This window comes from Muscardinus avellanarius (genome assembly GCF_963383645.1).
Source record: "Muscardinus avellanarius genome assembly, chromosome: 9".
Lineage (NCBI taxonomy): Eukaryota > Metazoa > Chordata > Mammalia > Rodentia > Gliridae > Muscardinus > Muscardinus avellanarius.
The window spans coordinates 43706769-43778857 of NC_137795.1; the positions used below are offsets into that span (position 1 = coordinate 43706769).

Sequence of the window (72089 nt, forward strand, 5' to 3'; positions counted from 1 at the left end):
CAGTGCAGGGCTGGGGTCAACAGCCGCGGCCAGGAGGTGGGCAGAGGCCAGGAAAGGTTCCCCCAGCATCGCACCAGAACCTGGCTCTGCTGACATCTCAATTCTGACTTTGTGGCCTCAGAATTATGAAAAATAAATTTCTACTGTTATAAGTCACACAGCTTGTGGTATTGTGTGCCAGCAGCCCTAGGAAATTAATACATACCTCAAAATTTTCAAAAATATCTTCAATAAGAAAAAGAAATAGTACTTGGGAGTCTGAGGGAGGAGGATCACAGGTTCAAGGATAACCTCAGCAACTTAGCAAGACCTTATTTCAAATAAAAAGTAGATAGGGCCGAAGGTGTAGCTTGGAGGTGGGTTTAAACCCCAGATACAGCTGAAGACTGCTCCACAGCCCTCCCCAGAAAACTTCCCCTCTGTCCACAGAGACAACCATGATGCGATGATGATTTTTTTATCACTTCATTATTTAGTTTGTATATATTTGTGGTATGTCTGTGGATTATAAGCATTTTCCTTTTGTAAATTTACTTGGACAAAAAATAGAAAGTCCTAGCCAGCCGGGCGTGGTGGCACACATTTGTAATCCCCGCGCTTGGGAGGTGGAGACAGGAGGATCACGCAGGTTCGAAGCCAGCCATGCTGGCTTAAGAGACCCTGTTTCCAAATAAAAAAATATATATATATATATATATATATATATATATATATATATATATATATGTCTGGGAGTATAACCTGGAGGTAGAAGGGTTTCCAGGAACCCCAGTACTACCGGAAAAAAAAAGAAAAGAAAAAAAAAGAAAGTCCTAGCCAGGTGTGGTGACAAATGCCTACGAATCCTAGAACCTGGGAGGCTGAGACAGGAAGAGCACAGGTTCAAGGCCAGCCTCAGCAATTTAGCAAGGCCCTGTTTCAAAATAAAAGTAGAAATGAATAGGAATGTAGCCCAGAGGTAGAATGCTCCTGGGTTCAATCCCTACTACCAAAAATAGAAAAAAAAATTCTTATTTTTTATAAATAAAATCATATATATTAGAGTATACATGCGATGATTTGACGAAAATTAGTACTACAGTTGAGCTAACAAACATAGTCACCCCTGCAGTGTTGCCATGGGGGTGGGGGATGAGGACTCTGGAGATCGCTCTCGGCAACTTTCCAGCGTGCAGTATAGTATTGTTGACGACAGTCACAGTGCTGTTAGGTCTTGAGAACTTACTCATTTTATAACCGAAAGTGCGTATCCTTTGACCAGTCTTGCCCATTTCCCTATCTCTGACCCCTGGCGACCACAATCCTACTGTTGTTTTGTTGTTGTTGTTTCATTTTGGGATTTCTGTGTGTGTATATGGTACTGCAGACTGAACCTAGGGTTGCTCTACCACTGAGCTACACTCCCAGACCTTTTTCTTTTACTTACTTATTTTTGTGTATGTATGTATGTATGTATGTATGTATGTATGTATGTATTTATCTTGCAGTACTGGGGATCGAACCCAGGGGCATTCTACCTCTAAATTACATCCTCCCAGCCCTATTTTTTTTTTTTTTTTTTGGTGGTACTGGGGTTCCTGGAAGCCCTTCTACCTCCGGGCTATGCTCCCAGACCTATTTTATACTTTTTTATTTGGAAACAGGGTCTCTTAAGCCAGCGCAGCTGGCTTCGAACCTGCATAATCCTCCTGTCTCCGCCTCCCAAGCGCGGGGATTACAAGCGTGCGCCACTACGCCCGGCAGCCCTATTTTTTATTCCTTATTTTTTAAACAAGGCCTCACTAAGTAGCTGAAGCTGTCTGCAAACCTGTAATCTTCCCGTCTCAGCCTTCCAAGTATTAGGATTACAAGCGTACACCACCACGCCTGGCTTCTTTTTTATTTTGAGACAGGGTCTTACTGAATTTCCAGGTGGCAGCCTCACAGTCCTGCCTCAGCCTCCTGAGTGGCTGGGATTACAGGTATGTGCCAGCATGCCCAGCTTCTACTCTTCGTTATTATGGGCTCATCTTTTTTATATTCCTCGTCTATGAGTGAGGTAATATGGTATGTGTCTGTGTACCTGGTTTATTTTACTTAACACAATATCCTCCAGGTTCATCTATGTTGCTGCAAATGGCCAGATTGACTTATTCTTTATAAATGAATGATATTCCATTGTATTCTATATATTCCATGTTTTCTTTATTCCACAAGACACTTGGATCTCCATGCCTTGGCTAGTGTGATTAATACTGCAATGACTATGAAAGTACAGATATGTCTTTGACTTACTGATTTTTATTTCCTTTGGATATTATACTCAGAAATGAGAGTGTTGTTTGTTACCATAGAAATTATGAAAATTGTTACAGGCATTATGGAAAACAATGTAGAAGTACTCCAAAAATTAAAAATAGAACTACCCAGCAATCCTACTTCTGTGTGCTTTTAAACTTTCTGTACACATAACATATTGCATTTATTCTTTAATAATTTGTTTTTTGACTCAGTGTTTATTAGATGAGTCCATAATACTATGTGCGGCTCTAATATGTTAGCTTTCATCACCATAGTGAATTTTGTTCCATGAACAAAGCCTGATTACTTTATCCACTGTACATATTTATTTATTTTATCATTTTATAGTGTCTTTCATGTTCTTCTTATAATGATTCTGAATATACCCATCTTTTCCTTTATGATGTTCACATTTTTGTAACTTGTTTAAGAAATACTTTTAGGGAAAAATTCATAATGTGTATTTTCCCTTCTAAAAGTTAAAGTTTTGCTTTTTATAGTTGGAGTTTTAGTCAGCCTGAAACATCTTTATAAGTATTATAAAAATGAGATCTAAATTTCGTCTCACATGGATTGCCAGTGGCCTCAGCACCATCTATTAAAAAGTCCATCTCTGTGGTCATGCACATGTCCAGGTTTCAGTGCATCTTTGTAATCGATGCCTCTCTTTCCATACCCTTCTCTTCGGTTCCACTGTCTAATTATTTCCCATAGTTGTACATGGTACCGTCATGATCGCTAAAGCTCTAATCTTTATATCAGGCAGAAAATATGTGCCCATTTTTTCCTTCTTCAACATTATCTTTATTTTATTGGCCCTTTGTGCTTTCATACAAGTTTTAGGACAAGTTTGTCCACTTCTATGGGAAATAAAAATCAGATTATTATTGTAATAGCATTTAAGTAATAGATTATTTTGAAGAAAACGATGGCATTAACCTTCAAATCCATGAAAATGTATAAATTTATATTTTTCTCTAGCTTTCTTTTTGTCCCTTAATGACGGCTTGCAATTTTCTGCATAGCATCCATATATATCTTTGTGGCTTTTGTTGCCAGTATCAGTGGCATCTTTCTATTTCCTTTTCTATTTGGTTATCGTTAGTACATAGAAATGCTATCGATTTGTTTTTACTCAACTTGTACCCATTAACCTTCCAAAACTCTCTTATTTGTTCTAAAAGAAATCATTTTAAATCTGGTCGATCATTTTAAGTCTCTTTTTTTATGTGTAGTATTTTCCAGTTCTTTCAGCAGCCAAATACAATATAAAGTTTGATGGATCACAGCAGTTCTGAATAGATGTGCTATATATTTGTTAAAATAATTAAAAATGGTGTTACATGGTAGCCAAAGAAATGACAAAGTTAGGCTCCCGGGGTACTAATTGGCTTTACCACTTGAAGTAAACCTCAGTCTATTCATTTGTAAAATAAAATATTCTGCTATATATTATCCCTGTGAAGATTAAATTGAATAGACCCAATAAAATAGGATGCATAGTTTCTGGCTGATAGTAAGCTCTAAATTAAGGTTAGCTATTAGAAAAGCACAAAATACCCCACTAAGATGTATGCACCAATAAAAAATTAAAATAAATAAAAGCACAAAATAAATGACACTATGGTTCATTCAGTTATGTAGTTAGCACATGTTTAAGTCGGAGTTTGTTAGACTAATGTAGAAAAACTCCAGTGACTTGCCCAAAAGTTTTCAGAATTGTGTTATGCCAAATTTAATTCGTTCATTTAACTGTCATTCAACCAATACTGCTGTGACATCACCAATTGTCCTGTGATTGGTTCACTGTAGGTACTAGGCAAGGAAGACAGTCAAGGTTTCTTCCTGCATAGACCTCTCACCCTAATGAAGGAGCCAAGCGTTACAGGAGTATAGAATGGTGTATTTTAAAATTATGAGGCTGTGTTTAAAAAACAAAAGTAGTCAGATATGGTGGCACATGCCTATAATCTCAGTACTTGGGAGGCTGAGACAGGAAGATCTCAGGTTCAAGGCCAGCCTCAGCAACTTAGTGAGGCTCTCAGCAATCTAAAGAGAATTAACTTGTTTCCAAATTAGAAAAGAAGAAGGGGCTAAGAGTATAGCTCAGTGATAGAGTATAGGTCAGTGGAAGAACACACTTGGTTCCATCCCTAGTACTAAATTAAAACACACACACACACACACACACACACACACACACACACACACACACACAAATACAGGGAGCTATAAAAGAATACCACAGGGCTGATTGAGATTGGGAAGTCAAAGGGGCTCTCTCTGAGAAAGTGATATTGAAGCCAAACAACAGACAAAGCAGGAAGAAGTAGTACATTTAAGCATCAGACAAATTCCAGGGGGAAAGAAGCCACTGCGGGGAGAAGGTGGTGGGACAGCAGGGCCGGCGAGGCTGGGAGTTGGGCAGGGGTACCGTGCCAGACTCTGGGGGCCTCTGTCCTAAGCCATCCAGCCCATACAGAGGACTAGTATAAGACGCTCGTTCCCACCGTGGGGCGGTAACGAGGCGGAGAAGGCTGAGGAGGGAAGCAAGAAACATCCAGAGGCTCTGGAGAGCCGGGCGTGGTGGACCACACTTGTCATCCCAGCATCCGGGAGGCTGAGACTGGAGGATGGCGGTTCATGGACAGCCTCCGCTACTTAGGGAGACCCTTCGCAACTCAGTGAGACCCTGTTTCAAAAAATAAAGAATGGAAAAAGTAGGGCCGATGCTGTAGCTCGGAGGTAGAATGTCCCTGGGTTCCATCCCCAGTGCTGCAAAAAAAAAAAAAAAAAAAAGTCTCTGGGAGAGAGCAGTGGCTTAGTGGGAGGAGGCTAGGTGAGGATGGCCTTGGGATATTCTTGGGGTGTGGTGGACTCAGCCAGATCTGGTGATGGATTGGCTGGGATGGGGAAGATGTCTGCAGGAAAAGTGGCAGGGAGAGTACCCACGTGTCTGACATGAGCAGGGGGACGTGGAACAGATGTGCAGGGAGAATTCAGATGTGGATATGTCAAATCTGAGATGTCATGGGGTATCCAGGTGGGGATGCTGAGCAAGTATTTACACACACAGATCTTGCCAGGCATGGTGGTGCACGCCTGTAAACCCCCCCCCCTCGCAGTACCTGGGAAGCTGAAACAGGAGGATTGCAGTTTTGAGGCTAGCCTCAGAAACTTAGCAAGACCGCTATGAAGATATAAAATAAAAGCCGGACGTGGTGGCCCACGCTTGTAATCCCTGCTCTTGGGAGGCAGAGACAGAAGGATTGCGGCAGAGGTTCAAAGCCAGCCGCGCGCGCTGGCTTAGGAGACCCTGTTTCCAAATAAAAATGTAAAAATAGGTCTGGGAGTGTAGCTCGGAGGTAGAAGGGCTTCCAGGAACCCCAGTACCACCAAAAAAAAAAAAAAAAAAAAAAAGATATAAAATAAAAAGGGCCAGGGGTAGAATGTTCCTGGATTCAATCCCTGGTTAATAAATAAATAAATAAATAAATAAATAAATAAATAAAGATTTAACTATATAAATCCTAAGTGCTGGAGTTATAAATCTGCAGTTTACTAGAAACCACAAGACTCTTAGTTAGGCTAAGGGGGAGAGAGAGAGAGAGAGAGAGAGAGAGAGAGAGAGAGAGAGAGAGAGTCGCCAGCATAGAACCTGGTGGGGGGGGTGCTGGACAGAATAGGAGTTGGCAATGAAATGTGGTAGAAACATTTTTTTAACATGTTTTCTAGTCAGGTGAGGTGGTGCACACTTGTAATCCCAGCATTTGGGAGGTCGACACTGGAGGATCACAGTTCGCAGACAGCCTCAACTACTTAGCAAGGCCCTTTGCAACTCAGTGAGACCCTGTTTCAAAAATAAAAAAGACTAAAATATAGGACCAGGGGTGTAGCTTGGAGGTAGAATGCCCCTGGGTTCCAGGCCCAGTAATGCAAAAAAAAAAAAAAAAAAAAAAAAAAAAAGAAGGAGGAGGGAGGAGGAGGAGGAGGAGGAGGGTTTTCTAAAGAGATATTGAGGAAGAATAGTACCAGGGCCAAATGCTGAGAGTTAAGATGAAGACTGAAAATATTCATGGGCATTTTAGCAACAGGAGATTTATTGCTCTTAGCGAAAGTCATGGTGGGAGCAGAAATCAGAGCGCAAACAGAGGCCTGCTGCCTGGCGCTGAGCGAGCCTCTGAACAAGGACCTTAGCCAGGAGTTAGCTGGGCCAGTCTGCTGCAGCCCCTGCGAGTCTCAGTCATCAAGCCAAGGAACACCACCTCTACACTCCCGTCTCCACGCACAGGTATCACGCCAGGGATACAGCCCTTTAACGATTACTGACTTTATGTCTGTTGTGCAAATCTCTGCAAACCAATGAAACACACACACACACACACACACACACACACACACACACGTTAATCTCACAAGGAACTTGAAGAAGCTTGCTGTCATCATCGCTTCTGCTGATCAGCGTCTCAAAGGTCAAGACCGCACTGGAGTCTTTCCATTGTTGTAAAAGTTAATGAAAGTTAATTATTAAAGCTGACAGAAAGGTAATTTTCTCACTGCTTTATATAACCTATATATCCACATCCATATACATATAGATCATGCGGAGCCTATAGACCTGAGTAGCTAGACCCTGTCTCTTAACCCGGGCTGTTTTATCTCAAAATTGCTCCACTGTTGCCGAAGCTCCTCACTGAGTGCAAGGTAGGAATGAAACTCATTATCACTGTATTCAAATGGTTTCCTATCTCTCAAAAAATGGTATGTATTTTTTTCTGATCAAAGCCTATTTAGAGGTCATTGTTGTATTCTTGAATTTATTCCAGGAGCATGAATGTTTTGAATGGGGCACTTAAAGGCTAAAATTTTCTGTCAACAGAATTTTGAACTAACAATGTGTAAAACACTTGAGTAGCCTGTAAGTTGATAAGTAAATGGTTATGTGCATCATTAAAACTTAAATAGCCCTTTTATTGATAGTGGTAGTTTTTACCATAAGTGTTCAGATAATGCCTTTAATTATGCTCTCAAATCTGACCCTATAGAGACATCATCAACTCTAAAAGTTAGCAAACAAAGCAAGATTTTAGAAAAGGTTTTCTCCAGAAGCTCGAATCATCCATTAAAAGGGGTTTAGAAAGGCCATCTGGTCCAGATATGAGGGGTTTTTCTGTCAGACACACAAAGAGCCCAAGACTAAAGGAAAGAAAGACAGGAGAAAAGGCAACAGAAACAAAAAGCACAGAAAGTAAAAAAGGAAGACCAAGAAACAAAATTGTTATTGCAGAGTAGCAAAGAGCTCTATACCACAGTATTGTCACATCACACAGGAGCCCGTATGGTGACGCACACCCGTAATCCTAGTACTTGGGAGGCTGACACAGGAGGATCACAGGTTTCAAGCCAGCCTTAGAAACTTAGTGAGATCCTTTATCCAAAATAAAATGGAGCTGGGGACTTGGACATAGAATGCTACTGGGTTCAATCCCCAGTATCAAAAGAATAAAAAAGATCATGCAGGATTACATAGCCTATAGATTACCAAAGTCGAGTTTATGGTGTGTGTGTGTGTGTGTGTGTGTGTGTGTGTGTGTGTGTGTGGTACTGGGGGTGGAACCCAGGGGCTCTCTACCTCCAGACTACACTCCCAGACCTATGTTATATTTTATTTGGAAACAGGGTCTCACTAAGTTGCTGAGAGCCTCACTAAGTAACTGAGGCTGACTTCGAACCTGTGCGATTCTCCTGTCTCAGCCTCCCAAGCGTGGGGATTACAAGTGTGCACCACCATGCCCAGCTAGTTTATGTTTTTTAATGTGAGGTGGGAAAAAAGCCAGGCACAGTGACATACACCTGTAATTCCAGTACTTGAGAGGCTGAGACAGAAGGATTGCAGGGTCAAGACCAGCGTCAGCAACTTAGTGAGATTCTCAGCAACCAAGTGAGACCCCATTTCAAAATAAAAATGGCTGGGAGTATAGCTGGGAGGTAGAATGCCCGTGAGTCCAATCACCACTAAATAAGTGGTGAATAAACAAATGTCAGGAAAAACTTTATAATATCCTTTATGTGTATGATGAGAAACATTTTATTAAATCACTAGACTAAATGTTTCAGATTTCCTTTGGAAACAAATAATAATTTGGAGAAAGAGCACAATGCTGTTATGTGGCCACAGGTGGCCACATAAAGATCATTCCTGCTGAGAAACTGGGAAGCAGCCACTTGATTTCAGAAACAAGTAGCATCTCAGTGGTAACACACACTTTGCCTCCTCCCTTTGGATAAATGAATGAGTAACAGAAACAAAAGGACCGGTGTGTAAATAGCTACTAGGTAGCTTGTGTTCAACTAAGAAACGAAACAGTTCATAACATGAGAATGGCTGTTTTTAGGTGACTGGAATACATGACAGCATAGTCTAGCTCTTCTCTACAGCAAAGGTCTTTGAGCCTCCAAAGGGAAATGAAAACCCAGACTGGGATTTACTGTGTTGAGGAGCAAAGGGAGGGAAAACCAGGCCACATCATGAAGACGGAGCCCAGGCTACCCAGGCCCGCGCTGTGTGTGGGATGCTAAGAGTGTGGATGAGGGCGAGGCGCTCTGCTCCCAGGGGCAAGGTCTGCGGGTGCCTCTGGGGAGCTCTCTGCCCATGACCCGTCTCCCTTGGGGATGGGACTAATGGGCCCCCACATTAACACAGCTGAGAAAAACATGTAGTGGGGTGTCAGTCATTCCCAGACCTGCTTCTAACCCAGAGCTTGTGAATACCCAAGACTGGGAAGCAGAGAAAAACACGGAGTGGGGTGAGTCATCACCCTCCAAACCTGGCTTCTCCCCCTGCCTGTCACTAGGGAGCTGGGGAAGTCGTTTATCTTCTCCCACCTCAATGTCTCCATTTGAAAGCTGATGATAAGAATGCCTGCCTTTTCTACACGCTTCACGGGATTCCACTCAAGGAAGAAAAGTGCATGTGCTCAGAAAGTCACAAAGCCTTCTGGAAATGGCTGGGGATTCTTTCTGTTCTTCTCTGAGCCAGAAACTCCTTGCAATGTGCATCCCAGCTTTTCTCTGGGGGTTTTGGCTAGCAAAACCCTCTGCTTCTGTTTTCGGATCTCTCGCTGTCCTTTGAGCATGACTATGCTCATTCCCCGCTGCCTCCTCCTCATCCCTCTACACTTACCTGTTCTTTAAGGTCTAGTTCAAGATGCACAGCTTCTTCATGGAGCTTCCCTCAACTCCAGCCCACATTCACATCCTTTCCTCTTTCAGCCTGTCATCTGGGTCTTGGAGATTGGGGCTACATCACGCAAACATCTTTTGCTGGTAGATTAGTTTGCCTTGACAAACCTTCTGGCATACTTACTATGTTACAGAACCTGGGCAACAGAGAAAAATAATTAAGCTTTAGACTTTATCTTTGGGAATTTAGTTGTATAGAGGAGAGAAACATAAGCAAACAAAGATGATACAGTACAATATAGAATATGTCCAAGGTACGCACAGGAAAGAAATTATTAACTCTGAAGGATTCCATGAGGCTTCGCAATATTTTCTTATCTTGTACAACCAAGTTCCTGACAAACAATAGGCCAATCAATGCCTGCAGAAGGAACGAAGAAACTATAATCAATCGTCAGGGACAGCTGAGCATTTTGAAGGATGAATTGGGATTTAGCAGGTGTGGGGGAAGAACACAGATAAAGGAAAGCACTTGTTGCCTAGACAGGGAGATAGGGAGATGCTAAATAATCCTGGTGTGTTACAAACCTACTTCAATCATGAAGCTTGTGAAACAGGCCAGAGGGCCTCACATGCTGTGTGTGTGTGTGTGTGTGTGTGTGTGTGTGTGTGTGTGTGTGTGTTCCCATTCCCCAAGGGCTGATTGTGCAGTGGGGCAGTATAGTTCTGGTGTTCCACTTGCTGTCACAGGGACCTTCTGAGAGCCACAGAAGAACTAGAGGATTTCAGCAGATTTCAGCCTGGCTTTGGCACAACGCTTTCGGGGCCACCCCCGTGCAGCTCCGCCCTGACTGGAGTGGCTGCTGAGAGGTGGTGATGGAGCAGCCACCGCCTGCTAGAGGGAAGGCATCACCGGCGCCAGGGGAGGGCAGAGTGATGCTCTGCACAGCTGCTTGCTGCCCTGCTTCAAGTCACTTAGCATTGCTTGTGAGCATTTGGGTTCAAATTAGTTGTTCCCCAGCAGAAAGACCAGAACTCTAGATCGTGCTGAGTAGTGGGAAGGCCAGGGTGTTGGATGCCTCTCGGCAGTGGGCAGGCAGAGGGGAGGGTCCCGGGTCCCTGGAGGCCGGGTAGTGACAGGGCTAAGGCCAAAGGGTGGAGATTTTTTCTCAAGAATTCCTGGATAAAAGGTAATTTGTTAGGCTAGAAACAAAGTGAATAAAATCACTTTTTGAATTCTTAACTGAAGTAGGCACCTGGCGGAGTTGGGGAGGGGTGTGGATCCCATAATCCCTACAAGTATCCAGAAGTTATTAATAAACTATAATAGTTCAGTTGAGAGACTAAGCTTCAGGAATTAAACCTGGATTAAATATTAGCTTAAAAATAAAAGCAGAGAATGAAAAATATTATGAGACACAGGACCACACATCTGTAGGTGTGTGTGTATAATATATATGTACACAGACACATATATAAATACATTAAAGACCAGAAAATTAATTAAGCTGGGCATGGTGGCGCACACTTGTAATCCCAGCACTTGGGAGGCTGAGACAGGAGGATGGCGCAGGTTTGAAGCCAGCCTCAGCTACTTGTGAGGCTCTCAGCAACTTTGTGAGACCCTGTTTCCAAATAAAGTATAAAATAGGTCTGATAGTGTAGCCCAGAGGTAGAAAGCCCCCCTGGGTTCCATCACTAATAACACACACACAAAAAAAAAACCCAGAAAATTAAAATAGCACATCATGGAAAAGTAAATAAAAGTGAACATACTTACAAATAAGTATCAGAGTTCCAGTAATTAGAAGGAAGAATCTCTGATAATACATTTAAATTTTTCCCAAACCATTAACACCGTAAGGAGCTCAGAGAGGAACTGAACTCTACACAGTTAAAATAGAACACGAAAAGACATACATCAATATGGGCATAATAACTGGAATTGCAATTTCAGGCATCAAAAACATTTTTTCCCAAGAATTCCTGGATAAAACGCAACTTACTGCCAGGCATGATGGCACATATTTGTAATCCCCAGCATTTGGGAGGCTGAGACAGAAGAATCATGGTTCACATCCAGCCTCAGCTACTTAGTGAGGTCCTCTGCAACTCAGTGAGATCCTGTTTCAAGATAAAGAATAAAAAATAAATAAGGCTGGGGGTGTAGCTTAGAGGTAGAATTCCCCTGAGTTCAATTCCCAGTATTGCCAAAAAAAAAAAAAAAAAAAGGCAACTTGTTTGGGTAGAAAATAAGTGAATAAAATCACTTTTGAATTCTTAACTAAAGTAGGTTTTTCTCAAGTTCAGAATGACATTTACATTTTGTGTGTGTGTGTGTGTGTGGTACTGGAGTTTCTGGAAGCCCTTCTACCTCCGGGCTACACTCCCAGACTTATTTTATACTTTTTTATTTGGAAACAGGGTCTCTTAAGCCAGCAAGGCTGGCTTCGAACCTGCGCGATCCTCCTGTCTCCGCCTTCCATGTGCGGGGATTAAAAGCTAACGCCACCACGCCCGGCTGACATTCACTTTTGAAGGTCCAGAGCCTACCACCGTAGAGGCTCCACGGGGCGCTGGGCTCTGGGCTCACATTGCTTGTTACTTGTTAAATATAGAACACGCAGCAGTTTGAAGGAGCAGAAATGGGAGAAACAGGAGGAAAGACTAGAACGGGGCCCTCAGGGTCTCCAGTACGCTCTGGAAAGATTTTTTGTTGCAGTAGTTAATTTGTTTGTTTTGATAATAAGGATTGAACCCAGGAGCAACCTAATTCCCAGCTACAACCCCTCCCCAGCCCATATATATATATATATATATATATTTTTTTTTTTTAAACTATGAAACAGGGTCTCATAAATTGCTGAGGGTTTCACTGCATTGCTGAGGCTGGCCTTGAAACCTGTGATCCTGTTTCAGCCTCTCAAGTACTGGGATTACAGGCATCCCTCACTGTGACCTGGCAGAGCTGGGCAGACAGAGCTCAGGCAGCAGCTCTGGACCCAGAGATGGAGAGCAGGCAGGTGGGTGGGCGGGAGAAAGAAACTGCTTCCCACAGGCGAAGGAGGTCCAGAGTTCAGGCTTCTGCTCCATCCAGCGGGAGGCAAGAGGCAGGAGTGCACTGCAGAGGTTAAGCAGAAAGGAAGTTATTTCTGCCATTATTGTCGTTGGCAAAAAAAAAAAAAAAAAAAAAAAAAGTCCATGGCTTAATAGAGAGAGAATATACAACAGCCCCCCCCCCACACACACACACACAAAGCAAAGCACCTTCGGGTTTTTTTTTTTAGAGATTAGAACTAGTGAGTTTCCACAAACTCCTCTGTAGAAGCATAAATGAAGCAATCAAAGGATACAGTTTTTTTTCTTTTTTCTTTCTTTTTTTTTTTTCTGTTCATAGCAGCATGACAGAAGTTAAAATACAAACTGTTTAGGTCTTCTTCAACTTGAGACTGGCTAGGTTAGATCCCTCACAAAATTAAAGCTGTTTTTGTTTTTTACAATACTAGTAACTGAACCCAGGAGTGTCTCTACCACTAAGCTATACCCCAACCCATACACACACACACACACACACACACACACACACACACACTTTTTTTTTTTTTTTTGGTGGTGGTTCAATGGTACTGGGGTTCCTGGAAGCCCTTCTACCTCCAAGCTACACTCCCAGACCTATTTTATACTTCTTTTTTATTTGGAAACAGGGTCTTTTAAGCCAGCATGGCTGGCTTCGAATGTGCACCATCCTCCTGTCTCCGCCTCCCAAGCGCAGGGATTACAAGCGTGTGCCACCATGCCCGGCTTTATATTTTATTTTGAGAAAAGATCTCACTGAGTTGCTGAGGCTGTCCTTCAACCTGCCATCCTCCTGCCTCAGCCTCCTAAGTAGCTGGGATTACAGGTGTGTACCACTACCCCCAGTTTAAAATTATTCTTGAAAGACACTCTGTACCTGTAATCCCAGTAATTGAGAGGCTGAGACAGGTTTACAGGCTCAAGGACAATGTTCACAATTTAGTGAGGCCCTGAGCAACCTAGGAAGATCCTGCTTCAAAATAAAAAGGGATGAGGGGGCAGCTCAGCAATAGAATGCCTTTGAGTTCCATCTCCAGTACCTTTCAAAAAAGGAGGAAGGAAGGAAAAAAGGAAGGAACGGAGGAAAAGAACTCTAGACAGCAAGAGATCCAAGGTGTCAGGAGTCTTTGACCATGGGTAAGATCTTAATTGTTAATGCCCCAACCAAATTGTTGGGAATTAATGAAAACAAAGGAGTTAAAACAACAGACAAGGCCATGCCATGTGCAACAACTGGCAAACCAATTCTGCTGTCTGAGCAGGCTGCGGGCAGTACTCAGCCGCGGGCCATACTGAGTGGTTGGTAGGGCATGACCCCTGGAAATGAGGGCGGGAAGATGGAAGAGGGGCTAGAAACAGGGTAGGAGGAGGAGGAGGCTCAAATAGAAGAGCAAAAGGGACCCACAAATCATTGTGAGGCTCCAAGGGTCTGAAACACTGGGGCACGCTAGCAGGGTGGGAAGAAGCAATCTTCTGTGGCCAGACAAGGCCGATCTAGAGAAAGTCAGAGGGCGCTGAGAGTCGGATGCGGGAGAGAAACGGACAGTCAGAAGGAGATCCATCAGGTAAGGCTGAGTGCCAGGGCCACTATCTGATTCCTGGTTCTAGTGTAAGCTCTGCAAACATGCTGAAGATACCGTGAGGGAGGAGAGCACCGTGTAACAAGATACGATCTAGGGTGAGATCATTCAATTCATCACTGGGATTTCGGTCAGGAAACAGAACTCCAGGCATTATGCGTAGTAATACAGAACAAAGATATGGGGGAAATGCTAGCAGAATGTTCTTCACACATGTTCTTATCTGACAACAGAGAAACTGCACATTATGGAGGAGAGCAAAGTCTGAAAATAGAAGCCCCAGGGTTGCATAGGACTATTCTAGTTTGTATAGAATCTAAATACTTAGACTCTGGCAACTGGTGGGGAAAGGCGAGATTACTTCCTCAATTGTTTTATTAGTTTGTGGTACTGGGGATTGGATCCAGAGGCATTCTACCTCCATGATATCCCCTTAGTTCTCTTTTTTTGTTTTGAAACAGAGTCTCAATAAGTTGCTAAGAGTCTCCTTAAATTGCTGAAGCTGGTCTTGAACTTGCGATCCTTCTGACTCAGCCTCCCAAGTACTGAGATTACAGGCATGCACCATCATGCCTGGCCTATGTTTTCCTTTGTAAAAATAGAATAACAAGCCGGGCGTGGTGGCACACACTTGTAATCCCAGCATTCAGGAGGCTGAGACCAGAGGATCACGGTTCACGGACAGCCTCAGCTACTTAGTGAGGCCCTCTGCAGCTCATTGAAACCCGGTTTCAAAATCAAGATTAAAAAATAGGTCAGGGGGTGTAGTTCAGAGGTCAAATGCCTCTGGGTTCCATCCCCAGACCTGCAAAAAAAATAAAAAATAGAATAACAAAAATAATAAGAATGCCTCAAAGGATTTAAAGCCTAAATTGATGTATTAAAAGGTTTTGTAAACTGGGTGTGGTGGTGCACGCTTGTAATCCCCGCGCTTGGGAGGCGGAAATCGTGCTGGTTCAGAGCCAGCCTTGTTGGCTTAAGAGACCCTGTTTCCAAATTAAAAAAAATATATAAAATAGGTCTGGGAGTGTAGCCTGGAGGTAGAAGGGCTTCCAGGAACGCCAGTACCACCAAAAAATAAATAAAAGGTTTTGTAAATTTGATTTTTTTAAGTATAATAGAGACAGGGTTGAGATAAGAATGAAAATTTAGAAATCTAGTTTTTAAAGTGATAGCTATCATTTGGTGAGAGCTTAGAGTATGCCAGGAACGACCGCGGATGCCTTGAAGGCATTCTCGTTTGCTCCACACACCCGCCTTGGAACCTGGGTACCATTATGACAGAGACACGGATGAAGTGCGTTGGTTAATTAACTTGCCCAAGATCTGTCCTTAAAGAAGACCTTGTTGCCTGTGAACTGAGCAACCAAGTCCTACTCGGTTTGTCATGGCTGCCTCAGCTGTAAGTCTTGAAACTCTACCCAACTCCCAGAAACAACAGAAAAATAAACAGATATCTTCTTTTGGGGGGGACTGAGGATTGAGCCCAGAGGCATTCTACCTCCAAGGTACACTCCAAGCCTTTGTTTGTTTGTTTGTTTGTTTTTGTTTTGGGAACAGGGTCTTGCTAGGTTGCTGAGGCTGGTCTCAAACCTGTGATCCTCCTGTCTCAGCCTCCCAAGTGCTGGGCTTACAATCAGGCGCCACCACATTCGGCCTAGATAATATCTTTTAATTTTATAAATTAAAACCATTTTATATGGTATTATAAAAATTCTGATGGGTAAATTGTAACAGCCTTGATTGGAGGTAGGAGCAATGAATAAACTTTAATCTGTCCCAGTGCTCCAAGGTCTGCCCTACCTTTGGAAACATTTATCTTCTTTCCTTTTCTTGTGTTACTGAGGGTTGAACCCAAGGAGGTTGCGCCTCTAAACTACCCTCCAGACCCTTTTTGTGTGTGTGTGGTTACTGAGAATGGAACCCAGGGGCATTCTACCGTCAAGCTACAGCCCCAGGACTATTTTTTATTCTTTATTTTGAAACAGGCTCTCACTGAGTTGCAAAGAGCCTCACTAAGTAGCTGAGGCTGTCCATGAACCACAGTCCTCCTGTCTCAGCCTCCCAAATTCTGGGATTACAAGCCTGCGCTACCACGCTCGGCCTTTATTTTTTTATTATTATTATTACTTTGAAGCAGGGTTTCACTAATTACAGTGTGCAGGTCTCAAACCTGTGATCCTTCTGTCTCAGCCTCTCAAGTACTGAAATTATGGATAGTACCAGGCTTTTCAGAAACATTTCTTAGGGGAGAAAAAAATGTCAATTAGATGATCTCTCTTTTCAGGTGGAAAGTAGAGTCACTCCTTAGTAAACTGAGTCAATCCTTATTGCTTTGTGACCATCTTTCAAAAAAAATAAAATAAAAGCCTTGTTTATTTACCCACAGGAGCTCTGTCCAGTTCATTGGAGGAAAAAGTGATATCACTGTTCCAAAACACAATCTAGGTCCCTTAATCCTGCCTCTTTTGATCTGGAAAGGTGGTAACATTCAGTTCAGAGCTCACTCATCTGTAAATTGCATCACATTATCTCTGAGTTATTTAAGACGCAAGCTCTGTTTGGTCTCAGGCATTTTAACCTGCTGAAGGCAAGAAGAAGGGTTCACCCCAAGCTCCAAGGCCTTCCACTTGCCAGCACCGCCAGAAAAAGCAAAATGATTGAGCCCATAGGGAATCAGTACGTCGTGGCCAGGCCTGTGTATTCTGCAAATGCTTTTGGGGAAGAACACAAGAAGAAACTCCGACATCACAAGACACTTCTGGATCATCTCAAAGTGTGTTGTAGGTAAGATTATTTTTTTTTCTTTCAGACATTGGCATTAGGAATAAATGAAAACTTTCTCTTAAATTCTCTAGCTTTGCCGGGCGTGGTGGCGCACGCTTGTAATCCCCGCGCTTGGGAGGCAGAGACAGGAGGATCGCGCAGGTTCAAAGCCAGCCGAGAGCGCTGGCTTAGGAGACCCTGTTTACAAATAAAAATGTAAAAAGAGGTCTGGGAGTGTAGCCCGGAGGTAGAAGGGCTTCCAGGAACCCCAGTACCACCAAAAAAATAAAAAATAAAAAAAAAAAAAATTCTCTAGCTTTCAAGGACTCCTTTCTGGCTCTGGTTTATTACCCATGAAGTCTTTTGTCTTCAGCCCCCAAACTTTCTCCTCCCTACCTGAATAAGAAAGGTGTAGTTGAAAGGAATACCATCTCAGCTACCAAAACAGATAACTAACAGGCCCGGACCAAGGAGAATTCTCAGCTGAAACATTGAACATCTCAAGCTGGGGATAACAGATAAGTTTTATTATAGCTAAAGAAAAGCTGGCATTTTTCTTTAAGAAAAAAAAAAAACTTTGGTGGTAACCAGGGAGTTGTAAACAAGAGTAAAGAAGCGCATGTTAGTGGGAGTGAACTCGCTAGTTTAACCTTTACTATATTATCGCCTTTACCAATTTTCCACCTATGACTAGGCACTGAACTTAAAATCTGAAATCAATTGCATGACCTGTATCTTTTGATATTTTCAGCTGTTCCACACAAAAGGCCAAGAGAATTGCCCTCTCTCTGCTCCCCATAGCATCTTGGTTACCAGCCTACAAGGTAAAGGAATGGCTGCTCAGTGACATTGTTTCTGGAATCAGCACAGGGCTGGTGGCTGTACTCCAAGGTAATTTTATTCTTTTTTAAGATATAATTCATATGCCATAAAATTCGCCTGTGTGTGTGTGTGTGTGTGTGTGTGTGTGTGTGTGTGTGTGTGTGTTGCTGAAGATGGAACCCAGGGCCTTTGCGCATGCTAGGCTCTCATTTTACCACAGTGTGCAATTCAGTGGGTTTTAGTAGATTCTACAAGCTGTGCATCTAACATCACTAAATGCAGACCGCCAACCCTCCAAAATCACTGACCCACTGACAGCTGCGTCACATTTCCCCTCTATCCATCCCCCTGAGGCTGACTTTCTCTGCGGATTTCCCTGAGTATTTAATATAAATGGAAGCATACAATAAGTGACACTGTGTCTGGTTTCTTCCACTTACCATAATGGCTTTCAGGCTCATAATAGCACGGACAAATAACATTCTATTCTATGAATACGCCACATTTTGTTTATACACTCATCAATCATAGACATTTGAGTTGTTTGCACTTTGAGGCTATTATGAATAGCTATTACGAACGTTTGTGTACAACCTTTTGTGTAAATATATGTTGCAATGACCTCGCTCTATCCCTAGGAGTATAATTGCTGGGTCAGGTGGTAACTCTGTGTTTAATCATTTGGTGAATCGCCAACTTATTTTCTGAAGCATCCACACCATTTTACAATCCCATGAGCGGAGTCTGAGGACTCAGATCTTTCCACATCCTCAGCTCTTGCCTATCTTTTTTGTTTAAGCTCTCCTAGAGGGTGTGAAGTGGTGTCTCATTGTGGTTTTTGTGTTTCTGTAAGTGACTAATGGCGTTAAGCATGTTTTCGTGTGCTCATTGTCCATTTGCAAAGCTTTAGAAAAATGGCTATTCAAAACCTTTGCCCTTTTGCCGGGCGTGGTGGCGCACGCCTGTAATCCCCGTGCTTGGGAGGCTGAGACAGAAGGATCCCACAAGTTCGAAGCCAGCCTCAGCTACTTAGTGAGGCTCTCAGCAACTTAGTGAGACCCTGTTTCCAAATAAAGTATAAAATAGGCCTGGGAGTATAACCCGGAGGTAGAAAATCCCCTGGGTTCCACCCCCAGTACCACAAAAATAAAAATTAAAAAACCTTTGCCCTTTTAGAAATTAAGTCTTTTCAATGTGGTTTTGCAAGGGTTATTCATCTTCTAGATGCTAGACTCTTATCTGACATACAATTGCAAATATTTTCTTTCATTTTGTGGATTGTCATTTCAGTTTCTTAGTAGTGTCTTTTGATGAAGTTCAATTTAGCTATGTTTTTTTGCATATATTCTAGGTTTCTTTTCTTAGAAACTATTGCTATCTGAGGTCACAAAATTTACACTTAGATTTTCTTCTAAGAGTTTTATAGTTTTAGTTTATACATTTATTTATTTATTTATTTATTTATTTATTTATGTAGTGAGGATTGAACCCAGGAGTAATCTACCACCGGGCTACATGCCGAGCCCTTTTTATTTGAAACAAGGTCTAAATTGTTCAGGGTCTTGCTAAGTTGCTGAGGCTGACCTTGAACCTGTGATCTTCCTATCTCAGCCTCTTGTGTATTGGGATTACAGTCATGTGCCACTGCACCTGGCTTAGCTGTGGTGGCACCAGGGACTGAACCCAAAGACATTCTACCTCTGAGCTACATCCCCAGCCTTTTAATTAATTTATTTATTAATTTATTAAGTTATTTATTTATTTTGTGGTACTGGGTATTGAACCCAGGGGCATTCTAGCTCTGAGCTACACCCACAGCCCTATTTTTTTTTTAAACGGTCTCACTCCTCACTAAGTAGCTGAGGCTGGCCGTGAACTCACGATCCTCCTGTTACAGCCTCCCAAGTACTAGGATTACAAGCATGCGCCACCATGCCCTGATCCCCCAGCCCTATTTTATTTGTTTGTTTTTAAATTTTGAAATAGAGGCTAAGTTGCAAAGGCCCTCACTAAGTTGTTGAGGCTGGTTTTGAAACTGTGCTCCTCCTGTTTCAGCCTCCCAAGTATTGGGATAACAGGCACGCATTATACCTGGCTTTTACTTACTGTTGTTTTGAAACAGGGTCTTACTAGGTTATTGAGAGTCTTGCTAAGTTGCTAAGGCTGGTCTTGAACCTGCAATTCTCCTGTCTCAGCCTCCCAATTACTAGGAGTATAGGCATGTGCCACTACACCCAGATCAGCTTAGTTCTTACATTTATATCATTAATACATAAAAATAAGGATCTTGCTGCTTGTTTGTTTACAGGTCTAGCCTTTGCTCTGCTGGCCAATGTCCCGCCAAGATACGGATTGTATGCAGCTTTTTTCCCACTCTTAATCTACTTTTTCTTGGGCACTTCTCGACACATATCTGTGGGTAAGTCAGCTACTGGGCTGTTTAATGTTCATTTTGCTCTTTTTAATGACTTCTATCAGCTACATATTTGTATCATTTCCAAACTGTGCGTAATCCAGGAGTCATAGTTTTTTTCTGCAAGAATTAGGACTGGGGTTTGGGAAGGAGGGCTGGATGGCCCCTGGCACACACTCTGCGATGGTTAAAAGCTGCCTTAGGGAGGCACAGACTGACCCCAATTCCCACTCCATCAATCAGGTCCATTTCCAGTTCTGAGCATGATGGTAGGAGCGGTGGTGGCCAGAGTTGCCTCGGAGGACAGCGTCAGTGTGGACACGTCTAACAGCTCACTCAGCAGTAATGATTCGTTGCTGGAGGAGAGGCAAATAATGGTGGCTACAACAGTCACGGTCCTCACTGGACTCATCCAGGTAAGTGCTTTTTCTTTCTCATGTAACCCCTCTGCCACCATCTGCTCATCTTGACAGTGGACGTCTTTCTGGGGGTTTTCTCCTCCTGCTTCTCTGTCCCCTCTCTTCTTCCCTTTCGTTTGTATTTCTCCTTCGGTGGCCCACAGGAGGATCCCTCACCGCAGTCAAAGCGGGGTGGGTGGGGGCAGATCCACACTGCAAAAAGGAGCAAACGTGGTGGGTCTAGACGGAAGGAAAAATGGGAACAGGGAGGCCACAAATTCATAAAATACCTTAGAATCAGTACAGCCATGAAAACACTGTATGCCAATAATCATGACACTGGTGGCTTTGGGGTTTTTTTTTTTTTTTTTTTCTTTTTAATCCTTGACAGCTGTAATCTAGTTGGAAGGAATGAGAGCTTTGCACTTTGTTGGGGGTTTTTTGGTTTTTATTTTTGGTGGTACTGGGGTTCCTGGAAGCCCTTCTACCTCTGGGCTACACTCCCAGACCTATTTTATATTTTTGAAACAGGGTCTCTTACACCAGCGCAGCTGGCTTTAAACCTGTGCGATCCTCCTGTCTCCGCCTCCCAAGCGCGGGGATTACAAGCGTGCGCCACCACCACGCCCGCCGAGCTTTGCACTTTGAACTGTCCAAATCAAAGGCCTGGGGGATCCCGTTCCCAGTCTTCTGAGGAACTTCCACACTGATCTCCGGAGCACTGAGATCAGCCAGTCCCGGAAAGTAAAGGCTCGTGTGTTTTTCTCATTCATGGAAGCGAGGGAAGACTTCAGATAAGTGAGGAGAGACTTCAGTAGAATCGTGGACGAGGACTGGGGGACGGTAAGAGGGAGAGGAAAAGGGAGACTTAAGGAAACAGTTAAACAGTTGATGCAGTCCTCTGTCTGTATGTGAAGCTGTCAACACTAACTTCAGCTGTAAATGGGGAGGGTACAGGGAGGGGGATCCAGAGGGAAATGCTCCAAGTGCTGTGTGCACGCTTGCTTCTCCCACACCGAACCTCAGTATGGTGCATAATTACAATGCACCAATAAAAGTACATTTTTAAAAAATTGGGGGGAAACTAAAGAAGATTATGGCAGAGCCCAAAGCCTCACCCCCAAGCCATATGCTGACACTACTCTGAGTAATAAAAATCTTGTAAACTCTTCAAGATATTATCTAAGCTTACAGTCAATACATTTATGGGGGGGGAGCCCCTTCCTACAAGTACATACATGTGTGTCCTCAGTACATACATGTGTGTCCTCAATTCTGTGTCTGATTGACAAACCACGTGGTCAGTTGTTCCTAATATACTTCCTGAACCGAAGTATAGAAATGGAGCTCAGCTGGACTCTGGGCATTCACAGCTTGTCTGCGCCCTGAAGACACGCGAGGAAAGACAGCCCAAGTATCCAAAGGAAGGAGAATGTATTCAATTCCTTTTACTGCAAAACAAACACTGATGTTTTGGGGGGAATTAACCACTCTTGTCTCCAGCTAGACGCAAGCACTTCTGATGACCAGTATGTAGTCATGTTTCTTTTTACATCTTCTCCTCCTCCGTTTTTGTTCTTGTTTTGTTCTTGTTCTTCCACATCTGAGCTACACCCCCAGCCCTATTTGTTTATTTTTTTTATTTGGAAACATGGTCTCATACGTTGCAGAAGGCCTCACTAAGTAGCTGAAGCTGGCCGTGAACCTGAGATCCTCCTGTCTCTGCCTCCCAAGTACTGGGATTACAAGGGTGGGCCACCACACCTGGCTTATTTATTTATGTATTTTGTGTATAGGAATTGAACCCGGGGGCATTCTACTTCCAATTTACATCCCCTAGCCCTATTTATTTTTATTTTTGAATAAACAGGACATGATCAGATTGATGAGTCTCACTCCTTGTTGACATTGTCCTCAAACCCGTGATCCACCTGTCTCAGCCTCCCAAGTACTGGAATTACAGGCATGCAGCACCATGCCCAGCTTACTTTTTATTTTCAAACAAGGACTCCCCAGGTTTCTGAGTCTGGCCTTGAACGTACAATCCTCCTGTGTCAGTCTCTTAAGCACTGGGATTATAGGCATGCGGCCCAGCTAGTTATATGTTTCTTAAGCAAGTCAAGCAACTTTTTGAGGAATTTTGAATGGAGACCCACCCATGCATGCTACAGCAGCTAGGAAGTGCAACTTAAAGTCACATCAGCAAGTTTACAGGGGCCGATGGTAGATATGAGTCTGTTATAAGTGGCTTCACAGTCAATCTCCTAGAGTCACAATATTGAATATTAGAAGGGAGGGATAAATCTGTATTTCTCTGGGGCATCCTGGACCCGGGTCTTATTGGAACAGCACGTAACAGTCAGCCTAGGGGAGTGAAGGAAGAAAAGGGAGGAACCCTGTAAAAGAGGTGTTTCAGAAGGAGACAGCAACTTGATGGCATACACATGCAGGTCCAGTATTTACATTCTGAACCATTTCAATTGCTGATCCTTTAGTCTGCTGAGATGTGCTTCTAATGGGTGCTAACACAGGCTTTTGTCTCTCCTTCCAGCTGGTCCTGGGGGTTCTGCGGTTTGGATTTGTAGTGGTGTACCTATCTGAGTCCCTAATCAGTGCCTTCACCACAGCGGCCGCCGTGCATGTGTTGGTCTCCCAGCTCAAATTCATGCTGCAGCTGACAGTTCCATCCTTCACTGACCCATTCTCAATTTTCAAAGTGAGTATTTCTTTCTTTTAAAAAATACTGAAGTCAGGCACAATGGTGCACCCTGCAATCCCATAAAGAGGCTGGGGGTGTTGCTCAAAGTAGGATGCTTCTGTGTTCAATCCCCAGTACCAAACATAAATAAGTAAATAAAATCTTTTAAAAATTAAAATACGGCCAGGTGTGGGGGCGCACACTTGTAATCCCCGCGCTTGGGAGGCAGAGACAGGAAGATCGCGCAGGTTCAAAGCCAGCCACGCTGGTTTAAGAGACCCGTTTCCAAATTAAAAAGTATAAAAATAGGTCTGGGAGCATAGCCCGGAGGTAGAAGGGTTTCCAGGAACCCCAGTACCACACACACACACAAAAATTAAAATATATAAAACTTAAAATTTTGCTTCTTAGAGAATCTTCCTTTAACACCTTTGCTTAGTGAGGCTTACTGACAACTTCCAAGAAACCAATGGGTTGTGTAACTGATTCACATTAAGAAAAAATTAGTAGCTGGGTGCAGGAGCACATTCCTGTAATCTCAGTATTTGGGAAGCTGAGACAGGAGGATCATAGGTTTAGAAACAGCCTCAACAATTTAAGCGAGGCTTTCAACAACTTAGCAAGACCATTTCAAAATTTAAAAAATTATTTTTTAGAGGGCTGAGGGTATATCTAAGAGGTAGAATTTCCCTGTGTGTGCTCTCTAGAACAAAAAAAGAAAAAGTTAGTGAAGAGGCAAACAAAGCTAAAAATCAACCACATCTACCATATAGCTCATGTTAACAACAGAGAGCAGGTCATGCTTCTCCTAGAGTTGACTCCGTATTTTGAAAAAGAGAAGAAAAACCCACGCGTGGTGGCACACGCTTGTAAACCCAGCATTAGGGAGGCTGAGACCGGAGGATCGCGGTTTGCAGACAGCCTCAGCTACTTAGTGAGGCCCTCTGCAACTCAGTGAGACCCTGTTTCAAAATAAAGAATAAAAAATAGGACAGGGGGTGTAGCTCAGAGGTCAAATGCAGCTGGGTTCCATCCCCAGACCTGCAAAAAAAAAAAAGAAAAAAGAAATAAAGAAATAAAGAAATAAAGAAAGAAAGAAAGAAAGAAAGAAAGAAAAAGAAAAGAAAAGAAAAGAAAAGGGAAAAGAGAAAAAAAACACATAATCTAAGTACATCATTAAAACCTTTACTATTTTTTCCTGGGTTTTACAATTTTTCTCAAGGTCTTGTTTTTTAAAAAAAAATGTGCTTATTTAATTTATGGTATTTCCTTACTTCTCATAAAGCAGGACTTTTAGAATTGAAATTTTTGAGTCCTTTATGCATCCCTGTTTATAGAGCAAAAGAAAATTGACTAGTAGAAATAGAGTAGTAGTTCTCCCCTCCTCCAGAGGAGGCAAAGTAGATGTTCAGCCCAGCATGGGGCACATGCCTGTAATTCCAGTACTTAGGAGGCTGAGACAAGAGGATCCCAGGTTTGAAGCCATCAGGGCATGGTAACATAGGAGAGCTTGTTTCAAAACAAAAAAATAAAATGAGACTGAGGGTGCCGTTCATAGGTAGGAAGCCCCTGAGTTTAATCCCCAGTACTACAAAAAAAAGGTCAAGATCTTAAAAGAAAAAATTGCAACAAATCTAGTTTTGCAGGTCTAAAATGGCTTTATTTGTAATTCTAGAATCAAGAGGCAGTCTGAACCAAAAATGTTTGAGAATGCTCCTCCCTACCACATAGCCTGGTTACATTTACAGCTGGAGAAAAGAGAAGGGAGGTACAGAGATAGCCTGGTGTCAGCTCATGGCTGTCTCATTTGAACATGATTCAGCCAGTTGGCCACTTGTGATTAGCTGAGACTCAGCTACTTATTACAAGAAAGGTAGGTTAGTCTGTTTATGCATCATGCTAGATTATCATGTTGGAGAAATGTTCAGGTCTAATTAAAATATGACGGATGCAGCTTTAGGCCAAACTTAGTTTCACCTTTTAATTTTAAAAGATTGACCCAAACCTGTAGGTATCGATTTTTTTTTTTTTTTTTTTTTTTTTTTCAGGTCTGTGGATGGAACCCAGGGGCATTTGATCTATACCCCCCCCTTTTTTTTTTTTGGTGGTACTGGGGTTCCTGGAAGCCCTTCTACCTTAGGGCTACACTCCCAGACCTATTTTATACTTTTATATTTGGAAACAGGGTCTCCTAGGCCAGCGCGGCTGGCTTCGAACCTGTGCGATCCTCCTGTCTCCGCCTCCCAAGCGCAGGGATTACAAGCGTGCGCCACCACGCCCGGCTATAACCCCTTTTTTGAGCTATACCCCCTGCCCAATTTTTTATTCTTTTTTTTAAAACCGGGTCTCACTGAGTTGCAGAGGGCCTCACTAAGTAGCTGAGGCTGTCCGCAAACTGCTATCCTCAGGTCTCAGCCTCCTGAATGCTGGGATTACAAGCGTGCGCCACCATGCTCAGCTTCGATTTTATTTTCCATCACCATCATAAATGGGCTTATTGGATGTTAAAATTCATTGGAAAATAATAGAGCAGTGAGTGAGTTTGGACACTGAGCAGTGTAAGCCAGTGATGGAATATTTGCCCTGGGTTTATTCCCCGGTACTACAAAGGCAAAACAAAACCCAGTGGGTTTGGTAAGATGGAAACAAGAAAACAACATAGAGAGAAAAATGATCAGTTCCTGGCAGGTTACTTCTGGCTACCTCCTTTTCCCCCTTCCACCTCCCCTATGGTTAAAACCCATTGTGGTTAAAGCCGAGGAAAATAACTAATTAGGCTAACTTACTAGGCTAAAATTCTCTTGTTTTTAAGAGGAATTGTTGTGTTTTGGGATCTGTCTCCTTCGAGTTTCCGCTTGGTTACGTCGCCTTTAGCATGAGTGACTCCATTTTGGTTTGGACTGGTCACCCGGAGCCTAGTGCAGGATCTCAGTTCAAAACAATGGACTCTCATCATTTTGTTTAACATGGATAGCATTTTTAGTACTTCTATCAAAATAATCTCCTGGAGTCTGAGACAGACTGGCTCCAAATTGGAACCTTAGCTCTCTCATTCCCATCCAGAGCTACTCCAGAAGAAGAGGTTGTAGGAATGATTTGGGATCTGGTTTGGGCCTGTTGAGCTATCCTGGGCCCATGAATAAGGAACACAAGTGGCATCAAGAAGTAAGACCACGCACAGTGCAGTCAGCAGGGAACGATGTTTCAAAAGTCACCTGGAGAGTCAGTGAAGAAATGTCAGAGGTCTGGGCCTTTAAAAGGACAGGATTAGCCGGCATGGTGGCGCACGCTTGTAATCCCAGCATTTGGGACGCTGAGACAAGAGGATCACGGTTCGAGGATAGCCTCGGCTAATTAGTGAGGTCCTTTGCCAACTCAGTGAGACCCTGTTTCAAAATAAAAAAGAACAAAAATAGGGCTAGGGGTGTAGCTCAGAGGTAGAATGCCCCTGGGTTCCATCCCCAGTTCTGGAAAAAAAAAAAAAAAAAGCCAGGATTGATGGAGATACATGCTACAAACAAAATCTGTCTATCAAGGGTTAGAAGTTATCCCTTAGAATATTTTGCCATTTTTTAGATTTTTTTTTTTTTTTTTTTTTTTTTTGGTGGTACTGGGGGTGGAACCCAGAGGCTTTCTACCTCCGGGCTATACTCCCAGACCCTTTTTATATTTTATTTGGAAACAGGGTCTCACTAAGTTGCTGAGAGCCTCACTAAGCAGCTGAGGCTGGCTTCGAACCTGTGCGATCCTCCTGTCTCAGCCTCCCAAGCGTGGGGATTACAAGCGTGCACCACCACACCCGGCTTAAATTTTTTTTTTCTTAAAGAGGGTCTCACTGAGTTTTGAAGGGCATCGCTAAGTAGCTGCAGCTGTCCATCAACTGCAATCCTCCAGCCCCTCCAAATGCTAGGATTACCAATGTGTGCCACCATGCCCAGCCCATTTTGCCATTTTTTTTTAATTTATTTATTTTTTTGTGGTACTAGGAGTAGAACCCAGAGGCTCTTCTACCTCCGGGCTATACTCCCAGACCTATTTTTATACTTTATTTGGAAACAGGGTCTCACTAAGTTGCTGAGAGCCTCACTAGGTAGCTGAGGCTGCTGCAAACCTGTGCCATCCTCCTGTCTCAGCCTCCCAAGCGCTGGGTTTACAAGGGTGCACCACCACGCCTGGCTCATTTTGCCATTTTTTAAGTGGCAAAAGATACCCAGGTACAGAAGAAATGTGTTGCAAAAATATGAAAAGTAATCAACAAAATTTGACACTAGTCACAGAGCTTCTCAAGAAAATTTAAGAAAATGACAGCAGTATCCCTAAGGCAGTACATCCCCTGCAATATGCTAATTTTCCCTTCTTTTTTTTTTTTTTGGTGGTACTGGGGTTCCTGGAAGCCCTTCTACCTCCGGGCTACACTCCCACACCTATTTTTACATTTTTATTTGGAAACAGGGTCTCCTAAGCCAGCGCGCACGGCTGGCTTCGAACCTGCACAATCCTCCTGTCTCTGCCTCCCAAGCGCAGGGATTACAAGCGTGCGCCACCACGCCTGGCCCATGCTATTCTCCGCAATATCACAGTTCATGGTTAGTAGGAGTAGAGCAGAGAATTTCTGTCCAGCTATGGCAGTCCTTTCATTCCAATATTTATTTTTATCTGTAAACATTATATTAACTCAAGACTTTGGTGTGTTTGCTTTTATAATTGCAGGTACTACAGTCTGTGTTCAGCCAGATAGAAAAGACTAACATTGCAGACCTTGTGACCTCCCTGATCATCCTATTCATTGTATTTGTGTTTAAAGAAATAAATCAGCGCTACAAGACCAAACTTCCAGTGCCGATCCCCATCGAACTCATCATGGTAACTGTCCATCTTAAGAATTTCCTTCACAGTCTAGTATTTCATGTCGAAAGCCCTTCATTGCTGGTGGTAGATCAGGAGGTTTTAGTGTGGCAGATGCTGTGCTGTCTCTGTGGTTTCTGGATATAGATATTGCCTCAGGACTTCTTAAAAAGGGCAAAGCACATGTGTAATCCTAGGACTCTGGAGGCTGAGGCAGGAGAGTTGCAGGTTCCAGGACAGCCTCAGCAACTTAGTGAGGCCTTCAGCAATCTTGTGATACCTTTTTTCAAAAGAAAGAATAAAATAGGTCTGGGGATGTAGTTCAGAGATAGAATGTCCTCCCTGGGTTTGATAAAATAAATAAATAAATAACGAAAGCCTATTATCCTAGTACTTGAGAGGCTGAGATAGGAGGATCACAGATTCGATCAAGGTTAGCCTGAGCAACTTAACCAGAACCTGTTTCAAAACAAAAAATAAAAAGAGCTGTGGGTATAGCTTCCAGATAGAATGCCCCTGGGTTCAAGCCCCAGTACAACAACAGCAACATTAAAAAAAAAAAAAATAGAAAAGAAAAAAGAGAGAGAGAAAGGAAAGCCTAGGCTGGAAAGGTTTATTTAATGGGTCCAGGGGTGGTTTTGGCAATGTATTGTTTGTTTTATTTTTCAAAGTAAGACTCTTAGTTGCATTTCACATCTCTAACTTGGGCAATTTGTAACTTGGCAGACTGTGATCGCAACAGGTGTATCATATGGCTTTGACTTCGAACACAGATTTAACGTGTCTGTGGTTGGGGAAATGAGAAGTGGGTAAGTATGTCTTCTATGCTGACACCTCTAAGCACTCAGCAGAATCAGTAAGCCGTCATTACTGGACGGTACAACCCTCGTCAGAAGCCCATAACACACTCTCTTTCAAGAAAGCAGCTACAAAGAATGTCAGGTTCACCCTCCTTAGTATAAGAACTTCCCCCCCTCCTCAGGGAAAAACTCCCCCACCAAGCAAACAAGGATTCACATGAAAAGGAAAAAGTTAGGAGAGTAGTGAAAGTAGAAAATTAGAAGCCGGGCGTGGTGGTGCACGCTTGTAATCCCCGCGCTTGGGAGGCTGAGACAGGAGGATCACACAGGTTCGAAGCCAGCCTCAGCTACTTAGTGAGGCTCTCAGCAACTTAGTGAGACCCTGTTTCCAAATAAAATATAAAAAAAGGTCTGGGAGTATAGCCTGGAGGTAGAAAGCCTCTGGGTTCCACCCCTAGTACCACCACAAAAAAAAAAGAAAAAGAAAAAAGAAACTGCTTCTCTTTAGCTGAAATCAGATTTCCTTGTTCATAAATTACTATAAACAATGTGTTGTGCTTTGTTGGAGGTTGTTGGAGCCAAGTTCCAAAAGTTCAAAAGCGACACTGAAAGGAATACCGACAGGCAGGGCCTGCCTCTTGAGCTATCCAGATAGGCACACTCTGTCCTTTCTCATGATCAGATCTGAAACAAAGCCAGAGACTTTCCCAGTTTGGACAAGGAATTTGAAAATGTATTTTATTACATTTCATGGATTGAGAAGGGAGTTCCAGGTGTGTGATCTCTCTGCCCTCTAATCATAGATGGCATCGTTTTCTTTCAACTTATTTACCAAGGAAAGATTGTTTTTCAGCTAAAATAAATAAGAAAATAAAAGACCACTTGCCAGGTAAGGTGCCACATGCCTGTAATTGTAATACTTGGGAGGCTGAGACAGGAGGATCACAGGTTCAGGTTTGACGCTAGCCTCAGCAACTTAGTGAAACCCTGTTTGAAAATAAAAAATAGGCTGGGAATGTAGGTCAGAGGTAGAATGCCCCTGGGTTCCATCCCCAGTACCACAAAAAATAAATAAATAAATGTCTTCAAAGACATAAACCACCTCAAATAAATAAATAAATAAATAAATAAATACACAAATACAGAACCAAAGAGTGTCTTTTCAGAGTGGAATTTTGAAAATAAATTATGAACTTCAGATCACCAAATGATAATCCTATAATGTACCAATAAAAGCACAAAAATAGCCAGGCGTGGTGGCACATGCTTGTAATCCCCACGCTTGGGAGGCTGAGACAGGAGGATCGCGCAGGTTCGAAGCCAGCCGCGCTGGCTTCAGAGACCCTGTTTCCAAATAAAATATAAAATAGGTCTGGGAGTGTAGCCCGGAGATAGAAGGGTTCCATCCCTAGTACCACCAAAAAAGAAAAAAAAGAAAAAAATTAAAATTAAAATTGAATTAAATTTAAAAAGATAATCCTAGCGGGGCGTGGTGGTGCACTTGGGAGGCGGAGACAGGAGAATCGCGAAGGTTCGAAGCCAGCCGCAGACCCTGTTTCCAAATTAAAATTATATATATATATATATATATATATCCCAGAGGTAGAGGGTTTCTAGGAACACCACCAGTACCACCAAAAAAAAAAAAAACTAAAAAATTAAAAAAAGATGATCCTAGAGACCTTATTTAGTGAATATATTTGAAATGTCAGTGGTTTCTCTCCACGAGGTGTGTGAGGATGGGGAAGGAGCTGGCTCACATTTTTTAGCCTTTACACTCTCTAGAGAGGCAGTGTGACCTCCTGGGTAAGCTCACGTGTTTGGAGTAAGGTCCCTGAGACTGACTTTGGACTTGCTTCCAACCTAGGGCATATTACTAAACTTTGTGCCTCAATGTCCTTGGCTGTAAAACTGAGCTAAAAACAATAGCTATGCTGAGCATGGTGGTGCTTACCAGTAATCCAGGACTTGAGAGGCTAAACAGGAAGATCATAGTCAAAGGACAGCCTCAGCAAAGTAGCAAGACCCTCAGTAACCTCAGTAAGACCCTGCTTCAAAACAAAAACATATAAATGGGTGGGGGGTATTCCTCAGAGGTAGAATGCCAAGTTCAATCTCCAGTAACACACACACACACACACACACACACACACACACACACACATGCCCAGTAGCTATCACCTAGGATTCTTAAAAGGATTAAACAAATTAATACATGCGATATGGTTAAGTGCCCAGCCCATTAGTGTTCAAACTTCATTACTAAATTTTTACCTAAATTAGGTACCTAATTTTGCACCTAAATTAGGTACAAGATGCTTCATGTTCTCCTTTATACTCCAGGGTTTTTTTTCTAAGAGATAATAAAATGGGTATTTAAACTTTCTTTTGATTGCAAATAGAATATTACTAGCAGGTAATGACTATTAATTATTGCTAAATGGCAATTAGCAATGCACATACCACATTATTATTTTGAGAAGTCACACACAGCAAATGCAGGTAACTTGGGGGAGGGAAAGTGCTAGCTATAATAATAAAAGAAACACAAAGGATATATTTGGATTTAGGAGGGTCCTCTCATAATAACTAGTAGGTTCTTTGTATTTCGCCTTATGTAAACAGTATTCATAGTGATTATTTTATCTGACCCTGGCACAAAACTATGAAGAAAGGAGAACAGGTGTTAATTTCCTCACCTGAAAAGTGAGGAGACTGGCTGAGGGAGGGGAGTTGCCAACCAAGAAACAGTCTTGGGACCATCGATCTCCATCACGCCACAATATGGTGTTCAGAGCCCAAACAAAAGGATAGTAGGTTCCTGGTTATTTTGGTATAAAATGCAAAAATCAATTGTATCATTGATATCAGATTTATTTTTTAAAACTACAGACTGGGGATTTGGTTCAGTGGCAGAGCACTTTGCCTAGCATATGCAAGACCCTGAGTTCAATCCCAGGACTGCAAATAAATAAACAACATTCCCAGCTGCCTTTTAAAATGTCTCATATTAGCCATAGGGAATAATAGTTCTTCCAAATTAGACATGAAAATTGATTTTCAAAGACATTCACAAAACATGGAACAGTAATTCAGTTAAGTGGCCCCAGTTAACCCATTTCTAGTAAGTTTGAGATTAGAAACGTGTTTAACAAGAATTGAGCCTTTTAGCAAATTGCCGTAGAGTTTGAGATATATGCTCCTTTTATAATACAACTAGTAAGCACATTTAGGGGCTCAACGTTCATGAGACACAAGCACAACATATCTGCCTTGAGATGGACGATCCTCTGATACTGTATTACTTTAAACCTAAACCAGCTCTCCATCCAGGCCATGTTAGGCCCTGGCGGGCAGAGTCCAAGGCCCACTTCTTTGGAGGGAGTTTCCACGAAAGGTTATTGTTATCAGAAAAAAAGACTTCTTTTCCTTGTTTCATAATTGTGTTTGCTCAAAGAGCCTTCATCCATGGATAACTACTGAAAGCACTGTGGGTGATGCCTTACAACCCAGGGTGACAATACAAGTGGAATCTAAGATATTTTGCATGAAGCTTATAGGGGTATAAGTGTACATTATAATATGGGTGTGCTGACAAAGTCATATCCACCATACCACTATCTTTGGACTGGACTTATAAACTCTCATCAAACCCAGGCACAACAAGATGAAAAATTCCCAAGCTTTCAGTAACACTATATTCATATTATAAAGTGAAACACAACTCGGGCTGGATTCCATTCATTCGTTGATCTTCCCAATGGTTATAAAAGTTTATAAGCTGATTTTCCGTTTCAGATTTGAGCCTCCTACAACACCTGACATGCAGATTTTCCAAGACACAATAGGAGACTGCTTCAGCATCGCGATCGTCGGCTTCTCCGTGGCCTTTTCTGTGGCCAGCGTCTACTCCCTCAAATATGATTATCCTCTCGATGGCAGTCAGGCAAGTGTGCAACCGACACTGTGTATAATCAGGCATCTTCAATAGGTTGTGCACTTGATATGCTTCTAAAAAAGAGTATATTTAATAAATCGTGCACCTGATACTGATATTCTTCTTTAAAAGAATACTTCTAAGAAAGCTTCCTCCTCATTTTCTTATCAGGAGTTAATAGCCTTGGGATTGTGTAACATATTCACTGGCTCGTTCAGAGGATTTGCAGGGAGTACTGCCCTCTCCAGATCAGGGGTTCAGGAGAGCACAGGAGGCAAAACACAGGTATTTCAACATCTCTGCCACAAGGACCATCCCAGTATTAATAACCAGGAACCCCATGCCAAGGAAAAGTGCCAAACGTGAAGTGTGTTGTCTTCACAGGTTGCTGGGCTTCTCTCTGCTGTCATCCTGCTGATAGTCGTGGTAGCCATTGGATTTCTTCTGGAACCTCTACAAAGGGTAACACCCTTCTCCCTTCAGATAACTTCTCTCCCCTCAGGGTGATATATCAATGCCCCCCCCTCTCTTAAGTTCCAAATGCGCAAATTAAAGTAGGGGAGAATAAGGTAACAAGGAACTCTCAAGTGCGCTCTTTAGCCAATACTCAAAAACATTGCCTTCCCTCTGGCAGCATTTTATGAATGTTAGGAATGCAGATGACCAAACTACCTTATCTACTCTGCTCTATGCATGTGCGTAGTACAGAATATAATTAATCTTTATGCAGGAAGGTGCCCTGGCCTGCAGCTTCAACAAGGATTGACGGAAGGGAAGATGTTCTTAAAGGGTGAGGTCATCAGGCCCTCTATCTAATGCAGGGAATGGTGCTACCAGCCACACACTTCATTCTTGCCAATACGCCCTGCAGCTTCTAGAAGTTTGCTTTCTTTCCAAAAGCAACACTGTCTTTTGCAGGATGGGAGCAAACAGCCAGACACACACCTTCCCTCTTATCTTCTGCTCCTCTGCTATAACTGTGAGGGCTCAGTTACATATTTTTACATTTATATTTATGTAGAATCCAGATTTTTAAAGTTAGCATCCAATCCTGGAAAACACAGCTTCCATAGGACAGATGGGTGGTGGTAAAAACAAGTGCGTTGTTTTTTGTGGCTTTAATATGATTTCCAGGTGGCATATAAAGCACTGAGCCTGGATCCCTGGAGAATATTTTCTTCTCCTCCTTTTCCTTCTCCCTCTCCTTCCTTCCAGGAGCGGTCTACCTCCAAGCTACACTCCTTGCTTCTTTTTATTTTTTGCTTTGAAACAGACTCTGATTAGGTTGCTGAGAGTCCCATTACATTGCTGAGGCTGTCCTCAAACCTGCTATCTTCCTATCTCGGCCTCCCAAGTATGTGACCACAGGCATGTACCACCACGCCAGCTCTCTCTAGACCTACTTCTAATCCCGGCTCTCCCACTTACTTTGTGTGCTTTGGGATCAATTTCTTAACCTCTCTGAGCCTCAACTTCTCCATTTATAAAATAGGGAGGGAAATAATACGTACCACACAGAGGAACTGCAAAAATTAAATGATGTAATGTACATGAAGCAACTAACCAGGTCATTACTATTATTAATGAAAGTCATTAATACCATTATTGTTATTTTATTACTTTTCTTCTTTCTTTTTTTTGGTACTGAAGGTAGAACCTGTGATTTCCCTATCTCAGTCTCACAAGTACAAGTACAAGGATTACAAGCATATGCCACCACACCGGCTTCTATTACACTTCTGACTAGAAAGAATATAGAGATCTTCAAGTAGTTAAAAAAAAAAAAAAACACTATTGGCTAAAAAAAAAAAAAACATGTGTCACCCGTATACTAAACTACTGATTTCAAGTCAGTGACATGAGAGAAATTACCCCCGAAGAAATTGAAAAGTGTGTATCTCAATAAAAATAAATGTATACACACTTGGCCCTGTATAGAGAAGAGCCCTGTGGCGCTACCTTACCCACATCAATTTGGAGACATTAAAGAAAAAATTACCACTTAATACCCTATCTCTGTCATGCATAAACCAGGACATTTCCAGGATGTTAACCAAGCACCTTCCACAGAGAATCCAGGTGGTAAGTTCTCTTCTGAGCATTATTAGGGCAGGAATGAGCTAAGGTGATGAATAACAACTTTGCTTCCACGTGACCTATGAAGGCAAAATAACCCATAATAATTTGGGCCGTACTTGTTGAGACCTTCCTAAGCATTGGCAGAGTTCTAAGCCTTTCATACCTATTTAATCCTTTTCAACAATTATAATATAGATGCCAGGTTCCTGATAAAAACACCGCCCTTTCTCTTCTGTGGTTTCTCGGTGCTCTGTACTCTTTTAAAAGTACTGTATTGTGTGTGTGTTTCACTGTGACTTGTTTCAAACTATTGTTCTATGGAGTATTTACCAGCTGGAAATTTATGCCTAATGGAAAAAAAAGTCTTCAAAGGTGGCACTTGGAATGCTTTATACTAAAGCCCTGCAAAATGAGGAGTTATACAGTCCTGTGTGCCGCTCACTAACTATATCTCTTACAGCTGCTGTCCATACCAAAACTAGGACATTGTCATTAGTACAGTACTATTAAGGGGATTACAGACTTTAATTGTTCCCTCTTTTTATCTTTTTTTTGTGGTACTAGGGATTGAACCCAGAGGCACTCTATCTTTGAGCTACACCCTCAGTCCTTTTTTATTTTGAAGCAGGGTTCCAATAGGTTTCTGAGCATCACACTGAGTTGCTGAGGCTTGTCTTGAACCTGCGACCTTCCTGTCTTCACTTCCCAAGTCCTGGGATTACAAGCACACACCACCACACCTGGCTCGGTTTTCCTCATCTTTTAACTGGCACTCATTAATTTCCTTTTTAAAGTTATTTAAGACCATATTTATTCTAAACAAGACCTATAGTCTCACAGTGAATCAAATTAACTGCTTAAGTATTAAAATATAAAATCTATTTGTCAAAATTAAAAATCCCTGGGTCACTTAAGCAGTCTTCAAGATATGGGGGAAAAAAAGAGTGTATTTCTTTGAACACTGTGCTTCATGGTGTAAAAGTAGGCAGCATAAAATTGACCAAATTATGTGCATATACAAATATGTAACAACGAATCCCACAAAAAATCTCTTAACAAAATAAAATTAAAAATGCAATTTTTAAAGTAGTCAGTGTAAAAGTTCCATATTCCACTCAGAATGGAACAGCTTGGGGTGGAGGTGGGGTTCCTACCATTGTGCTAATATTTAAATAAGAAGCCAGAATGGTGCTGTACACCTGTAATGCCAATCCTTGGGAGGCCAGCAATTTAGTGAGACCCTGTTCCAAAATAAAAAATAAAAAGGGCAGAGGGTGTAGCTCAGAGGTAGAAAAGCCTTAGGTTCAATTCCCAATACAAAAAAAAAAAAAATCAAGTAAGGATGCATATACTTAGCTCTTCAGCATGTTTCACCATAACTATCACAACTTCCACAAGCACAATTATGGAATGAATTCTGGCCTGCAGAGAACCTAAAGCTTGTGTGGCCAGCTGAGTTTTCAATCCAGGTCCCTCTGTGTAAAGGCACCATTCAATCATGCCAACATTGGAGCTTTTAAGAGGCTAGGTTTGGGGTGCTTAGTACTGGGTTGGGAAATATTCATTAGCTCATCCACTCATTTGTTGAATAAGCCCTTCCTACATACATTTACCATAATATGTTCTGAGGATACAGCAGAGCAAAAGACAGATATGGTTCATGCTGTCCCAGAGTCATGGCTAACCTTTTTGTGATCCTTAAAATGGCATGACTGCTGTTCATCACCAAATATTTGATCTCCATCCCAAGACCTCAAGCTCCTCTAGCCATTCTTTTTCTTTCTTTTCTTTTCTTTTTTTTTTTTTTTTTTTTTTTTTGGTGGTACTGGGAGTGGAACCCAGGGGCTTTCTACCTCTGGGCTATACTTCAAGACCTAATATATTTTTTTAATTAATTTTTTTTTTTGTGGATTTAGGGATGGAAACCAGGGGCATTTGACCTCCGAGCTACACACCCTACGCTATTTTTTATTCTTTATTTTGAAACAGGGTCTCACTGAGTTGCAGAGTGCCTCACTAAGTAGCTGAGGCTGTCCGCGAACCGTGATCCTCCGGTCTCAGCTTCCTGAATGCTGAGATTACAAGCATGCGCCACCACACTTGGCTACTCCCAGACCTATTTTATACTTTATTTGGAAACAGGGTCTCACTAAGTTACTGAGAGCCTCACTAAGTAGCTGAGGCTGGCTTCGAACCTGTGTGATCCTCCTGTCTCAGCATCCCAAGCGCGGGGATTACAAACGTGCGCCACCACGCCCAGCTTCCCCATCCATGTCTTGCAGGGCGCAGCCCCATCTCCTCAACTTCAGTAAACATACACTGGCTCTGCTTCGAAGAATGCATCTCAGTGCTCACCTGTAAAGGTCTTATAATATGCCTTTCTCTGTTTTGAGGTGCAGGTTATTAAGCATCATCAGATTATCTATGGGGCTTAAGCACAAAGAGCAGGTGAAGCTTGTCACTGTGGTGGGGACAAGCTCATGCAGGGGGACAGGTCAGAGTTCCAGCTCTGGTGTGTCTTGCATGGCATCGCACACTGGGAAAGGGTGTATCAGCCTTCGATAGGCTTTGAGGCCCCCTGAAGGACTCACTTATCTGTAGCCTTCACCTTTGCTTCTATATGGCTTACCTGATAACTGAGAGTGCAACTGGGATTTATGTCTTTCAGTCTGTCCTGGCAGCTTTGGCACTTGGAAACTTAAAGGGAATGCTGATGCAGTTTGCTGAAGTGGGCAGATTGTGGCGAAAGGATAAGTATGATTGTGTAAGTAGAAGCAATTGTACTTGAAAAAAGAGATAAGGCAGGATGGCTACTTCATGCTGATGCAACATGTATATTTATATTGTAAACCATGTGAAATTTTGTTTCTAAATACCTGTTTGAACCTTAGTTCATTTTATTCACTGTCTTAATTGCATGCTCTAATGATCATTCTCTGGAATTGCAGTGTAATGGGGCTCCTGTGAGAAGGAAATGCTCCAGAAAACCCTAACACAGGACTTCCTTAGGTCTGTTCTGAAAGTCTTTCCAGCTGTCACAAATGCCACAGAAACACAGCATGTTGGGGTATCTATAGTGTCTGTTCTTCGTTACATAACATATTAGTTTTCAGAGAACTTAAAGCCTGAGCATTCCTTCTGGAACTACCCTTTCTTTTGGAAAGGCTTCCCTTGCTCTCGACATATGAGAAGCAGAGTCCATAATTCAGTCAAGGTCAAAGACTGGCGTAAAAATGCTTATTGACATACACAACTGAACCTAAGAAGCACAAAGTAATAAGCTACATTTGGTTTGCCTTTGTTCTGGTAGATTGTTACAGTGGATTTTAGCACCCCTTTGGCATGCTAAAATTCTTGCAGAGATCATAGCCCTCAATTAAGTCAACAGACCAAGAGTAAGATTAGTAGAAGCTCCACTAATTAATTTGCTAATTTTCATGACTAGGCTGGTTCCGAAATTTTGGCTGTAACAGACTGAATCCCATTTCCTTAACTGGTTCAGGGATGGGATTAGAAGTAAACACATTTTCTTTGGACATTTTAATATTGACCTGTGCTTCTGTGGCCCAGACCTGTACCTACAGAAATAACCTCTTGAGACAGGTGCCTTTCTGTAGATTTTGTTCCCTGGCCCAAGATAACAACTTCCAACCTGTGCTTTTGGCCCTAGAAGGTCATAATTCTCCTATCCCTGGACCTAAAGCATTTTACTTTACTCAGAGTAAACTGAAGTGCATCTTTTGATTTTTTTTTTCCAGCTAATTTGGATCATGACCTTCATCTTTGCCATAGTGCTGGGACTCGGGTTAGGCCTGGCGGCCAGTGTGGGATTTCAGCTCCTAACCATTGTATTCAGGACCCAGTTGTGAGTGCTCCTTGTTCTCTGCACCCTGGCAGGCTTCAAAACTTGTCACTGATTAGAAAACAAATAATTTGGTTGATAGTCTTACACTTCTGTCAGGACTGGCAAGTATATCCTTCCTCAGGTAGCTCGCCTCCAGGCCTGAAGGGCAGTGGGATGGCCAGCTCTACAGCAACAGTCCAGGGAGAATCTCTGATGCTGGTCTGCTTCTTGCTTTGACACCAGTTGAGAAAAATTGTATAAGCCAGGTGCTGCCACGCATGCCTATAATCCCAAGACTTGGGAGACTTGCAGGTTTGAAGCCAGCCTCTGCAACTAAGTGAGGCCCTATTAAAAAAAAAAAAAAAAAAAAAAAAAGAGGGCTTGGGGGTAGCTGGGCATGGTGGCACCTGCCTGTAATCCCAGTGTTGGGAGGCTTAGACAGAAGGATTGCAGGTTCAAAGCCAGCCTCGGCCACTTAGCAAGGCTCTCAGCATCTTAGGGAGATCCTGTTTCCAAACAAAAAATAAAACGGGGGTGGGGCTATAGTTCAGACATGGCATGTGTTCAATCCCTAATACCACACACACACACACACACACACACACACACACACACACACACAAAGCTGGGCTAGGCTGGGGGTATAGGTCAGAGATAGAACATATTAAAATTTGAGTTTGCTTGCCCAACTGTAAAGTGGAAGTAATCTGTTCTAAGTGAGTTTATGTCACTGCTTTAGACTTGTTGAATATGGAATGTATTAGTGAGAAGATTGTGAGGTTCCCCAGGTCTAGTGGAGGGCTCTCCCTCTTCGTAGTTTTTTAGATTGCACTCCCACCTTAAATCTTGGGGCTGAGCTGGCTGTGGTGGCCCATGGTTATAATCCCAGTACTTGGGAGGCTGAGACAGGAGGATCGCAGGTTCGTGGCTAGCCTTGAATACTTAGTGAGGACATCTGAAACTTACTGAGACCCTGTTGCAAAATAAAAGATAAAAAACAGGGCTGGGGATATAGCTGGTAGGTAGAATGCCCTTGAGTTCAATTCCCAGCTCTGCAAAAACAAATTAACAACTCGGGGCTGGATTGGAAAATTTCTCAAAAGCAACTCTGGGTCCTAAAATTCCACAAAATTTGAAGTTCTTGATTCTAAATAGCCATTCATGATTCTGCTTTTTAAATTTTTGTCATGTAATATCACCACGCTGTGGTCACTTAGCCAATGTTCGATTATGTGGCAGGACTGCAAAAAGAAATAAGGATCCTTGGGAACCAATGAGGTCTACAGCAAAAGTTGTTATTGCAGTTAAGGTTTTCCCTTGAGTGATGGAATACACTGATACTGAAATACATTAGTATTGCTCTGAGAGCTTTTATTCATTTATATTTTCATTGGGTTCTTGACCAGGGACCCCATCATCCATAGGGACAAACTTATATAGACCTTTGCCATCTTAGGGTGTCTCTGGTGACATGATGATTCCCCAGCCTTTCCAATTTTGAAGAGTGAACCTGTGTTGATATGCTAGAAGAAAACCAAATATGCACGAATGATTTATTTGGTGTTGTTTTCCCTACAGTCCAAAATGCAGCACACTGGCCAATATTGGAAGGAGCAACATCTATAAGAATAAAAAAGATTATTCTGATGTAAGAGAAACTCATTTTTGTCTTTGACTTGCTGAATAATAGTAATCCAATTGTAGTGGGCACCATCTAATGTCACTTCTCTGCCTTACAGATGTATGAGCCAGAAGGAGTGAAGATTTTCAGATGTCCATCTCCAATCTACTTTGCAAACATTAATTTCTTTAAGCAGAAACTTATTGATGCTGTAAGATTTGGGGTTGTTCAACTTTTTTTTTTCTAATTCTGTTGAGTATCTGGAAGTGAAATGTTTGTTCTTTAACAAGAAGATCACTGATTTCATGTATATCAAGCCTGGATTATATATGTGTTTTTTATGTCCCACATCCCAGAGCAGGTAAAACTACCTTATAAGGTACCCATTAGTATGATGGAAAATAAGCCTTTTCCGACGAGGTCTAATATAGAATCCTTTTTTATAAAAAATAAAAGGGTTTTATAAAATAAAAATTATTTACCCGAAGGTTTTAGGCTGCTGATTTTAAGTAGATATTATCCTGCAGATTTTCTTTGGGCATCAGCTTCAGAAATAATAGGGAGTGTTTTAAAATTTGACTAAATCATTGATTAGATTCAAGAAAGAAGCTGTAAATTAATATTTAACAATAAGTACTGGGTCGTTGGTAAAGATGACAAGGAAGCAGTCTCTTAGGTTAGATTAAGAAATAAAAGCTCAGTACTCACCCTTAAAATATACATTTTTGTGTGTGGGAGGGTGGAGGTGGTACTAAGGATTGAACCCAGGGGCCTTCTACCTCTGAGCTATATCCCCCTCCTCCCCTTTTTGGTGCATTGAAGTCATACATCTTAATGGAGTACAAGATGGTAGAGGTATACATGTACACATCACTTATTTAGCCCTTCTCTAATTCCCACCCCATTCCCTTTCCCATCCCTCCTTCTCATGTTTGGCTTAGTGATTGACTTTGATATGTTTATGAATGTATATCATGTACATGCTAAGTGGGATTAGTCGGTCACAAAAAGTAAAATATCAGATGTTCTCCCTAATATGCGGAAGCTAAGGAGGAAATGGGTCATAGGAGGAACTCTAGAAGAGGAAGGAGAAACATAGATGAGCAAATAAGGCGACCTAACAGAGTAATGGGAGGGGAAAAGAGAGAAATTTCCTTTTTATTTTTTACTTTGAAACAAACTCACTACTAAGTTTCTGAGGGTCTCGCTAATTTGCTAAGGTTGGCCTCAAACCTGCAATACTCCTGTGTAGCCTTTTAAATACTGGATTACAGAAACAAGCCACCATGCCCAGTTGAAATTTACCTTTTGGTCAGCTCTGTACATTGCATGGAGCTATCTTAAAGCTGTATTATTATTTATCTGGTGTGCATAAAATTTTACTCTACCCAAGTATTTATTTTTATAAAAAAATACTGGATCAGTTGGTAAATATGGCTTCCTATGTGACCCTTTTCACTTAATCCAGGGTCTTGTCATCTAATTACATTTTTTCTGTCAAAGTTTTCTTATTACACAATTTGATCCTACTTTCTTACTACTCTAGAGCTAAATTGCAGCAATAAGGACTCATTTGTGTTAAGGGGGAAATAAATCTTATCCCTAAATTAACACTAAAATTATGAAACAAGATAATGTAAGTTTTATAAAATATGATCATATAAAACTTAGTAGAATAAAAATATATGAGAAGAATATTCATTAGGTGCCGCTTAAAACTCAACAAATAGAAAATATCCCCCCTAAGGTTGTGTGAGCCCCCAAACACAAATAGACACAAATAAGATTTAAATCCATTCCTGGATCATTTGTAACTCCTGGACTGTATAGAGGATTTGAAATGTTGATAACCATATACAGGCAAAGCAAACCATAGGTCTGATACAATGCTGTATAAAACACTTTTAAAACGCCGGGCGTGGTGGCGCATGCTTGTAATCCCCGCTCCTGGGAGGCGGAGACAGCAGGATCGCGCTGGTTCGGAGCCAACCTCGCTGGCTTAAGGGACCCTGTTTCTAAATAAAAAATATTTAAAAAATAGGTCTGGGAGTGTAGCCCAGAGATAGAAGGGCTTCCAGGAACCCCAGTACCAAAAAAAAAAAAAAAAAAAAAAAAACACTTTTAAATGCTATCACAGATGTCCTTATTATACGCCCTAGTACCTCAACACATCTGAGCTAGTTATAAGAACCATGTTGTATATGTAGCAGAATATTCAGTACTCTTGCAACACGGCAATTGGTTTTTCAGGTTGGCTTTAGTCCACTTCGAATTCTGCGCAAACGCAATAAAGCTTTAAAGAAAATCCGAAAACTACAGAAGCAAGGCCTGCTACAAGTGACACCTGTAAGTTGCCTGACCACATTTGTGCGTGTTATATCTAAAAACTTAGTAAAAGTACAACACAGAGTGTTATTTCCATTCCCGTAAACGATCTGAGATGGCAACACATCTGTGATCCCAGTACTTGGGAGGGTGAGACAGGAGGATCACAGATTCAGGCCAGTGCTTGGTAACATAGCTAGACTGTGTTTCAAAAAAGAAAATGGGAGCCAGGAGTGGTGGCGCATGCTTGTAACCCCCGCGCTTGGGAGGCGGAGACAGGAGGATCGTGCAGGTTCGAAGTCAGTCACGCTGGCTTAAGAGACCCTGTTTCCAAATAAAAAGTATAAAATAGGTCTGGGAGTGTAGCCCGGAGGTGGAAGGGCTTCCAAGAACCCCAGTACCACAAAAAAAGAAAGAAAGAAAAAGGTTTGGGGGTGTATCTCAGAGGTAGAATAATCCTGGGTTCAATCCTAGTACCACAATAAATAAATACAGACATATAAAGTGAAATGTCAGATAAACAAAGCATTCCAGCTGCCAACTAATGTCATTTTAAAATGGGTACATTTGAGGGTCTACTTAAACTTTTTAGTTGTCCTGGGAAAAGTACAAAAGACAGTGTCTGCTGTCCCATTGCTGTACCAAACTTTGAACGTATGCGTTAAAAACTCCCTGGTCTATATTATATCCTCAATATAGACATAGCCAATATTTTTCATGGTCAGAATTATCATGCTCGATGCTGGGCGTGGTGGGGCACGTTTATAATCCCAGCACTTGGGAGATTAAGAGAGGAGGATCGTAGGTGGGATGGCAGCCTCCGCAACTTAGTGAGACCCTGCTTCAAAATTTAAAAAATAAAAAGGGCTGGGAGTGTAGCCCATAGGTAGAATGTTCCTGAGTTCCATCCCCAGTACCATACACACACACACACACACACACACACACACACACACACACGCCATGCTTGTTTTCCTCTATTGCAGAAAGGTTTTATATGTACTGCTGATGGCCTAAAAGATTCCGATGAAGAGTTGGACAACAATCACATAGAAGAACTGGATCAGCCAATCAACACTGCAGATCTGCCCTTCCAGATAGACTGGAACGCTGATCTCCCTCTCAACATCGCGGTCCCCAGGATCAGCCTCCACAGCCTCATTCTCGACTTCTCAGCAGTGTCCTTTCTGGATGTTTCTTCAATGAGGGGTCTCAAAACGGTAACTTTTTTTTTTTAAATGCAAACAACCAATCATTAAAGGTAAAAATTGTATTTATAGAAAGATGTTCCTTTAGATAATGCACACTTAATGAGAGGTAATTTTTTGTGTGTGTGTGTGTGGTACTGGGGTTCCTGGAAACCCTTCTACCTCTGGGTTACACTCCCAGACCCATTTTTATATTTTTTTATTTGGAAACAGGGTCTCTTAGGCCAGCAAAGCTGGCTTTGAACCTGTACGATCCTCCTGTCTTCGCCTCCCAAGTGTGGGGATTACAAGTGTGCGCCACCACGCCTGGCAAGAGGTAAATTTTTATCTTGCAGTATTCCATAGACAGACTGGGGGGGTAGGAAGCATGAACGGTGTTCAGTGAACTTTTTTTTTTTTTGCAGTTGTTTTAAGTATTTTTTTATTTTTTTTTACTGGTGCATTGCAATCGTACATCTTAATGAGGTACAAGATAGTAGAGGCGTACATGCACACATCACCCATTTAGCCCTTCCCCAATTCCTACTCCATTCCCTTCACCCTTCCTCCTTCTCATGTTTGGCTTAGTGATTGATTTTGATGTTTATGAATGTACATCGTATACATTAGAAAATTTCCCTCTTCTCCCTTTCCACCCCCCTCAGTTAGGTCGCCTTATTTGCTCATCTATGGTTTCTCCCTCTTCATCTAGAGTTCCTCCTATGACCCATTTTCTCCCTCACTTCCACATATTAGGGAGAGCATCCGGTTTCTTATTTTTTGTAACTGACTAATCTCACTTAGCATAATGTTCTCCAGTTCCAAGCATTCCCTGCAAATGACATAATTTGTTCTTCTTTCTGGCTGAGTAAAATTCCGTTGTGTACATATCCCACTGTTTTGTAATCCATTCATCTGTTGATGGACATCTTGGCTGGTTCCATAGTTTGGCTATGGTGAATTGTGCTGCTATGAACATAGATAAGCATGCATTCGTTTGGAAGTTTGGTTTCCATTCTTTTGGGTAGATACCCAGAAGTGGTTTTGCTGGATCATATGATAGGGTTGTCCCCATTCTTCTGAGGATCCTCCATACTGTTTTCCAAAGTGGTTGCACTAATTTGCCAGGAGGATCACATTTATTAGGCCAGCACATAGTAACTTAGTGAGACCCTGATTCAAAATTAAAAGGGTTGGGGATGTAGCTCAGAAGCATGCCCCTGAGTTCAATACACACACACACACACACACACACACACACACACACACACCACACACACACACACACACACACACACACACACACACACACATTTTGTTTTTGTTGTCATTGTCTTATTGGTTTTTGGGGGTTTTTGTTTTGGGGTTTTTTTTTTTTTTTTTTGCAATACTGGGAATTGAACTTGGAGCCATAATCACAGCCCTATTTTTTATTCTTTATTTTGAAATAAGGCCTCACTAAGTAGCTGAGTAACCTGCGATCCTCCTATCTCAGGCTCCCAAGTACTGGGATTACAAGCGTGTGCCACCACGTCTGGCTTATTTGTTGGTTTTTAAAGCCATAGTTCTTAGTTCAGTGCCTCAGGGAGGCTTTAAAAGTGTTTGTTGTTGGTGGCGATAATATTAATGATCATATCTAACCTGATCAACAGTATGTGGATAGAAAGTTCTATAGAAGTCCCAGTCATCACACAAAAGATACTATGCTAAAATTAAATCAGAGTTGGCTTTATGAGTTTAAGACAGAAACCTCCTCATAATACTTGCCTCAAGGATAATCATTTTTAACTTCTTACTTCCCTTCAACTTTCTTCCCTGCTGTCATGGATCCTTGTTTTTAACTTTAATATTGCCTTATGCTATTATTTCTTTTTTTTTTTTTTTTTTTTGCGGGTCTGGGGATGGAACCCAGGGGCATTTGACCTCCGAGCTACACCCCTGCCCTATTTTTTATTCTTTATTTTGAAACCGGGACTCACTGAGTTGCAGAGGGCCTCACTAAGTAGCTGAGGCTGTCGCGAACCACTACGATCCTCCGGTCTCAGCCTCCCAAATGCTGCGATTACAAGTGTGCGCCACCACGCCTGGTTTATTATTTCTTATCAAAATATAAATGGTTCTGAAAGTAATATATCATCCATAAGATATAATTACAATAGTTTCCTTTTTACATTTCTGACAAATACAACTGTTCCCTAAGAGAGATGCACTTTTTTTTTTTTAACAGATTTTGCAAGAGTTTGTCAGGATCCAGGTAGATGTATATATTGTTGGAACTGATGGTGAGTCTTCTTATTTTCTTTTCTTTTTTCCCCCTTTTTTTTTTTTCTGGTATTGAGGATTAAACCCAAAAGCATTCTACCTCCAAGCTACTCCCTAGCTTGATTTAATCTTATTGGAAAACAGGGTTTCACTAGGCTGCTGAGAGCCTCGCCAAAGCTGGCTTTGAACCTACAATCCTCCTGTCTCAGAACTGGGGTTACCAGCATGCACCACCACGCCCAGCTTGTTATTTTCATTTTACATTCTGACAGTCACCTCAGGCTTATGCCATTGCTCTGTCTAGACAGCTCTTCCAAAGAACTGCTATATTATATGGCCATTAAGAAGGAAGTCTAGTTTGCAACAGAGCCAGTAAAAGTTCCTATGTTTTAGTTCTTCATGTTTTAGTTATGTTTATATGTAATGAGGTGAATTTTACAATTTGAACCCTAATTTAAGGGGCAGCAAAGGAGGGAATTTATCAACTATTTCTCATTCTAAATTTGCTAGAAAAGTACTCTCATGGGCTGTCCCACTTCTTTCCCTCCCTTGCATTCTTTCCTCAGCCAATCACAACTAGACTTTGGCTTCCCCTGGCTGAAGGACCACACCTGCCAAGGTGACTGGCTAGTAATATCCAGTTTGTCAAGATTAAAGGCCTCCTGAACATTTGACCCTTTCTTTCGCTTTTGTCTCTTCAGTTCCCTGCCGTGACTCTGCAAGCCTGTTCTTCTCATTCACACCCTTCCTCTCTAGTGGCTTCTCAGTTTTTGACCCCTTAGCAGTCAGTCCATCTTCAGCCTTAAACTCTTTAGTTCTAGTTCCATGGACCCGTCCTAGTCAATATCCTACGTACATATGATTTCAAATGTTATCTACATGTTGATGAACCCCCAAACTATGCCTCCAGCCCAGACCTTTCTTCTGAGCTGCAGTGCTTGGCTTCCAGTCATCTAGATGTCCTCAGGCATCTCAGATGTACATATTCAAAACTGTATGTGTGGCCGGGCGTGGTGGTGCACGCTTGTAATCCCCGCGCTTGGGAGGCAGAGACAGGAGGATCGCGCAGGTTCGAAGCCAGCCGCGCGCACTGGCTTAGGAGACCCTGTTTCCAAATAAAAATGTTAAAATAGGTCTGGGAGTGTAGCCCGGAGGTAGAAGGGCTTCCAGGAACCCCAGTACCACCAAAAAAAAAAACTGTGTGTGTGTGTGTGTGTGTGTGTGTGTGTGTGTGTGTGTATTCTTGGGAGGCTGAGACAGGAGGATCACAGGCTCAACTCCAGACTCAGCTACTTAGCAAGGCCCTCAGCAACTTAGACTCTGTTTCAAGATAAAAAATAAAATAGAACTGGGGGTATAGCCCAGAGGTAGAATATCCCTGAGTTCAATCCCCAGTACCACAAAAATACAAAATATATATATAATATATATATATATTATATATATAAAATATGTATATATCCCTTCCTCCCTCAACTATCACTTTTTCTTCCCTATCTCAGTCATCATGTCAGTACTTACCCAGCTGCCCAACCAGAAGCCCCAGAACCATCTTTAGTTCCCCCCTTCCCCGTCCCTCTACAGCCAGTAGCCACCGAGTCCTAGGAATATTTTGTCTTAAGCCAGTGTCTTCCTCTCTGTTTCCACAGCCTTCATCCAGATCCTTGTCTTTTCTCCCCCAGCTCCAGAAGGCCCTACAGAAGACCTTTCTAACTAGGTTGACCATCCCTTGAATAATTCCTCATCTGATTAGAAAATTCCTTTCAGAATTCTCCCAACAATAACTGTGAAAGCTTCCTTCCTTCCCTGGGCTCCAGACTGCTGGCATCTGCAGAATGCATACCTTCTGCATTGCTCTCTGCAGTTCTGTACCTGTGCTCCACAAGGCTATAATCTCTTCCAGGGCAGGCCATGGGTCTGGCTTGCCTTCTTATTCCCTGTCACTTGCCCAGTTCCTACAACATGACAGACATTCAGTTAAGACTCACTGAGCAACGCCTAGTGGTCAGTCACTGCTCAGGGTGGGAATCTAGCAGTGAGTGACAAGCTCTTACACCTTGCAGTCTCATGGGGAAGCCACAGAGTACAAAAATAGAACCATATTTCAGACAGTGATAGTGTTGTGAAGAACAGAACAGAGTAAGGGATATGGAGCAATGGGGAATGTTTGTTTGTTTGTTTGTTTGTTTGTTTGTTTGTTGTGGTGCCGTGGATTGAATCCCAGGGGCTTTCTACCTCTGAGCTGTACCTCAGCCCTTTTTATTTTTTATTTTCAAACAGGATTTCACTAAGTACTAGGATTACAGTTATGTGCTGCCACACCTGGCTGGTACTATTATTTATTTATTTGTTTTTGTTTACTTAGTGGCACTAGGGATTGAACCCAGGGGCTTTCTACGTCTGAGCTACACCCTCCATCCCTATTTTATTTATTTATTTATTTATTTATTGGTGGTACTGGGGATGGAACTCTTCTACCTCCAGGCTACACTCCCAGACCTATTTTAAATTTTATTTGGAAACAGGGTCTCTTAAGCCAGCGCGGCTGGCTTCGAACCTGCGTCATCCTCCTGTCTCGGCCTCCCAAGCGCGGGAATTACAAGCGTGTGCCACCATGCCCAGCTATTTTTTATTTTGAAACAAAGTCTTCCTAAGTTATGGAGGGCCTCACTAAATTGCCCAGGCTTGCTGTGAACCTGCGGTCCTCCTGTCTCAGCCTCCCAAGTACTGGTATCACAGGTGTGCACTCCAATGCCCAACTGGTACTATTTTACATTAGTGGTCAGAGATGATCACATTGTTAAGAGTCTTTCTAAGTTGCTGAGTCTTTCTAAGTTGCTGAGGCTGATCTTGAACCTGGATCTTTCCCAAGTACTGGGATTATGGGCATGTAACACACGCCCGGCTAGGCTTTATTTTTAAAACTAAGAAAATAATAATAGAAAAAAGGTCGACTTTGCCTTGGCCTCGTTATTTTGTAACACTTTTTCCTTTCAGTACTACAGTTATATGTGTTCTATCTTCCTTGAGGACAAAATTCAGATTTAATTTACTTTTTGATCCTCTTTATTACCCAGCCAGAGTTTTGCACATTGAAGATGTGAGCCCGTAGTCTGCAAACAAATGCTGCTCTATGAACATGTGCTCCTATTTTAGAAGAATCCAGATTCTTAATAATAGATCAGACTTAATGTTCTAGTCATTTGGTTGAAAGATGAACTCACTAGGCTCCTGCCTAAATAAAAGTAGATTGATTTTCTTCTGGGAACAACTTTTCTTATTTGAAACTTTTCCTTTTTTCATTAGGGCATTAAATACATATGTTTATTAGAAAGATGTCCTTGAGCTCCAGAAGACATTGCACTAGTGATATACAGTCCATGTACCAATGCAACCCACAAACACTTAACCAGATGTCAATGAAATAAATGCACATTTGCAAAAAGAATTTCAAATCACCAGACTTAAGAGGAAACCTGTGGCTGCTTACTTCTTCTTACATGTCATGGGTTCTTTTATCTCTTCAGATGATTTCATTGAGAAGCTTGCTCGGTGCGAATTTTTTGACAACGAAGTCAAGGACTCAATATTTTTCTTAACAATTCATGATGCCGTTTTGCATATTTTAATGAAGAAGGATTACAGCACCTCAAAGTCTTATTCCAGCCAGGTACCAGCTCTTTGATGACATATACACTTGTAACCAACCATCTGCACTTCTTAAAATTTCCTTTATATTTCAGTATCTTAAAAAATTTGCCCCTCACCCATATTTTCATTCTCTTTTTCCCAGGAAAAAGAAATGAAATTTGATTTCACCATAAATACAAATGGAGGATTGCGTTATCGGGAATGTCAGGTGAGACAGTATGGTGCAAAGTCCCCTACTTGTTAAGCCTGTGTATCTTATTTTTAGAAAACAGAAAAAATGCCAACCAATCTCACAGGGAATTTTGAAAAAAATAAACTCAGACCAGTTTTTTTGTTTTGTTTTGTTTTGTTTTGTTTTTTAGTACGGGGGATAGAACCCAGGGGGGCATTCTACCTCCAAGCTACACCCCCAGTCCTATTTTTTAGCCTTTTTTATTTCTTGAAACAGAGTCTCACTGAGTTGCAGAGGGCCTCGCTAAGTAGCTGAGGCTGTCCATGAACCGCGATCCTTTGGTCTCCGCCTCCCGAATGCTGGGATTACAAGTGTGCGCCACTACGCCTGGCCAGTTTTTTGTTTGTTTATTTGTTTGTTTGTTTTTAGGGTGGAAAATAGCAATAGTAGATCTCTATTAATATTGAACTTGTCTTTATTTTCAAACTATTTACAGTCATGATCTTATTCTGGCTATGTAGTAATACACAAGGCAGGGGAGATATTGCTATTTCCCCTTGCAAGTAGAGTTAGCGGTGGTGCTGAGAAACTACGCACCTCCTGATATCCAGGTGTGTGGGGAGACCCTAGCACAGCGCCTTGCTTGGCATTAAGCTCCTTTCTTTTTACAAAGGTGAGTTACCAATTAATCACTTAATTGGATAATTCCATTTTATTCCAGGACATTCATTCCTTTCTTTTTTCATTCCTTCTTTCTTTCTCTCTTTCTTTTGTGCTGCTGGAGATTGAACCCTCACTCTACCTCCGAGCTATACCCCCAACCCATTTTATTTTTTATTTGAAAACAGCACCTCACTAAATTGCTGAGAGTCTTCCTAAGTTGCTTCGACTAACTTACAACCGTCCTATCTCAGCCCCCACTAAACACTAGGATTACAGGAATGCACCACCCAGCTTAGATCATTCATTTCTAAGACATTCAGTCCTTTAAGGCAATGTCTCTAGTTTGGGAAAAGCAGAATGTAAGATCAAGATGGGTTTCTGTGATAGGCCAGGCGTGTGGAAACTGCATTACACTCATTATCCCACTGCTTATGATGAAGCGCAGAGAAGATAGTGTCATATCACAAATGAAGAGAAACAGGCTCAGAGAGTTTAACTAATTTTTTTAAGGCTACATACCAAGTAACAGCAAATGGAGCCAAGATCTCTATAACGGTGGGTGTGTTCTCTTCACTATAGTACCCTGCCTCTGTCCTTTGGTGAAAGGCTAAGGGAAGGAGGGTCCTGAGAAAGTGTCATAATGACTGTGTTCAGGTACAGGAGGTGGGTGGCAATATTTCTCTTAACTGAAGAAAGGTCTAAGAACAGTGAAAAGGAATGTAGATTACAAATGAAAAAAAAAAGTATAATTTAAAGTAACCTGGACCAAAGAGTAATATCAAGTAGCAAAGATTAAATGAAAAGGTTATTCCGGAAAGCTAGAGAGACCAGAGATGAGAGGAGAGCTTAAATTTTTTTTTTAACCATGGTCCTACCTCCCAGCACTGGATCCCAGAGACCCAAACTCAGCACTTGGCCTGAGTAACCTATAAAAAAACACATACCAGAAACCTTTCCCCAGTAGCGGGCTTCAGAATTGTCACCAAGTACTAAGAGATAAAGCATAAGAAGAGCATTTAAATCTGATACCTGCTTCAGAACTAATTGTCTTTCAAAGTATAGTCAGTACCATGTTGTACTTTGAATTCTCATATTAAAAAAAAAAAAAGAAACATTTAACACCAGCTCTGGGCTTTGCTTAGAGGAAGGTAAGTCAGCAGTTGGGTTGATAGGCCTCCAGTGGTGACTGCAGATAAAAGCAGAATGTGGCTGGCTAGCACAATATGACCCATCAGAGCTTGTGTGAACCCTAAAACAAACATGAAGAAATAGACTGATACAAGCTGGATGCTCTGGTGCACACCTGTAATCCGAGTACTTGGGAGGCTGAGACAGGAGTATTGCAGGTTCGAGCCAACCTCAGCAACTTAGCAAGGCTTTCAGCACCTTAGTAAAACCCTGTTTCCAAATAAAAAGTTAAAGAGATTAGGGGTATATCTCAGAGGTAGTAAGCCCCTGGGTTCAACCCCCAGCACCACGAAAAAGAAAAAGAAAGAAAAGAAATATATTGCTACAATACATGGCATTTATTTTGATAAAGTGTTTTTTGTTTGTTTGTTTGTTTGTTTGTTTTGGTACTGGAAATTTAACCCAGGGGCATTCTACCTCCGAGATACATCCCCAGCCCTATTTTTTATTCATTATTTTTGAAGCAGTGTTTCACTAAATTGCAGAGGGCCTAAGTACTGGGATTATAAGGGTGTGCCACCACACCCAGCTCAATAAAGTACCTCTTTGAAAAACACACATATGAAGTATGATATCACATACATGTGTATTCTTCAAGTAGCAATAAAAGGTATTTTGCTCAATAGAGTTTATGACAAGATTTAAGACAAAAAATAATTATTGGTAAATACTAGCTTCTAAGATATTATTATTATTGAAAGAGACAGAACTTAACAAATCTTTTTATTTAAATAAGAACTTTTTCTTCTTCCAGGTACCAGTTGAAACAAAATTCTAATCAACATAATTCAGAGGGATCCTTATCTGACTGTCACATAAAGAACTTTGTACCCAGAAAGTTAGTGATAACTTCATATGTGGTGTTAGGGATGGAACCCTGGGGCTTTTTACCTCTGGGCTACACCCCCGACCATTTTATATTTTATTTGGAAACAAGGTCTCACTAAGTTGTTGAGAGCCTCACTAAGCTGCTGAGGCTGGCTTCGAACCTGCAGGATCCTCCTGTCTCAGCCTCCAAAGTACTGGGATCACCAGCATGCACCACCATGCCTGGATTGAAGAATATTTTTATTTGACAGAATTATGTTTCAAATGTTGGAACAAGATTGCTCTAGTGTGTTATATTTTTCACATATATAGTATAAAATTATGTAAATACTCTAATTTTATACCTTGTAGATTTATCAAAGGAAGAAAATTTTGCTTATGTGTATTTTTGTAGCACTGTCAGATTTCACCCAAGTCACTACCTTTATGTATCATGTTTTGCAGTGCATTTACATCACTGCTTTGAATCTCATAATGTATACAGGTCATGCTAATATGTCTTCACTTTAAAAAATTCAGTTGTACAGCAGGTATGTCTTGTTTTATTAAATTCATTGTTAGCTTTCTGAAATATGCTTGCTGTGGGTTCTTTTTTTTTTTTTTTACAGTGGTCTGACTTGAAAACAGCTACATGAGACTCTTTTAACAAAATCTCTGTACCAAGACTTTTTTGCTCAAGTTTTATGATTACCACCCCAGAATGTGTGCGCGCGCGCGCGCGTGTGTGTGTGTGTGTGTGTGTGTGTGTGTGTGTGTGAGAGAGAGAGAGAGAGAGAGAGACAGAGACAGAGACAGAGACAGAGAGACAGACAGACACTGGGGATTGAATCCAGGAGCATTCTACCTCTGAGCTATAGCCCCAGCCCATTTTATTTTCTTATTTTGAAACAAGGTCTTGCTTAGTTACTACATTGACCTTGAACCTGTGATCTTCCTGTCTCAGCCTCCCAAATAACCATTCCAACTCCTGTGTGTAAGGGTACTAGAGGTGGAACCCAGGGACATTCTACCTCTCAGCTATACCTCCAGCTCTATTTTATTTTTTATTTTGAAACAGAGTCTCAATAAATTGTGGGGGCTGGCTACAAACCCTAATCCTACTGTTTTAGCCTCCCAAGTACTAGGATTACAAGCATGTACCACCATGCCTGGTCTACTCCAACTTTTTATAACATCTAAACTTCTATTCAGATTAAGACACAATCCTTCTAATGCTAAATGTGTAATTATAACTAGCTTTTGAAGCAAATCTTTATTTCCCCCTTCTTAGTATGAAAATTGCATAAACTGATGTGGGGTTTATTATTATTATTATTACTATTATTTTTTGGTGCTACAGGGGATGAAACCCAGGGGCCTTCTACCTCCAGGCTACACTCCCAGGCCTATTTTATATTTTTATTTGGAAACAGGGTCTCTTAAGCCAGCGCGGCTGGCTTCAAACCTGCGCGATCCTCCTGTCTCCGCCTCCCAAGTGCAGGGATTACAAGCGTGCACCACCACGCCTGGCAGATGTGGGGTTTAAAATGACAAAGCTAGCCGGGCATGGTGGCCCACGCTTGTAATCCCTGTGCTTGGGAGGCGGAGACAGGAGAATCACACAGGTTCGAAGCCAGCCGTGCGCGCTGGCTTAGGAGACCCTGTTTCAAAAATATAAAATAGGTCTGGGAGTGTATCCCGGAGGTAGAAGGGCTTCCAGGAACCCCAGTACCACCAAAAAAAAAAAAAAAAAAAAAAAAAAATGACAAAGCTAGAAGGTGTGATAGAAAAGTTAATTTCCTGCACGTGTATCACCTGCCTTCAGAACAAGGATTTGCCCATCTGAGGAGTCAGTCATTTTGAGGATGTGGTGGGAAGCACACCTGGTCAGTTCAAAGGGCATTGTCTACACCTGGCTGGACCCAGTGGCCTCAGGGTGGCCTCCTTGCCTGCGGGCGCTGGCAGCCACAGTGGTGCTAGTGCAGGAAGCAGAAAAATTAACTTTGGGGCAGAATTGCCACTGGGGTGCCGCACCGGGTCGCCTCCCTGTTGGACAGGACCACCAGCCGCTGAATGAAGAGATCTTGGACTGAGGGACGAGCAGCCCGACGCTAGGGGGAACCCCACATTCGGGTGGAAACCATTCAAACCCCGAACCCAACCACATACCTACCTGAAGAGGAGGGAGAACCCATTCATGATGCAATGGAGCTTTCTACAGATGGAAGCCGTAGGCAAGGAGAATGTCACACCAGGTGCTCAGTAAGACAAGATCACACAGGGGCGGGGACTGCCTGCCCACCTGTCTGCCCAGAAAGCTGAGCTGTAGGCATTCTTCTTCGCAGAGGGCAAACGGGAGAAGGTTTGTACCAACTCTCACTATGCCTTTGCTGTTCTGTGCATCCATAGAAGGCCTGTCTGTGGTGTGTGCAAGGTAATCCTAGGCAGGGACCCCGACCCCCACTGTTGTCACAGAAGCAGGGTCCTGTTTGAACATTCAGAGATGGACTTTACAGACATACAAATACAGTGCCAGTGTCTGCTGGTCATGTCTGCATCTCTGGGGGATGGGTAGAAGCTTTCCCCACTTGCTCAGAGAGGGCCCAAGGGGTGTCCCGAGCCCCACCTGAGGAGGTCACCCTGAGATTCAGGGTCACAATGAGCATCAGGTCAGACAAAAGCCCAGCTGTTGTTGGTGGGGGCATTAGGCAGGTGTCCAGGGCAGTGGGACTAACCTGGAGTTTGCATAAAGGTGCCATCCCCAATCCTCTGGCCAAGTTGAAAAGCAATGGCAAGTGACTGGAGACTTATTAGGACTGGTTTTTGATGTGTCCAATGAGTGTCCTCATCTTGGATGAGGTTTGGGGAGAGGAATTTGAAAAGTTCTATGAAAGTTATGAGAAACAGCAAACAAAGCTCAGCAGCTTTGGTAGGCCATCACTGAGTCTCAGACAGAGACAGGCATAGTGGGTTTGCTTGAGATGGTAAGGCTTTGCTGGATACTTTAAAGCACGGAGCATTGATTTCTAAGTCTGCCAGGGAAATTGGTGTTGCTGTGAGTTGTATTTGAGCTACTGGTGGCTCCATTGCTGAGACTAGGTTCCAGTTTGTAATTTTGTGTCTTTATCCCTGAATATGTATGACACAGCAGAACATACATATGCCTTGTACCAATGCAAAGTGTATCCAAACATTGCTAAGAGACAGGCCTTCCCTGGTCAGAGATTCTACTGCTTGTATTGTTTAGGATGGACTGCACTCCCCACAAGTGTGGGTACTCCCCCTTTGAAATCCTATTCAAGCATCTTCCTCCATTACTCCTGAGGGACTCAGGGGACATCTGAGAGTTCAGGGAAATTTGCCTCCAGAGATTCTTAAAAGCCCTAACTAACACTGCCAAAGAATGTTTAAATCTGCGTCTTCTCCCAATGGTACAAGACTCTTTATACTTCTGGAGTCCGAGAGAGTGGGTTTGGATAAAAGTCCCAGTGCAGGCTAGTCTAGACCCCAGGTGGGAGGGACCATACCAAGTTTATCCTCAGTACTCCCTCAGCCCTTAAAGTTGCAGGTGTCAAACCATGAATCGCCTATTCTCAACGTGATGGTGGTTTCCAGTTCTGAACAGACCTGGACAGCAGTTGCAGATCTCCAGACCCCCAGACCCCCACGCTTGTGATTTCTGAAAGAAAAAATGAGGATGAGGACTCTGCACTCCCGTTCCTGATGGCGCTGATGCTGACGACAGACCCAATGACGAACTATGATCCTGCTGAGCTTACTTTTGGGGGGCCTGTATCAGGAACCAGCTGGAAGCAATGCAGGTGCAAGTGTTAAGCCAGGAATACCAACGGGTCTCCATAACATGGGATAAAGTCATAAAGGATTATGTAGGTGAAGAGAGAATGTGGTAGAAACGTTAATTTCCCGCGTATGAATCACCTGCCTTCAGAACAAGTATTCACAGGATTTGACCATCTGAGGGACAGTCGTTTTGAAGATGCGGCGGGAAGCCCATCTAGACAGTTACAGGGGCATTTGTCTACACCTGAAATCACTTGCAGGTGTTAAGCGTGCTCTTAAACTTTGTGGGTGGATGGGAGTACTGGGAATTGAACCCAGAGGCATTCTACCCTGAGCCCTATTTCATTTTGTTTTGAAACAGGGTCTCAGTAAGTTGTGGAGGGCCTCATGAAGTTGCTAAAGCTGGCAGTGAACTTGCAATCCTTCTGTCTCAGCCTCCCAAGTACTAGGATTACAAGTGGGTACCATAGCACCTGCCTTGTTTCTTAAACTTTCTGAGTCAAAGACACCTTGTAGAGTTTCATGTACCCTGTGAATTTTAAGGAGAAAAATACATACACATAGTTATAAAATATAAATCTCATGGTAAGAGCTTTTTCTTCATTAAAGAGAGAGAGTAGAAATCAAAAGCAGGAGTCTAAGTGACCACTGAGCTTGGGAGTGGGGCAAGGGCTTCACAGAGGATTGTGGCTGCAACCTATATTCTTGCCAACCAACACCACAGGGACAGGCTTTCCAGTTTTCATGCCCACAACACCATACCTGCAACCTTCCCATCTCAGAGGTTCACTTATACCCCATCCTTATATGCTTCTTTTCTTCTGGGCTTCTAAGGTACCTATACTTTGAATAAGAGAAGAAGTGGGCCTGGGCTTCTGCTTGTCTGCCTCAGAACAAATAACAGAAATTATTTACAATCATAGAAATGTGATACTGATTTAGGAAGAGGTTAAGAGACCATGCTGGAAGACAGAAATAAAACTTACTTAAAGTAGAGCCAAGATTGAAAGGGAGAAGAAATAACAGGGAGAGAGAATATTCCAGGTAGAGACAAACACACATTACTGAAATTCAGAAAGGTTGAAGCTAATACACGTTGAGCAGTTTATCTTTATAATTATTTTACAATTAAGCATTTGACATATAGTCTTGCTTAATACAATAGCTTAACTCAGAAATATAAATGTTTTAAATGCAAGCCTGACTACACTGCATGAACAGGAATAGAGAAGGATAATTAATCTCTTTTTTGCATCTCCACATGGATTTCACCACATTGAAATTGATCTGTTGACCTGCAACTCTTTTTTTTTTTTTTCAGTACTGGAGATGGAACCCAAGGCCCATTCTACCCTCGAGCTACACCCCAGCCCTATTTTTTTTTTTTTTTTGTGTGTGTGTGTGTGTGTGTGTGTGTGTGTGTGGTACTGGGATGGAACCCTTCTACCTCTGGGCTACACTCCCAGACCTATTTTTACATTTTTTTTTAAATTTAGAAACAGGGTCTCTTAAGCCAGCGAGGCTGGCTTCAAACCTGTGTGATCCTCCTGTCTCCGCCTCCCAAGCAAGGGGATTACAAGCGTGTGCCACCACGCCCTGCTTTTGTTCTTTATTTTGAAACAGGATCTCACCAAGTTGTGGAGAGCCTCACTAAGTAGCCGAGGCTGGCCACAAACCCAGATCCTCCTGTTTCAGCCTCCCAAAATCTTAGATTACAAGCGTGCACCACCACGCCCAGCTAGACCTGCAACTATTAATGTGCTCTGCCAGCATCTTTTCTGCCTCTGTGAATTGACAACTCCATCCTTCAAGCTGCTTACATGAAAAATATATCATGAAATTCTATTGACTATAATATAAAAATACATTATCATACAATTCTCAAAATAGCCCCCATAGGTAGGCACTATGATTAACCTCTTTTTTTTTTTTAAGAAAAGCAAAAGACCCAATGAAGATATGGAAACTATAAATTCTATAGTTACAGAAATTTTGTCCAAAGAGACTGACTCCAGAGCTCTTAAATTATTAAGAAAAATAATTGCCTCCCCAAAGAAATAAAAATGTCAAAATTGACCTATTATAAGGCAGAACTAAATTCAGGAATAATAATGGTATATTCTGTAAACTTGTCCCAAAGTTAGTAATTTAGAATTATACAATTAAGTATAACCAGAAAGCTATTGGAAAATGTGTTATGTTCAGAATTAAATACATTTAATATTTCTCTTATTATAATTTTGTGTATATTTGGTTATACTTTTTTTGCGGTACTGGGAATTGAACCCAGGGACATTTCTACCTCAAGCTACACCCCCCATCACTATTTTTTATTCTTTATTTATAAACAAGGTCTAAGTACTGGTAATCCCAGTACTTGGAATCCAAGTGTGTGCCACCACACCTGGCTTGGTTATACTTTTTGTGTGTGTGTGTGTGGTACTGGGGGTGGAACCCAGAGGCTTTCTACCTCTGAGCTATACTCCAACCTTAAATATTAAAATTTAATATTTTATTTGGAAATAGGGTCTTACTAAATTGCCGAGAGCCTCACTAAGTAGCTGAGGCTGGCTTCGAACCTGTGCAATCCTCCTGTCTCAGCTCCCAAGCACTGGGATTACAAGCATGCGCCACCATGCCTGACTCTTGGTTATACATTTTTAAAGGCAATTTTTTCCGCACTACACTTTGAAAAAGCCTTTAAGAAAATATTTTGAGAAAAATTTAGGAATGACTATCAAGGACAATTCCTAGATAAGTTAGAATATGAGCTTGTAGGTCAAGGACCATAGGCATTTTGTTCATTATTATATATCCACATCTAACGTGTTTAATTTTCTACACATATTTATATAGGTGTATATCATTTCACAAGTCACCCGATTAATACAATGCTATCACCATTATCTCTAATATAAGTTATACACCCTTCTGACTGGCCTTCTTCCATCTTTACCTCCCTAGTCATTTCTCAACACAAGGGCCTGAATGATCATTCCATTTTTTTGGCTCAGGATGCGACAATGACTTCCTACATAGGGTCAAAAAATGTATGATGACCTAGAAGTCCTATGATTTCTCCATTGCCTCTTTAAAATTATTTATTTTTGTGGTGCTGGGGATCAAACCCAGGGCCTTGTGCATGCTAATAATGTCCTACCACTGGGTTAAACCCCTAACCCTTGGCCTCCTTTTACTCTTTTCGTTCCACTCCAGTCTCCTTGCTAGTTCTCAAAGATGATAGATACAATCCCCTTCTAGACCTTTAGAGTGTGCACTAAGAAAGCTCTGCCCTGTGTTATCTAGGTGAGTTTCACCTACTTAATATCCTTGCTCAAATGTTCTATTTTTATTTATTGATTGATTGATTGGTGGTACTGGGGTTCCTGGAAGCCCTTCTACCTCTGGGCTACACTCCCAGACCTATTTTATGTTTTTTTTTATTTGGAAACAGGGTCTCTTAAGCCAGCGCGGCTGGCTTCGAACCTGCATGATCCTCCTGTCTCCACCTCCCAAGCACGGGGATTACAAGCGTGCACCACCATGCCTGGCTCAAATGTTCTATTTTCAATGAGTTCTGTGTAGCCTATTCTATTTAAAATGCTACTACTATGATTATCCTTACTCTTTTTTCCATAGGATTGTATTGCATTTCTAACAGAGTATACACTTTAATTACACTTACACATTTTGTCTCTCAAGACAGTGCATCTCAAATGTTTAGAAATATATCCAGTGCATAAATATCTGAATCTTTATATCCCACATGATAGGAGCTCAGCATATAATTTCTTAATATAGATTATGAAATACTACATTCAGCATGAATTAAAGAGCCTATTTAGTTGTCAGATCTATAACTAAAACAATTACGAATCAAACATACAGGTCAAAGTTATAACAGGACTTATCAGAGGAAATTCATTGGCAAAGTAGTCAAAGAAAGGTGAAGTAGATCTTCATCCTTATTTGTAATATTACTTATTTGTAATATTACATTTTTCCAAAATATTTAATACTTGTGTAACTGAAAACGAGCACAACATTTAAAACAAGACATAAACCGGGTGTGGTGGCGCACACTTGTAATCCCCGCGCTTGGGAGGCGGAGACAGGAGGATCACGCGCCGCACTGGTTTAAGAGACCCTGTTTCTAAATAAAAAAGTATAAAATAGGTCTGGGAGTGTAGCCCGGGGGTAGAAGGGCTTGCAGGAACCCCAGTACCACCAAAAATAAAAAATAAATAAAACAAGACATAAAAGTTTTTAAAATATCAGAAAGAAAAATAAAAGGGAGCAGATTTTGCAACCTGAAGGAAGGACAATTTTAAAGGCAGAGGAATAGAAAATGAGCTTAAGTGCAATATAAAGACTGGTGCTTACTAAGAATAGAAATGGGATATTCTTAGGTCATAGAATATAACTGTTTAGTCAGGCATGGTGGCCCAAGCTTGTAATCTCAGTACTTGGGAGGCTGTGACAGGAGGGTCGCAGGTTTGAGGCCAGCCTCAGGTACTTAGTGAAACTCTGTTTCAAAATAAAGAATAAAAAATAGGACTGAGGGTGGAGCTCAGAGGTAGAATGTCCCTGGGTTCAATCCTTAGTACCTAAAAAAAAGAAAAAAAAAAAAAAAAAAAAAGGACCATTTTAAGCCAGGTGTAGTGGTACATATATGTAATAACAGTACTTGGAAAGCTGAGACAGAATCACAGGTTCGAGGCCAGCTTCAGCAACTTCGTGAGTTCAAAACAAAAAAAGAGATAGGGGCCAAGCGTGGCGGAGCTCACTTATAATCCCCACATGCTTAGGAGGCGGAGAAAGGAGGATAGCAGCAGGTTCAAAGCCAGTCTGGCTTAAGAGACCCTGTTTCCAAATAAAATATAAAAAATAGGTCTGGGAGTATAGCCCGGAGGTAGAAGGGTTCCATCCCCAGTACCACCAAGGAGAGAGGAGAGAGAGGAGAGAGGAGAGGGAGAGAGGGGGAGGGGGAAGGGGAGGGGAGAGGGAGAGAGGGGGAGGGGGAAGGGGAGGGGAGAGGGAGAGAGAGAAAAGGGAGGGAGAGGTATAGCTTGGATGTAAAGGGTCCCTGTGTGCCACCCCCAGTACATTTTAAAAAATGTAATACTTTAAAATGATTTTTCCAAAAAGATGAGCCTGTCCAAGTGTAAGAACCCAAGACTTATTGTTCATCTCAATCCTGTGATTCTATAAATGCCTAAAAATACATTTTTAAAGATTGGGAAATGGAACAATTTAACACTGAAGTGTTATATTAAGCATCCTGCCTTGAAGCATTTTTCCTCAGTGATGGAAAACTGAAGGGGTCATAAATCAAAACAAGGTGTTTGAAAAGCCAAATCAGTTTTTATTAGTAGCACTACTATTTAATCTGATTTACCCCCACTCTTCTTTAAACTTAATATACCCAATACTGCTTTATCAGATTATGCATCTATGAGAGTAAATTCTGGTTGGTTTCTAGGCTATAATTCAACAAATTACTTACAAATCAGTCAACAAAGTTCACTTCAGAATGTTTATGTCAAACTTCATCTGACATCAATCTACTAATTCAATGACTAATCTGAGAAATATTTTGTTGTAGGTACTTGTGGATCTTTTTCATGTACTTAAAAAAAAATATGTGAGTAGCTGGCATGGTGGCACACACCTGTTATCCCAGTACTTGGGCTGAGACAGGATTGTAGGTTTACAGCCAGCTCAGCAACTTAGCCCATTAAAAAAAAAGGGGGGGGGGGCTGGGTGTAGTTCAGAGGGAGGATGCCTCTGGGCTCAAATCCCAATACCATACATACACACAGAAATTACTTTTATAAAAAGCCAGGCATGATGGCATACTCCTGTAATCCCAGTAGTTAGCTGGGAGGATGAAAAGGGAAGATCGTGGGTTCAAGGACAGCCTCGGGAACTTAGCAAGACTCTCAGCAACTTAGGCCCCGTTCCCAAATTAAAAAATAAAATAGGCTGGGGGTGTAGCTCAGAGGTAGAATGTCCCTGGCTTTAATCCCCAGGAAGACAGAGACACACACAAACTCCAAAGACAGGACTGTATCTTTTCCTGAAAGATGTAAAAAGACATTCTCCAAACATATCAGTCACAACAAAGCTGTAAAGCAGGTAGTTCTGTGTATCTCAAACAGTAAATAGCCAGTTATTGTGTTTTTAAAACAGGTTCAAATATCTTTTCTATATATAATTCAGTTACATCTGATGAGTAAACAATTTTGAGCAAGTGATTTTCACAACGCCAGTTTATGATCTTTGTAAGATCTTTCTCCAAATACCATATTATGCTCTGAACAAACATGCCAAATATATAACTTCATGGTTTTAATCTTTTTAAAAAGGCAAACCTGATTTTACTGTAGAAATAAATATCAAAGTAAACATGTAAACTTTTGCATCTTCCCAAATGTGTCATCATTAGGTAAAAACTCATCTAGGCAAAATAGTATTTATGCTTCCATTTTATTGTTTTTAAGAATTAAACTGCCACCTCAGTAGTCTTAAGAGCAATATAATGAAACATACATACATTTAGACTTATGTCCATCATAGCTTCAAAGGCTTCCCTGAAATAAGGCTGGGATTCACATCTTTTTCCTTAAGAAACACTAACAGTAATTTTTTCTTCTACCCACCCACCCTCATTCAAACAATTAACTGATGAATTCAAGTCTAACACCATTTAAAATTTTTGTCTGCTACAAGACATTCATCTGATCTGCCTCCTTGCATAACATATTTATTAAACCTAACTGAAAATATTATCTTTTTAAAGCCTACAAGAATTCTCTTAACATGTAGAATTTTATCATGACACTGATTTCCTTTTTGTTCAAAACATAGGCTAAGTGGTTTCTTGCCATAGTCAGTATTAGTGAATTTCAGGAAGTGCAGGAGAGCTCTTCATAAATAGTTGAAGAGCTCTACAGTGAATTTGGCTATTTTCTAATTACAAGAAACAGAATGGTTTGGATTTTTAACAGTTAACATTTAACAGTTCAAAAGCAGGCATGAAAAATGAATCAAGTCTGCACCAGTCCAAGTACCTAAAGTAATATGAGAGAAGCACTCACCACCACCATCTCACACTATTTCACTCCCATGCTTCAAATAACGAGCATTTCTCACTAGAAATAGTGCGTTAACAAACTAGACTTTCAACCGCTAATTGTGAAAAAAATCACTTAAGAAAAAAGTGTATTAGTTTATTTCAGCCAGTCAAGGTTGAAATGGCCTTTTATATTATTTCAAACTTCTGCTCTAAGTTCAGAAATGATTCTGCACTGGTCATCCAAAAAGGAAATTTGTCTTGCCTATTACTGACAGAATAAAATGGTAAATTAGCATTTAGTTTACCCCTTGTCAAAAAGAAATATGTTCTAAATTTATATGCTACAAACTACCTAATAAATGATATCTGCATACTACACATTTATGTTTATATTATGCACCATTTTAGGGGGAGGAAAAACTTCACAGGGTTTGTTTTAAAGGATATGCAATAATATCCTTAGAAGGTTAATTTATACATGTGAGATCTGTATAAACCATAAGTGGTCATCTTAGCTGGACTCTTAACAAGCCCCTATAATGCAAAAGCTGACTCTAAAGGCACCTTATAAAGCATTGAAATTCACAATTTAGTCATTACTTTTCTCTTCTCCAATACAAAATTATCTGGTAGTCTTCGCAGCTGACTCCATGTTAAAATGTTCCCGGTTTAGACTGCTTTTCCAACAAAAGGAAGAGGAAATAATAGTTTTTGAATTTCAAGTTAGAGGAAAAACCCTTATCACACAGTAATGAAACCTGAGCAAATGCTAGTTTGTAATTATGAGAAAACATCTTTCATTAATACATTATTCAAACTCCTCCACAGCAAACTGTCATTTCAAACTCAATAAACAAGAACCCACATAAGCACAGAATCAAACTATCATGAAATGAGGATTTATATGAAGCCTATTCAGCCCTAATTAGCTGAAGACAATGAACAGAGTAGAACACACTTCATCTAAAGAACACCACTTAAACAGCTGTGTAAAATAATGTTACTTAAGATTAGTAAGTGTGGTACATCGTGTGATTCCAACCATTCAATAAAAAAGCATTCATGAGTACAGCATCCCCCACCAGCTTGCAGTCCGTAGAGCTGATACTTTGGCCATATCTTTTCAAATAATTAGGAATGCCTTTTAACATTACAAACATAAACATATTTGAGTACTGGAATTCCTAAGTATTTTGGTAGTCCTGAGGCTGCCTAAGTGTGAAAAGGCATCCAAATATAGTGTATTATATACTCACTATACCTCAAGATTTCAATGCTTAAAATGTGAAACAATTCTCTATCATTTAACAGTCTGCCTTATAGCAAATTCTAGTAGATTTTTACTTGTAGGATTTTATTATAACTTTAGGAAATTAGTGGTAAACATATGGTTTTAAAAAACAGTATGTGGCTGCACTTAAATTCACATAAAAATAGCATTTTTACAACCATATTGAAATTTAATTTTTACACAGGTTAACAAAATGTTATCACAAGAAAAATTAAACATTGGGTTTAATAAAAGCAATGCTTTTTAAAGTGAAACAATGGAAAATTTTTTTCAATTTTTTTTTTACAAATGGACACTTCTAGGTCAATTTCCACCTGGGGAAGAGAGTTGTTAAAATATAGCTGTGCTCAAATGAGCCACTTATCTGCACTATAATATAGTACTTGAAATCAATCCTAAGGTCAAGATTTAAAACCATTTAAAGAGACAAGACCCTATGTGTTTTATAGCCACCTCAGTAAGAGGTACTTTTCCATCCCCAAACAGTCAAAGCTTAATTAAAGATTGACTATACATAAGTTTTTTCCTCATCATATCTTCAGTTCGAAACACTATTGTCATTGGTAATACGGTCTATATCTCGTCTGATCTGGATGATGTGGTCCAGGAAGTGGGGTTTGAGAAGGCGGACCCTGCATTCGTGGAGGAGGAGGTGGCCCTCTCGGTGCAGGCCATATACCAGGACTCATTCCCCCCGGCTGTGTAAATGGAGGGCTCAGAGTTCCTTGATCTTCGGTAAACTGGGGTAAAGAATTAGGATTATAATGGTGAGGAGGGGGAGCAGTTACAGGTGGACCACCATGTTGAGGCGGGGGAGGTCCTGGAGGAGGATGGCTCATATAAGGTGGCATCTGGGCAATGATATGTCCAGGGGGAGGGGTTATTGGTGGTGGAGCAGAGGTCATTGGTGGAGGTGGAGCTTGGCTGTACACCAAGTGAGGCGTACCTGCGGCCTGGGGAGGATGTGGCATTGGATGGCTTATTGGTGGTGGAGGAGGTGGGGGTGGTGCGTAATGTTGCTGTGGAGGCATAATATGATGAGGGTGCGATACCACTGGTTGACCCTGATATTCAGGATGATGGTGAGCAGGTGCTGGGGCAGGAGGTGGTGGTTCTCTAGCACCTGAATTTGAGTCATCCTGAATAGGGACGGTAATTAAATTGCTGTGTTTTCTTGTTGAAATACGAAAGGTTTCCTGACTGACCGAACGAGGTGGAGGTGGAGCCATGGACAGTTCTGCGGGAGGAGCACGGATATCCTCATGTGGCTGATTATAGTGCTCATGCGGCACATGCTGCAAAGGAGGTGGTGGCATCATGATGTGCTGCTTTGGCGGAATATGACTCATATGGTGCTTGTCTGGAGGCATTATAAAACGATCAGGGATGTCAGCTGGTGGGGGGGCGATTGGAGGATGAACATTTTCAAGCGAAGCACGGGTAACAGGTTTCCCAGCTCTCATATGGCGATGGTTGATATGAGCCTGTAAGTCTCTCTGAGACAAATATGTTCTCTTGCACCCTTGAACAATGCTACACATGAAGAGAGAGCCTCGTGTACACTGTTCAATTCGCTGCACAGGATCGCTACAGCTGAATTAGAAGGGGGAAAGTGTGATTTATTAAAAGCGATGCAAAAATGATGCATTTGTTTTAAAATGTCTACATCGGAAATGTTACATAAAACATAGCAAAATGTCACAAATCAGTTTTAGTTACTCTAAACAAACCTTTAATCTTTTCCATTTTAGCTACTACTCTTCAGCATTCCTGTCAACCTCAGAATTCTTAGTGGTATTATCAAATAGATTATGTCTTAAAAGGAGACCTTATATTTCTCAAGACCTAGAATTCATCTAAGTTTCTCAAACAATTCTGTATTTTTTATCCATTTGCCAAAAAAAGGACAAAGCAAAAGACCCATCACTTACAATCACAGAATTGAAGCTTGTATAGTATCACTGAGAAGTACTTGTTGAGGGAATAATACTAAGCGGAAGATGCACCAAGGGTACAACAGTAAGTTTCATCATCCTAATCACTAGTGTCCTAACATTAAACAACACAAGTAGTATGCATTTCTACATTTCTAAATCGAAAACACAAAGTTTAGCTTAAGCTTATTATAACTATTCTTTATTTAATCCATTCTTGCCTTTAAAGTTAGTCTTCATGACAATGGAAAGAAGACTGAACTAAAAATTCAAAGATCTGGGATCTAGTATTAGCTAGTATTTGGATGTCATTTGATCATTTTGAGTTTGCGTCCTGATTTGTCAAATGGAGTTAAAATAATACTCTTAGCTCAAAATGTTTTTATATCTAATTTACCTTACTTAAGAGTATAAGATCAAATGAAAGAACGAAAATAATCACCAGTTAAGCACTACCTATGCATAAATACAAGCTGTTAACAATGACTAAGGTATTAAATGGTTCTATACTCTTGACTTGTGCACGTGCGCACGTGCGTGCGCGCTACTTAGGGTGGAACCCAGGATCTTTTCTACCTCCAGGCTATTTAAATGTTATTTAGAAACAAGGTCTCACTAAGTTGCTGAGAGCCTCACTAAGTAGCTGAGGCTGGCTTCAAACCTACGATCCTCCTGTCTCAGCCTCCCAAGCGCTGGGATTACAAGCTTGCGCCACCATGCCCGGCTTTTCTATTTTGAGTTGTGTCTCTTTTCCATCCCTGCTGTACGGCTGGTGTGCCTTGGTGATACTACCATGTTTCCCTTTAGTGCCCATTTGGCACACTTCTTAATTTTGCTCCTAATTTGCTGTAAGTTCAGAAAACACTCCACCCAACAGAATTAGATGCGCTCACTCATACGCACACACTCTGTCGTCTGTCTGTCTCTGTCTGTCTAATAGCAGTAGTACATAACATTAGCTCTGGTTACCACTGCTTCACTTCCTAATCTGGGTGTATTAATCCAGATAGGTTTATGTCCTAAAACAGCTCAGGACCACACCTGTAAGGTGCTTACTAGAGTTACATTTAGTATCTAGAAAACTAAATTTCCTTTTAAGTAGTAACATCAGAACAATTATATTAGAGAAAACAGCCTGAACAAGTGGTATATACTTCTAATTTCCTAACTCTTTTAAGTTATAATTCTACAGAATACTCTTTAAATCTAAAATACATACTTTATAATTTGTTACTTTAAAAAGCTAACAAAATATACCATGAAAATCAGCTATCATTGGTTTGTGATGCCCATTTTCTACACCTTAAAAGGGAATCATCCCTTATAACAATTCATAGCTTTATTAGCAACCAATACCACAGGTTCTACAGTAGCTTTAAGTACAGGTTAAAAGGACTCAAGGAAGCCTATGATTATTCCAAGGAAGTTTCTCTTAGTCTTTCCCATGCCTTCTGTATCAGGAATTCTAAACTGATATAAGAATTCCTACTTTATTCTGGATCCTACAAAGCCATCCCCAAATGGACCTAATTCTTCCTATCTTGTTTTGAGTCTATATCATGATGTTGTTCTAAGTACTCAGAACATTAAAATTAGATATGATTAAAGTAAGAGCTTATGTATACACAGTGCTATGTCAGATTCTATCTACCTATCTCAGTGAATGACAAAAATAATCCATGAAGGTAGGTACAATTGCCAGCCCCATTTTACAGATTAAAAAAAGAAGTATCGCAGAACAAAGAGTCAAACTAAAAAATTCTAATTCTAGAGTTTCTGTTCTCAATTCTAACATTATACTGCATTATCTCTCTAGTGCCCATGAGGAGATGGGGAGCAAAAACATTTTTTTGGTTTAGAATACTAATTCTATGATGGTAAACAGATGTTATCATTTTAGCCAATTTGAATTGTCAGTGTCTGCCTCATCCTATCTTAAAAATATCAACTCAAGGCTCACAGAGAAAGATTAGCCTTACATACACATTTGATTCTTTACCTGGTAAGTCATTACACTACAAGTTTTACTATTTAAAAATGTGAAGATAGGCCTGGTGTGGTGGCACACACCTGTAATCCCTGTACTTGGAAAGCTAAGACAGGAGGAGTGCAGGTTTGAGGACAGCCTCAGCAAGTAGTGAGTCTCTCATCAACTTAGCGAGACCCTGTTTCCAAATAAGAAAAAAATCGAAGCCGGGCATGGTGGTGCACGCTTGCAATCCCAGCATTTGGGAGGCTTAGACAGGAGGATCACAGTTTGCAAACAGTCTCAGCTAATTAGTGAGGCCCTTTGCAACTCAGTGAGACCCTGTTTCAAAATAAAGAATAAAAACAGAGCTAGGGGGCCGGACATGGTGGCGCACGCTTGTAATCCCAGCGCTTGGGAGGTGGAGACAGGAGGATCGCGCAGGTTCGAAGTCGGCCGCGCTGGCTTAAGAGATCCTGTTTCAGAATAAAAGATGTAAAATAGGTCTGGGAGTGTAGCCCCGAGGTAGAAGGGCTTCCAGGAACCCCAGTACCACAAAAAAAAAAAAAAAAAAAGAAGGGCTAGGGGTATAATTCAGAGGTAGAATGCCCCTGGGTTACATCCCCAGTACTATAATAAATAAATACATACATACATAAATAAATAAAATCAGGCTGGGGTTATAGCCTAGACATAGAATGCCCTTGGTTTTCACCCTCAATACCACAAAAAAATAAGAATGTAAAGATGACCATCTTACCCTGGACACATCTTATCTCCTTTTTTTTCATGTAAAATAGCACAGTCATAGCAAAACACATGCTTGCATGGAATCTGTAAACAAAGACATTGCAGTTAAGCATACTGGAACAACTTAAAATATTTCCACAAAAAATAACAAAAGTCAACATAATGACCTACACATAAAAAGCAGAGAACTATTCAAATGAACATTTATTAAGCATTAACTACATAAAAAGTAACAGTTAACACCTTTTTAAGTAAAAAGGCTTTTGAAAATGTGTTGAAAACTTAGGCCACTTTTTTTTTTTTTTTTGCGGGTCTGGGGATGGAACTCAGAGGCATCTGACCTCTGAGCTTCATCCCCTGCCCTTTTTTTATTGTTTATTTTGAAAGAGAGTCTAAGTTGCAGAGAGCCTCACTAAGTAGCTGAGGCTGTCCACGAACTGTGATCCTCCAGTCTCAGCCTCCAGAATGCTGGGATTACAAGGGTACGCCACCACGCCCAGCTTAGGCCACTTTTAAATAATGTTTATATGCTTATACTTTCTGGAGGTATAAACCCTATAAATTTCAACAGTCCCTGTTAGTTAATAGTTCCTAAAGAACACTATAAACATTTTTATCTTATTTTGTTTTCTCTTGAACAATTACAAAATAGTAAAATAACAATTATATTAAAACCATGGTATTCCTTCATAAAACTTCCCTTAGCTATTTCATACTTATTTAAAATGTTACAAACAGAGCAGGGCTTGGTGGTGCACACTTGTAATCCCTGCGCTTGGGAGGCTGAGACAGGAGGATCATGCAGGTTCAAAGCCAGCCTCAGCTGACTTAAGAGACCCTGTTTCCAAATAAAATATAAAATAGGTCTGGGAGTGTAGCCCGGAGGTAGAAGGCCCCTGGGTTCCATCCCCAGTACCACCAAAAAAAAAAAAAAAAACATTAAAAAATAATAATAAATAAAATAAAATGTTACAAATATAGTTAGAATCCTATCTCTACAGAAATGCTTTACAAAACATGATTTAATTATACTTACCATTCGCCCATAGATTTTAATAGGCAATCCACATTTGTCACAGAAATGAACTGGCGTATCATCCTTTTCACCTAAGATGTTTATCTGTTGAAATAATTAAAATTCCCTCCTTAAGCAGTTCTAAAAATTTTATCTATAATTCACACAATAAAATGGTCTTATTAAAGTTATGACAACAATGTAGATATTTCTTAGTATAAACCCAAATATTACCCACCATTAGTTTTTTTCTTTAATAAATTAGTGGTTTTTTATTTTACTTTACTGAAAACTATCTCAAATGTTTTTGGAAATAGGGCATTAATAAGCAAATTATTTGTATGTGATAAAAGTTACAGATCTAACAATTCATACCAAACATTACTTGTATATTCTGCATTTGAATTATTCAATAATTTTTCATTTGTAGTTATACCTTAAAGTCCCAAAAAAGGTGTCCAGGAAATCTTCGCTGATTTCCAAACAGTTCTCCCCCTTTACAGTCATACCGTTCTTCTTCATTATAATCGAATCCTTCTGAGGAATAAAAAGTGTTACCTATTAACTTTTAAAACCTCAAGCTTAATTTTGGAATTATATGTATAAGAAAAAATGGGCGTATTCACTGAAAAACCCATCTGATGTCTTCTCAGAACAAGAACCAAGACTATTTAAAAATCCCAGCCCACAGTAATCTTGGTCATCATTTAGTATGCTCTACTTTTTTTTTGGTACTGGAGATTGAACCCAAAGACATTATACCTCCAAGCTACACACCAACCTTTTTTATTTTGAAACAGGGTTTTTATTAGGTTGCTGAGAGTCTTGACACTCATGAAGACCCTGTGTCAAGATAAAAAAGGGTTGGGGTAGCTCAGAGGTGGAATCTTAACTGCAATCCCTAGAGAAAAAGAAAGAAAAAGAAAAGAAAAAAAAACCACAAGTAGTGAGACTACAGGCCTTCACCACCAGGCTTCATTCTTTCAATTAAGACCTCTCATGGTTAATGACCAAATATTACAAGTATCCTCCCCTATAATGCACATGTAAACATCCATAAACTTAAGAGATAAATGGACTCAAATTCTCTGGCCTAATTAAGAAGTTGATAGCAATACAATCAATCTTCTCATCTCATACAAAAGAATAGAAAACCAATAATAGTCTAATGGAAATTCTAGGTAGAATCCAATTACCTAACGTAAAGCTGAGAAGGCAAATATAACCCTCCAAGATGCCAGGCATCTCCTGACTCTTGGCCCTAGAACTGGTAAACAGAGTAAGCAAAGCACACTGTTAAATTACACACACACACAGAGTGATACAAAAATTACCTCCAATATAAATGTATAGTTCAAAGTCAGTGAGTGTCCCTGGTTCTTCTATGGCCCATTTACACCTCATAAAAGCTGCTGTCATTTAAGTCAAAATAAGGAAGATCAGCTAATGCATCATCATAAAGCCTGTAATTCTAGTACATGGGAGGATGAGATAGGAGGATTGAAGATTCAAGGCCAGCCTCAGAAACAAAATAAGGAAAATCAAGGCTTGAAAACCAGAAAATCATTTAGCTCATTTGGCCAAGAAAATGAGAAGTACATTATCACTTTCAGAGTGGTTCAACCAGTATTCCTATCACAAAACTACATATTTGTACAG

General features: G+C 41.2%; 2 protein-coding genes across 2 annotated transcripts in view; one reads left to right on the plus strand and one right to left on the minus strand.

The window, feature by feature from the left end:
- Nucleotides 1–16773: 16773 nt before the first annotated feature.
- On the plus strand, nucleotides 16774–52566 carry SLC26A3 (solute carrier family 26 member 3; the record flags this gene model as incomplete). The annotated part of the gene is made up of 20 exons (XM_080701632.1): nucleotides 16774–16904; nucleotides 17635–17774; nucleotides 20014–20124; nucleotides 20362–20534; nucleotides 23068–23232; nucleotides 27925–28077; nucleotides 28786–28868; nucleotides 32658–32805; nucleotides 32968–33081; nucleotides 33181–33258; nucleotides 37544–37639; nucleotides 38634–38740; nucleotides 40298–40367; nucleotides 40459–40551; nucleotides 42591–42686; nucleotides 43652–43885; nucleotides 46080–46134; nucleotides 49642–49784; nucleotides 49908–49973; nucleotides 52543–52566. 20 exons carry the CDS (start codon nucleotides 16774–16776, stop codon nucleotides 52564–52566), a joined length of 2280 nt encoding a protein of 759 aa, XP_080557758.1.
- A 12756-nt stretch (nucleotides 52567–65322) lies between these two features.
- The window catches only part of CBLL1 (Cbl proto-oncogene like 1), a gene marked incomplete at both ends in the record, with an annotated part of 17035 nt that continues 10268 nt past the window's right edge, over nucleotides 65323–72089 (minus strand). Inside the window, 4 exons of the mRNA XM_080700950.1 lie at nucleotides 65323–66358; nucleotides 69426–69499; nucleotides 70452–70535; nucleotides 70867–70967. Coding sequence (XP_080557076.1) covers nucleotides 65323–66358; nucleotides 69426–69499; nucleotides 70452–70535; nucleotides 70867–70967 — 1295 coding nt within the window. The remainder of the gene's footprint in view (nucleotides 66359–69425; nucleotides 69500–70451; nucleotides 70536–70866; nucleotides 70968–72089) is intronic.